Source organism: Benincasa hispida, chromosome 10 (assembly GCF_027475165.1).
Source record: "Benincasa hispida cultivar pf3 chromosome 10, pf3_genome.v1.1, whole genome shotgun sequence".
Classification (NCBI taxonomy): Eukaryota; Viridiplantae; Streptophyta; class Magnoliopsida; order Cucurbitales; family Cucurbitaceae; genus Benincasa; species Benincasa hispida.
In genome coordinates, this window is record NC_143487.1 from 13791285 (window position 1) to 13859583 (window position 68299).

The window sequence follows — 68299 nt, forward strand, 5'->3', positions numbered from 1 at the left end:
TTTTGTAAAACATTTGATAAGAGATAATATTTTTTTTTAAGTTTTTAAAGTCTTTTAATAAATGTACATTTATTTCAAAGATGTTTAATAACCTTCGATAAAAAATAGATATTTAATGGAAGTTGTATAAAACCTTCAATTAAGAATATTACATTTTTAAAAGATTTTCAAAATCCTTTGATAAATGTATATCTATTTCAAAGGTGTCTAATAACCTTTGATAAAATGTTTCAAAGGTTTTTTAAAACCCTTCGATAAAGGATAATATATAATTCAAAGGATTTTAATATCCTTTCATAAATGTATATATTTTTCAAAGGTTTTCTCACAACCTTTGATAAATATATATTTTTTTCAAAGGTTTCAATTAATCTTCAATAAAAAAGTACATATTTGTTCCATATTTTTTATAAATGTGCATCTTTCCGATGGTTTTTTATAACTTTTGATAAAAAAAAATGGTTGAAATAGGACAAATTTTCCTGTAGTGTGGATGAGAACTCCTAATTCTCAATCACTAAAACTCTCAAAACAATATGATTTTAACACTAAGTATTGGGTTAGACTCAGATCACCTTAAGATCAAATATCTTGAAACAAAGAACAAATTCCTTAGCCCAAGATCCGAACACTCACAAGAAGAATGATCAATCTCACTTGAATGTTCTTGGCATGCAACTCAAATGTTTGCAAATTCAAGAAGCTCTCTGGCTAAGCTTGAAAATAAGTACAAAAGCTAAAACTCAATTCATTGTAATCTGATTAAAACAACCTAAAAGCAAGGCTTAAATAACCTTTCAATACAAAGCCTACTGTAACGTAAAAAGACTAAATTACCCCTACTTAAATATCATAAAAAAGATAAGATTGGAAAATGCTAAAATTACATATAAATTATTAAATAAAATATAAATAATAATTTATTGTCTGAGCGGTTCATGTCATGTTGTCTTGACATTGCATGCATTGATAGTTTTTCAGCAACCTATAAAAAGTCATGAAGTAATAAAAAGTCAAGTAAAATTATTGAAATAGAACAAAAATACTAAATAGATCAAATACATACAAATTAAAACTTTGCACTTCCAATTGCATCTTGGATGTGTCATGAGTGTCTTAGGATGATAGAAGAAAATAGAGATGAAAGAAACAAATAATCTACTAATATGTAATAAACAAAATCCATCAAGTAACTTCCAACCAATTTTAAGTGCATAATATTCATCTAAACAAATCACAATTATAGTCACAAAGATAAGTCTCTTAAACTTTTTCCCCCTCGATAACATGGCAGAATCCTTAAATCATTTTAATTAAATAGTTTAATATTCTAGTAAAAGTAAACAATTACCAATCAAATTATTCATCTATATAATCTAAATTTAAATATTTAATTCAAACATATTCATTATCTTGACTATTAAACAATAAAATTTAGAATCTAAATATAATATATCTTTATAACAATGGTGGAGACGGAGAAGTCTTTGTTTAGCCTACGGTAAAATTTTCCCCCACTCTTCATCTAATCGGGGAATCCCCACCCGGTTAGAATAGACATCTCTATTATATTACCGAACATATTTTGAAAAATTATTTGAATATTTAAATTTTATTTTTGAATTTGTTACCAAACACGTATATAAAATAGAAAATATATAATTATGTGTTGATTGAATTTTTGTTTTCAAATTTTTGTTTCCATGTTACCCAGGCCGAACCGACGCTAACCAAATTCAAGGTTAAAATATAATATTTCATTAAAAAAAAAATAAAAAACTTCTAAGTTAATTTGTTTTAAAGAAGTGTGTGTATATATATATATAGACATTAAACGTGATGGAAACGCTAATCAGATTAAAAAGATATCCTAATAGAAATGGGAAGATTATTTCTTGTTGAGAATGCTTCAGTTCAAACTCGAGTCCTCTGCCGCATTTGCCACACTTTCATCGCTTTAAATCAAAATATGTCCCGCCGTCATCTCTCTGTAATAATTATTATTAATTAATTAATAACCCTTTCATGATCTCTTTAATTTTACTTTTATTTTCTTTTTCTTCATATCATATATATTTAATTTCTTTTAAACCCTAACAATGGCCGCCATTTTTTTTTTCCAGAATCCTCCTCATCCTCGTAAGAATGGAATGTACTTCTCTTCTGCGTAAGACCATATTAATTCTTCCTAATTAAACTAATTAGTTTCAGTATAATTTTGAATTTTATTATTTATTTTCCTGTGGAAATTTTAGTGTTAATTTGGTGGAAAGTGGATGTCCAAGAATTGAAGATAATGATGAAGATGATGATCTTGAATTTTCTACATGCCTTTACTGTGTCAAATGTGGCTCTTTCATGGGATATAAAAAAGTATATAATATTTTCATTTATTTCTTAATTATTTTATTTTTTTCATAATCTTGATTATATATAATTAACATGTTTTAACTAATTCTAGTCTCTCTTTCTTATTTTTCAGTATTCAGTTCATGGTGATTCAACTTCTCCATTCCTTCCTTATTACATTTTCTTCCGGTAAGGATTTTTTTTATCTCTTTTTATTAAAAATAAAATAAATTTAAATAAAATAAAATAAAAAAACTTTTTTTTTGATGGAGTGATTTTGAATTTCTTAAAAATTGGTTCAAATTCATTTTTATCGTCATGGTTAAAATCATTCCAAAGAATGTAATCTAATGTTTGGTTTTATATTTTCAAACAAATTTTTATATATCATCAAAGTTGATTTTAAGCTGTTAGTTTAAAAATATGTTTAGAAGTAATGTGAACAAATATATCTCGCTCTTTATTTCCTGTTTATTAAGCATTATTTTGACTATGATATATTTATTTGTTTATACATGAATGTTGATCGATAGTATTAACCAATCTTGTTTTTTTTTTTTTTTTAATTATGAAATTTAAGGACTAAATTTGATTTTCATTAAAACTTTGCAAACTAAAGTGTGCCTGTGTGAATATATATAATTGAAGGTTAGGTATCTTAATTGTATTTTAGGCTTTGAATTATTATGGCTTAACCATTTTATTTTTTGTTTTAGTTTTTGAAAATTATAATGTTTTGCATTGAGTTTAATTCTTAGCCAAATTCTAAAAATAAAAATTACTTTTTTAGGCCTCATTTGATATTCATTTGGCTTTTTAAAATTAAGCCGATAGACATTACTTCCACCTCCCAATTTCTTTCTTTGTTATCTCCTTTTTACCAATGATCTAAAAAATCAAGCCAAATTTTGGAAACTAAAAAAAATAACTTCTAAAAACTTGTCTTTGTTTTTGGAATTTGGTTAAGAAATCAACTATTGTAATTATGAAATATGCACATCATTGTAAGAAATAAGGAGGAAATAGGCTTAATTTTCAAAAACCAAAAACATAAATGAAATTGTTACCAAAAGGGCATTAATTTTCAAAAATTGGCTTGATTCTTTTAAAACATTAATTAGTAGATACCAAATAAAGAAATTTAGAATAGGAAAAGTATTTATAGGTTTAATTTTCAAGAACCAAAAAATCAAAATCTAAGGCTCCGTTTAGTAACCATTTTATTTTTTGTTTTCGTGATTGAAAATTAAGTCTATTTCATTCACATTTCTTACAATAATGTAAATCTTTCTTAAATACAATAGTTAAATTTTTACCATATTTAAAAAACAAAAACAACTTTTCAAAAGTTACTTTTTTTAGTTCTCAAAATTTGACTTGGTTTTTTAAGAAATTTGAGGTAGAAGTAATATATATAGGCTTAATTTTAAAAAAAAAATGGTTATCAAACCTAAACTAAATTATTATTAAACGGAATCTAAAAGGTGTAATATTTATTTATGAGGCCTTTGATGCTAAAAAAAAAATATTTGGCAGAAAGGTGATGTTTATAGCATGAGGCTTAGTGAAGGATTTGTCTGCAATACAAGGTGAAACTAATGTAAGGTTCAAATATTACTCTTTCATATATTTCAATGTCTTTTGTTAAAAAATTTTATTATTTCATAATAATTTTTAATATATATATATAATTTATTTGTGTTACAGGTAATTTTCAAGGAGTGATTAAAAACAAAATTGGAGCCAAAAGTGTGATCGATACAAACTGGGATTTGGTTGGTTTTGTTCTTAATTGCTTTTGTTTTTAGTTTTAGGCAAGTAATGGATATTGTATGCACTCATAGATTTGTCTTAGTAATTAATGGTTGAGATTAAATATTATTAGAAAATTGTTATGAATAAAATCAATGAACTTGAGGTAAAATTACAAATTTGGTCTTTTTTTTATTATAAAAAATATTGTTTGCTACAAGCTTAACAAATTTTCAATGGAGTTCTTTTTATATGACAAATTTTAAAGCATATTATAATTGAAACTTTAAAATCTATTGGGAATATATTGTAATTTTCGGGTGCGTTTGAATTCCATTTTTAAATGTTTAATTTAGAAAAAAAAAATTATTTTAGAAGAAATTGGAGTGTTTGACAACCATTTGAAATACTGAAATATATTTTAATCTATTTTTATCAAAAGTATTTAAATAAAAATGAATTTTTTTAAAAAACATTTTTTATCTTAAGTCAATCCAAACAGACCCTTAAACAAATTTTCAAAATCTAATTCTCAACGCAAGTTCATCTTTATTCATGTAAATTGGATAAGTTTGTCACTTCAATATAAGAATTTTGTTTTTTTTTTAAAAAAAAAAGGACAAATATCAATTTATGAACAAAATTGTATTAATTTAAACCCTAAACTTTAATAAGTATATCAATTTAAATCTTGATATACTTATTAAAGTTTATGGTTTAAATTGATATAATTCTTAAAGTTTAGGGTTTAAAAGGACAAATATCATGAACTTTAAGGATTATATTAATTTAAACCCTAAACTTTAATAAGTATATCAATTTAAATCTTGAAATTTCATAAATGTATTAATTTAAACCCTAAACTTTCATAAATATATCCAAATAAAACATAATAAAGGGTTTAAATTGATATACTTATTAAAGTTCATGATTTAAATTGATATAATTATTAATTTAGGGTTTAAATTAATATATCCCTAAAGTTCAAGGTTTAAATTAAAATAATTGTTAGTCTAGAGTTTAAATTGATACAACTCACATAGAATATAAATTGATATTTGTCAAAAATAAATAAATAAATAAATAACAAAACAAAACAAATAATTTGTCAGATCCAAGTGAGTGTATTATTGTGTTGGAAATTTTGTTTTTAAATTTTTGTTTATTTAAAAATAATTTATATTAAATGTTTTTTCTGCAAAATTTAAATGAGTAAATGGCAAACGTTTTTCTTTTATTTCAAAAATAAATCGTTTCATCTTTTTTTATTAAAGTAATTAATTACAATCTCTTTTTAAATTTTGAATTTTTAAATTTTTCTTCTCTTATTAAATGAAATTAACCGTTTTTCTAACGAAAAAATTAGTGGTATTTACAATCGCACAGTAAATACCATTCCTTTCTTTCCTTTTTTTTTTTTCCCCTTTTTTCTTTTGATAAACGTAAATAAAGTTCCTTCACAGAATCATATTGTGATAATTTATTGAATAAAGTTTTTGTTATAAGAAGACGAAAAAGAATTGAAGTCGTTCATCTTCTAAACTCAAGCTTGGACGAAAGCTAACTTGAGGAAAGCTCAGGGCAAGTGACAATTGCGAGAAACGTCGAATAGGAAAGACTTGGTATATAATCCGTGTCTTCGTTCTAGCTATCAATGTATTAAATATTATAAATATGTTAAATTAAGTATAATATAGATGTTATACCCCCTTTCAGAACCCCTTTCCTATCCTAGAAGGAGATGTGAAGACAACATTTACCAATCCTCTTATGGCAACTACTGTGTATCTCTACAAACTTGTCATACACTTTAGTCCTAGACACCTAATAACATAATATATATTCTACCTACAGACATTTCATAACTATAGTAACTTGAACAAGTGCAACATATTTACATACACACAATACAGAGGGTCCCGTCGATTTTTCCCTTGTCCTCAATCTGTACATGATAACTAAACTATGGACAAAACCACATAAGCTTCTCTTCCTTTTCCTTGCTCTTCAACTTTCACTCTGAGTGGTAGACTAGCAGTACAGCTATCCTCGGGGAAGTTGACCGCTACCTGAGGAAAAGAAAAAACATCGAAAAGTGTGAGCTACCAGCCTAGTGAGTGACCATTTAAAAACATGTTTATTGAAAGTTAAGTAAGCATTAATCATATAAAACTCTAGAGTTTTAAATACTCAAACTCAGAAGCATCAATGTGTAAAACATTCAAACTTTGGAAATCGTATGCTCATACAAAAATCCTTAATATATAGCTTTAGTTGAGACAGAGCCATTTTACTCAATCTCCCAATGTTGAAATCTTTGGTTGGTGTGGAGTGGTCTCAATACAAACAACGTCAAAGCATACCTACGTGTACGTGGTTACACTCTGAATACATTTATATCTTAGGTACTAGGGGCCCACATACCTTCTCTTAGTCCTTCAATATCATGTTCCCTCATCATGTCGTCATAGCTCAAACTTTAAGGAAGAAAACTCAACTTGATCATTAAGCATTCTAGAAAAAAATATACTTTCAATGTAATTATCATAAAAGGTTTACATAATCACAGGAATGCTAGTAAATGTATGCTTCCTTAAACTTTAAGTTAAAAAATTTATGTCATGCATTCATGTGTTCATTATCACATTAGGCTTGCTTCAAAGTAAATCTCAAGGGAAACATGGTTACTTAGAAAGCTTCTTCATAAAACTAAAACTTGCGCATGGTACATCATTAAGAAAACAACTTATTAAAGCTAGTTTAATAGTAAACCATGCGTTGGAAGACTTATTGAGAAAAAAAAATTATAAACTTTGTCACTCACAGTCTTGGGCTACTTCCTCACGGTTGATAGGTTTCTCCTATTGGTGTTTGCCCTGTTACATTGACAAATACTTTTGGTTAATGCCACTAGCTCCCTTTTGAGCTTATCTTACATGTATAAGCTTAACATCAAACTTAGAGCATCTTCCACATTCATCAACGCATCACTCCAGCTAGCGCATCCTACACTTAGCTAAGTAAATACCTTGTGAATGGTCAATGGGTACTATGCAGCCACAAGTGCCTGCCTATGCGCTAGGACACTCTCACCATGCCAGCACGCCACGCGCTCACCTATGCGTCAGTGGCTTTAACAACAACACAGTCGTGTGCTCACATCACACACCCACAGATAGCACTTTCGCTCAACCACGCACACTCCAGTACGCCTACTAACGCCCAACCTAGCTTGCCAACTGCTTGTTTGTCCCACAGAAGCAACTGCCTGCTTATTCAACCCCCAATTTCCATATTTCAACTTCAAGCATGAATAACTTAAATTCTAGGTATCATTTTGAAGAACTTCCTTCTACAAACTTGTTCATAAATGTCTTAAAATCCCTACTTTAAAATTTGAGCCTCAGATTCCTTTTATTAGGCTCATAATCCCTCAATATTTCCACCTTGCCCGGGAACATCTGGAAACTTGAGACATTTAGGAGTTCTCCCTAGTTTCAACTTGAATTTGTGGGAATCTCCTCTCAGTAGTCCCAACTCTTTATCATCAACCTTCAAGCTTTAGTTCAGCAAAATCTCTTCTCCCTCGCATGCGGAAATGGCCAAACTGATTTCTTCTTTCAAACTCCCTTATATATTTAGGAGTGCATGACTATCATACATGCTTAAGGTGACAGCTAGCCCACTAAGTAGAATTAAGGCATCTAACCACAAAGTTGGCTCATTAAGGTTAGTAAACTGAGTTCTTCCATTTCTTCACCAACACAAGTGCTACATTCCATTGCATAGGCTAGTTGCAATGCATTGACCCTTCTCTCAGCCAACGCGTCTCTAGCCTCCGTATCCTGCCCTCATGGCTTAGACCCTCTTGTGTTGACGCACGCTATTCATCACTACTTTGCCTCCCCTGTGCGCTTCAATGCCCCCTTGAGCCTACACATGCTCCTTCATTTGTCGCACACGCCTCAACATCTTCAGCCATCACCTCACACACTCATGCCCAGACTTGGCCCTTAACCTGTGCACGCCCTATGCCTCACAGCCCGCCTTGCCATTGCCTTGACACCTCTCCTAACCTCCTTGGACAAATTAGGTTGTCTCATCACCCCACACATTGGCCTTCACCAAGCACAACATAGCCATTTTTCCCTCTTACTAGTAGACATCTTCACATCCCTTTCTAACCGAGAGCCTAGGCTTCCTTGCTTAGGATATTTTTTTCCTTGTAATCTTCTAAACCCCATCCTACAAACAACATTCATACCATAGAGTTAACCATACTTCAATACATTAACTTAAACATGCTTAAATAGAGAAAATCAAGGCCTAGGGTTTACAATTTACCTCCCCCTTAGAAAATTTTGTCCTCAAAATTTGCTCCAAGTTCGTTAGACAAACAAATGAGGGTATTTGCTCTTCATTTGCTCTTTAATCTCCCAAGTAGCCTCTTCAATCTCATGATTCCTCCATAATACCTTTACTAATGGTATCGTTTTATTCCTCAGTACCTGCTTCTTCTTGTTAAGGATTTGTACCGGCTCTTCTTCATAAGTTAAATTTTCATTTTACTGCACTGGTTGATCTTGCAACACGTGGGAAGGATCTGGTATATACTTCCTCAACAATGATATGTGAAAAACATCATATATCCAAGATAATTCTTGAGGTAAAGCTAATTTGTATGCTGTTGGGCCAACTCGCTCCACTATCTCGTAGGGTCCTATGTATCTCGGACTCAGCTTACCCTTCCTGCCAAACTTGAGTATCCCTTTCCAAGGAGATAATTTAAGGAATACTCGATCCCCTACATCAAACTCTAACTCCCTTCTTCGCTTGTCTGCATAGCTTTTCTATCGATCTCTGGCTACTTTCAAATTTTCTCTGATCAACTTAACACTATCCGAGGTTAGTTGCACTAATTCTGGCCCTATCCATTTTCTTTCTCCAACCTCATTCCAATATACTGGTGTTCTACACAGTCTTCCATATAGGGCTTCATATGGAGCCATTCCAATATTGGAATGATAGCTATTATTATAAACAAACTCTATCAATGACAAGTGTGTATCCCAGCTGCCTTTGAATTGTAATACATACGCTCTCAACATATCTTCTAATGTATGAATCGTCTGCTCTAACTGGCTATCTATCTGGGATGAAAAGTTGTACTAATGTATAACTTAGTACCTAAAGCTTTTTATAAATTGGGCCAGAACTTCGAAGTAAACCTAGGATCCCTATCCAAAACTATAGATGTAAGAGCTCCATACTGGCTTACTATCTTTTCAATGATTTTAACTGGTCCAGGGTAAAAGTGATTTTAACTGGTAAAAACTTAGTCATTTTAGTCATCTTATCGGCAATTACCCCAATACCATCATAGCCCGAGGGTGTTATGGGTAAGCTGAATAAGAAATCCTTCATGAAAAGCTCTCATTTCCACTTCGGCATTGGAAGTGGATTAAGTAATCCTGCAGGCCTTTGACATTCAGGCTTCACCTGCTGACATATTAAGCATCCATCTACAAACTCTGCTACCTCTCATTTCATTCTAGGCCACCAGTAGGACTTCCTCAATGTTCTATACATTTTAGTACTACCTGAATGCATAGCATAAGCCGAGTTGTGAGATTCTTCTAAAATAGCCTTTTTCAACATTACAACATTAGGTACATAAACTCTTCCTTCTTTAAGTAAGGCTCCATCTGATTTCAACTCATAGTCCAACCTCTGGTTGTTACTCATTTCCTCAGCTAACTTCCAGAGATTAGGATCTATTGATTACTCTCGAAAAAGGTCATCTAATAAAATAGGACGAAGCTAAAAAGAAGCTATCAAACTCCCTGCTCGATTAACTACCAAAACGGCATCAACGCTCTTTAGTTCCTACATCAGCATCCCTCGAACAGTGCAAAGAGTAGCTTTTATTGATCCTGACTTCCTGCTCAATGCATCAATTGAAGGGATTGAATCCCAAGCGGAAGCGTGTGATCGCCTTGCAATTTTGTCTTCGATTTTACATAAGCAAAATATGGTATAAAAATAATAACATAATAGATAAACAATCAAGATTAACATGCATTTAAGAAAAGAAAAGAAGGAAGAGCAAAAACTTACATTTGTATATTCCCAATTCTTCACGATTTCCTTCGCATCTTCTTCGGAACGTCTCTTCAATGATTAAGGGACACCACCGTAAGTGAAACCTTGTTATCCTTTACGATCCCAATTCAACTGTGTCACAAACATGGACCCTAAGAATTATTTATAGAGAGGAGGGGTAACCTCCTTCTCCTTGTCTTTCCTATTCCTACTCTAGTTTTAATTTAATTAAATAACTTTTATTTAATTAATTAGTCCAATAATTAAATGACCATATATATTAAATTCAATTATATATATATATATATATAAACATCGCATGTTTATTTATCTCTACTTCTAAAAAAAATTAATTAATCAATTAATTAACCATTAATTAATCAATTAATTAACCATTAATTAATCAATTAAACGACTATATTAAATCATATTTAATATAAAATTAATCAACATATAATTATCGCATATTTATATGTATCCATCTCTTTAATATTTGAATCTTATTCAAATATTTTTCTCTCTTAATTATAGATCACGTCTATAATTAACCATATTATATTAATATCAATAATATGTAATTGATTTGAATAATTTACACCATTTCTCTAATATATTCTTTAATGAGTTAACGAGGGGACCTTATAGACCTACAGTTTAGAAGCTCCAATGATACAAGATTAATTAATGAAATTCTTTAATTAAATTAATCAATTTTCATTAACTATCGGTCACTCCATTAAAGATCGATAGTTGCACTCTTTATATTGTAGATTTATTTCTATGTCCATGGATATAACCGATCAACAATGAATAACCCTTCACAAATTGCTCATAACTATAGTTGAGTCAAAATATTGTTTTACCCCTATAGTTACATCTAACTCCTTAAATATCATTGATCCCTCTAATAAACAAACAGTTTATAGTCCAACTATAAACTAACACCTCTCGGGCCAGTGAGAGGTTGAGGCCTCAATGTTCAAGACCTAGAATCAGCTATTTAGGGAGTAATTTATCTACTTTCCTTAAATTCGGGAAAGGAGTGAATTTCATCTTGTGTAGTTGTGTTCCCAGCTTCTTACTCGAACAAGTCCCCAAAATGGTAAGCTTGTTGAGTCGGCTAACAATGTCATTCTCATCCATACAAACCAAAGGATTGCTCTCATAGATAGGAGTTCACAACTCACTCAAGATTAAGGTCAACTCACTTATCGTCATCCTAGTGAAATGTAAGTCTCTACTAGCAATGGTGTTATATACAAAGGCTATTCATTTCGCAGTTTGGTCTTATACAAACTCTTTATATAGAATACTCCCACTCGCATGTCTGCACATGAACTCAGGGTTAGATTATTTGTAGCACTTTACAATAATTGTAACATCTACAAAGCATGTCGTATTCATAGTGTCACCAGAATAAAGTACCCAGCCTTATCCATCTACTTCAGACCGTTTAGGTTATCACTTAAACGTGATCCACCTATATGTCTCTACATACATGCTTAAGTTTCATAAAATAATCTTGGAACTTAGTTTATTAGATTGATTTAATGTAGTCTAAACATTAATAAAATGCCTCTTATTTTATTAGATATATAATTTGTCTTTACAAACTACAAGATATACTCGATTTAGGAAATTAACTCCAACATCAAATACTACATTTGTTTTACCTGGATGATATTCGATAGTGCAGTTGTAGTCTTTGATCAATTCTAACCATCTCCTCTATCTCAAGTTCAATTCCTTCTGATCGAAAATATATTTCAAGCTCTTGTGATCAGTAAATATATGGCTTCACTCACCAAACAGATAATGCCTCCAAATCTTCAGAGCTAACACTACAGCTGCCAACTCCAAATCACGAGTAGGATAATTGCACTCATGCTGAAGAAACTCTTAAACAAGAGCATCCATGAGCGGGTTCGGATCTTTCCTATTTCATTGTGACTGAATTACCACACACGCATTCTAACAAACAGGTATGCAATTTCACACTAATTATAGGCATGTTTTGATAAATGAAATACGATTGAGTAAACGTACCAGTTGAAAACTATCTTTAGTCGAACTCAATCCAGCAGAAGTGACTCCTCTACTGTTCTTATCGCCCAGCAATCAGTCGCCTAACAGTACGACGATCGTCTACACAAACGGCAATGCACGAACAAGAAGCAATTGGAGACGACACCACCACTTGAAGCCTTATTGAAATCAATTTAATCCTATTAAACCGATTAAAAAAATGAATCTAATTTGTAATCTCATTAGAAATTTTTGAACTTAGGTCTATGTGAACCATGTTTTAAAACTATTTTAAAAAATGATTTTACCTATATTTGCATGCAACTCTTAGTTATTGATTTTAATTTCTAATTTCATTTATTTATAACTCAAGTAAATGAAACAAATTAATACCTACATTGCATTGATTGACATACTTTATAAAATTATAATATTTATAATATTACCTAAAGTAATGTCATGCATCATGCAATTTTCAATTCATTACAACATATATATAATACTTATATATAACATACATTACATGCATACATTCAAACTATATAATATAACGTTCATAATATAACTGATGCATGGCTATATTATTTATGCATGCAAGCATATAGTATAAGACTTATATTATATGATACATGAGCATGCTATAAAATTACATCATGCATATACATATACTATAACACTTAAAATATAAATGATGCATGAAATTAAATGCATAACCTATTATAGGTTTTAATTCTATATGACATACAATATGACATATAAATAATTAAAATCATACATCATATGTATAATTAAATAAAAAGTAATATTTGACTGAAATTGGCATCCTAACCATTAATTAAATTAATATAACAATTATATTAATTTAATTAATAAAAATACAATAAATAGTTAATTATTACAAATTAATAATTAAATAAAAAGAAAAAACTACAAAGAAACCACTAGGAAGACTCAAACTCACAATTTGGTGGAATCTAGGTGCACGCACTGACCATCTAAAGCATCACGACACTTTGATGCTAGTGTTGCGATGCTAGCTTTTATGTTGCCGCAATGTTACAACACTGTGACAGAAGCATCGCAACGCTACGTGGCAGAAAGCTTGCTCTGCTTTCGTTCATCCGATTTGTTCCGTTCTTGCTACAAAAAATCATCGATTCGAAGTCGAAACTCCATCACGGACAATTATAGACTCGATTTTATGAAATTAAATGCCCAAAACACCGGGCAATTACAACTTTAAAGTAGTAAATTTTAGCTAATTTCGAAAACATCCAATATGCAAAACCCATTCCATAAAAATATTCATCATATGAAAAATAATACAGAATGCACCCACCAATTCTGTAATTAAAATTCTGTTATTGGACAAAAAATTGGGATCCAAAACCGCGCTCTGACACCAATTGAAGGGAACCAGGTTTATGCAGTGGAATGCGGGGATCGATCCCAATTTTCATTTTTCACATAATTTACAAGAATTACAAAATTAAAAGAAAGAATGATTATGGATTATAAATAAAACTTACAACATGCTTTTCTAAAAGAAAAGGAGAAGAAAGATCTTACCTTTGAAGAACGATTCTTCAAGAATTCCCTCGATTGGATCTCTTCTTCCAAAAGGGACACCACCAAACGGAGCGTCCTGTATTCTCCTTAGGGAATGAGAATGGTAGGAGGTGTGGATTTGCCTTAGGGTTTTAGAAGAAGGAAGAAGATGGAGAGGGAGGAGAGGGAGGAGAAGAACTCTTTTTCTATACACTTTTCTTGGCAGAGAGTTTTTCCAGAGCACCAAATATAATATCCACTTTTTGTGGAAGAAGACAACCCTAATTCTCTGCACGTAAAAAGATGAGAGAAAAATAGGGGGAAAGAGTTGTAACTCACTCTCTTTAATTAAATTAAATTAATAATAAAATACAATGACTACTTTATTACATATATGTATACTATATGTTATATCAAATATAACATATAACTTATAGTTTTATATTTTATCGAATACAATATAACCTATAGTTTTATTTTCTCTCATTAATGCATGGAATTTAATATAAATCATATTTATATTAAATTCAATTATGAATCTCATTCACATAATTAGTATTTAAATCATATTCAAATATTTAATTCCTCTCAACTTAATTATGGTATTTAATATAAATCATATCACTAGAAGAATTTTGGGCTTTAATGTCGGTTTACTAGTGTTATTAAAGCCCTTTAATGTCGGTTTTAAACTGACATTAAAGGCTATCTTCAATGTCGGTTTAAAACCAACATTAAAGACCATTTATAACACGATCTTTAATGTCGATTGTCAACTGACATTAAAGCCCTTTAATGTGTTTTGAACCAATTTTAATGTCAGATTTAAACCGACATTAAAGCCCAAAATTATTGTCCGTTTTTTTAATGCCATTGTCTATTCCATTTTTAATGTCGGTCAAAAAGTTTAACTGTAGAACATGACACATATGACATAATATCCATGTATTTTTGTGGCTACTGCAACGAAGCACGTATGACATAATATCCATGTATGGATTGTCAATCTATTACATTTAATCTACAAATTCTGCTATAAAATTATAATTTAAAAGGTCGTACAATAATTCAGGCCTTGAAAACAAAAATTACAAGTAATACAAATGGAAACATATCACAAATCTAACATGTAGTTCTATGGAGTAATAATAAAATCTAAACATCCAATAATCAATCAATAGATCAAAATTTAGGATTTACACATCTAAACATTTGTTCTTCTCCGAGCGATGTTCTTCAAGACCTATAGTATTTGGAAAAAGAGATTTCTCTAATACGAAATTATATTTTGTTGCTTCTTCAAGTTCATAAAATGTTCTGAAACAATATAGAAACAATTGTATAACACTTCTATTTCTCAAAAATTAAGAAATGACTCCACAAATCCCTACACTACCCTACGTGAAGAATGTCTAAAAAACCCTACAAGGAGAGCAAAAGGTTGACAAAATTGTTATGGTAAGGTGAAATCCTGTTTTCTTGGTAAGGTGAATCCACAAAAATTTAGCAAAAGGTTTAAGCATTATGCACGAAAATTTAATAGCAAAAATGGCTACATCTCCACCTTCCAAGTTATTTACATAAATTAGGTGAAAAAACTCGAGTGATGCATCAATTGTAAAAATCCAAGCATCTAAATTATAGGGATTAAATTCTAATTACAAACCATAGATACTAAATTTTAACTACATAACATTGGTTCCACCATGTACAAGTAAAACTACAACAACAAGAATACTGGAGTGGGTCACTCTATTTTTCAAATTGAGCCCCAATTTGTTCAACAGAAGCAGCAAAATAAACGAAAATTAACTCAATTAGGCATCAATTCATTTCAGTCAAACAATACAATGAGGTAACCGATTCTCATGTTTCATCAAAGAGAAAATACATACAAATGAGGAAATATATACTTGATTGGAGTCAGAATATCCTTTCAAACTTCCTTTGGACCATTTTATTTTTCTATCTTTTTAATCTCATTTGTTTGTGCACTAAAAATTGTCAATATCACACAAAATGATGGTGTATAAGATGTAGAGTCCAAAGATCGTTTAGCCAGTTACCAAGAACCGAGAAAAATTGTGCCTATCTTATAGGCATTGTTAGAGTAGTTCAATAATGTCTATATCCACTAAAGCATATCAGAGCCGTCAATTCAGTCACAAAGAAAGATGATGAAGATAATAGTTGATTGTTATATTTTTCTAATATATCGACTGTCATAGACCGTACACCATCATGACACACGACTCTCACCTATAATAAGAACTGAAAAATACACCATAACACCATTCTCCTATAAACATGGAAAATTACAAGATCTCCTGAGGAATGCTGTTAATTTTCAATTATGGTGTCCTGTCCTCAGTACTCATTCAGCTCAGCAAGCAAGTGATTATTCCTTAACATTTCATTTTCAAGTTGGTAATAAACTATCGAGGGTTTAGTTTGGTTACTTTAACAGAGCAAGTCATAAACAAATTTGATAGAAATAGAGAAATAAATAAAGAGTTAATAATGTATAAAATGTCCAATCAGCAAGTCCATAAAGTACTCACATCCTGTCCGGGGGCCACCAAACCTTTATTCTCCTACCAACCAATTCCTCTCCAGCACTTGATATGTCCATTACCTTAAACGAACTTAAACAATACAAGTTAACAGAAGCCACAAAAATATATCTTTATAAAAAAGGATATGCATCTGAGTGGGGAATCAGGATTTTCTTTGTATGTGTTAAAAGTTAATATACTACGAAGTATAATCCACTTATCTATGTGATATAATAGCAATGCTCAAATAATAACCTATGACTTAAGCTTCCAAGACTGATACTTCAATCAAATTTTCACATGTACCTCAGTGATGATGTCATATGAAAATAAACAGAGACAGAAATGTCTCAAGAAAGTACCCTCAAAGCGTGTGAGTGTCATAGCTATGGAAGCGGACAAAGGAAGATTATAAAAGTCTTACCTCTTTTTCCACAATGGCGTGCTTCCTTGTAACTTTTGCCTGGGGGTTTCTTCCAAGTAATCATCACCATCTAACTTGGCAGATTGGAACCCTTTACCTATTCAGAATGTGGAGAGACGCCATAAGGTGGTGGAACGGAAGAGTAAAGGAGATATTTTATTAAAAAAATGTACTTCAAATTCAACATGTGGTTTAATGATGAATAAGGAAGGAAGAATATTTGGTGTACCTCACATGTTGATGGTTTATGAATATAAAAATAGCGTAATTCTGCTAAAAACAGACCACGGATGGACGGCACCACAGCTGGACAACCACGGACGGATGGCACCATGAACGAACGACCACGAACGGACGATGGACAACCACAGACAGATGACGGGTAACCTGATTCGCACGGCCAAACTTGGACAACGAACAGCCTTTCGCATGACCAAGGTTTGGGGTAAGAGAGAAATGAAATGGTTTGGCAGCGTGATAATGAAAATAGAAAAATTAGGACTTTTTCATTAAAGTAAGAAAAAGAAATAATAAATCAGACCTTTAATGTCGGTTTTAAACCGACATTAAAGCTTGTCTTCAATGTCGGTTTAAAACAGACATTAAAGATCCGTGTATTTTTTTAAACCGACATTATATCTCCAATTTCACTTTTTCCAATCGATATTAAAGGCAAGAATTCTTATAGTGTATTTATATTAAATTTAATTACATGAATTTCATTCATATAATTAGTATTTGAATCATATTCAAATTCCCTCATATTACCTTATATTATAATGTATCAAATATATTATATTAATTATATCACATATATAGTCAATTTAATTAATTATATCATATATAATTAATTCTCTCAATTAATTTGAACACTTCAAATTGATCCAGAAATAATTCTCAATTAAATCCCTGTTGAGCTACAGATGGGACCTTATGAACCTGTAGATTGAAGCTCATGTTGGGGATGATGCCCTAAACTCTCGTTGGGTCCTGTAATTTGTAAACACAGTTTTGAACAAACGCTTGTGATATATAATATATGATATTTTCTTCACTTTCGTATATGAACTTTGGATGTTTTATTTTCTTTACCACAAACCAATAAACTAAGATCCTTAATTGTTGTTTGTAACTTAAGCATGTATGTGGAGACATGCAGATGGATCATGTCTTAAGTGATAACCAAAATGGTTTGTAGTATATGGATATAGAAGGGAAACCTCATCCTAGTAACGCTACGGATGCGGCCTGCTTTGTAGAATAGTTACAATCCCTAGTTGTTATTTGTAACTTAAGCATGTATATGGAGACATACGGGTGGATCATGTCTTAAGTGATAACCAAAATGGTTTGTAGTATATGGATATAGAAGGGAAACCTTATCCTGGTTACGCTATGGATGCGGGTCGCTTTGTAGAATAGTTACGAGTGTTGTGACTTGCTACAAATGGTCTGATCTTAATCATTCATGTGGAGACATGTGAGTGGGGACGACCTATACAAAGAAGTTTGTATAAGACTGGACCATGAAGTGTTATAGTCTCGTTATATAACGTCGTTCATGACATAGACTTCACTTCACTAGGATGACCATAGATAGCATGACCTCAATCCTGAGTAAGTTGGGAACTCCTGCCTTTGAGGACGATCCTTTGATTTGCATGGGTGCGAATGGCCAGATCACCGACTCAAACCTACCACTTTAGGGATTCGTCTGATTTGGGAGCTAGAAACTCAGCTACATACGATGGAATTCACTCCTTCCCTGAAGTAGGGGTAAGCAGATAGATTGCTCCCTTAAAGGCTGATTCTGGAGTTTGAACGATGTGACCCAACACACCTTCTCAGGGCTCGAGTGGTGTCCACACATAGTAGAACTATGTTGTATTGTTCATTAGAGGGGTCAATGGTACTTAAGAAGTTAGATGTAACTACAGGGGCAAAATGGTAAATTGTCCTGGGTGTACTTATGAGTATTTGTGAAAGGTTATCGTACTGTTGATTGGTTATATCCGATGGATACAGAAATATATCTTGGTGAGAAGAGTGCAGCTGTAGGACTTTAGTGGAATGTCTGGCAGTTAACAGATGGTGGATCTCGTAGCTAAAGAGTTTAGTCAACTATTCACATACCCTTAAAGCTTCGAACCATAGGTCCATAAGGTCTCCTTGGTAGTTCAATGAATTCCAGTTGAGAATCAGTTTTTGGGTCAGTTTGAAGTGTTCAAATTGACAAGAGGGAGTTCGATTATATATGATATGATTGAACAGGTCAATTATATATGATATTGTTGACATGATGTTTGAGATACATTAATTGGAGGAAAATAATATAAATATGATTTGTATCTAGTGGAGGAGAAAAAGACTATGGTTCATATGTTGCATTTGATGTGATATTAAACCATAGGTTAATGAATATAATATGATTAAATTTATTATTTAATTTTGACAATTATAGGATAATTGTTGCCCGATTTTTTTCTCCGTAACCGAATAATAGTGGGTGGTTACATTCAGTTTTCATAACTGAAGGATAAAACAAAAAATGTTTTCATTTTGCAAAGAAGATCAGACATTCGCTCACGAGTGGTGTATATTGTCTATCACATAGCAAATCTAGAGCCTACACGACAGCTTAACGTTTCTAAACGATCGTATACATGTGTGCGATTTACTAAACAATCGCGTAGGATTTACTAAACGATCATCTAGTTTTTTTCCTAAACGATCGCATGCCCGAGCATTTACTAAAGATCGCGGCCCTTTTATTAAACGATCGTGTACCTCTTCCTAAACGATCAAGCATCGTCTATACAATCGACACCTGATATTCTCCCACTTACTTGGTCTTGGTATACGATTGGCTTTTCCTCCTTCCCTCTACCAAATCAAACAGATCCCACACCTCCTGGATTCTCACATCGAGAATACCGAGGGTTCCAAGTGGCGGTGTCTTCTTTGCTGCCGAGTTCGTGAGGAGTCTGTTTGTGGGTAGACGATTTGGTGGACGATTGCTTGGACGATCTCAGCGAGAGAGAGAGGAGCAGTCCTTGTACAAGAATGATATTTTGGTGAAGAAGGGTTCTTCAACTGGTATGTATTTTGGTCTCTTGTTGTTTAAATTTCAAAGCATGGTTGTAATTTGTTGTTAAATGCATATCTAGTTTGTTTGATTGTGAATGCGGTAATTCTGTCACAATGAGTTTGGAACAATCTTGCTTCCGCTCATAGGTACTCTTTGATAAGAGTTCCTTCAGCTCCAACAGTACTTGGATAATTAATTAAACTATTTAATTAAATTATCCAGCATCCATTAACTGTCGGTCATTCCACTAAAGACCGACAGTTGTACTCTTCGCACTACAAATATATTTCTATGTTCATTGGATATAACCAATCAACAGTGCGATGACTCTTCACAAATTGCTCGTAATTGCAGTTGGTCCAAAATTATCGTTTTTTCCCTATAGTTACATCTAACTCCTTAAGTACCATTGATCCCTCTAATGAATAATAAGTCATAGTCCAACTATGACCAAGTCCCTCTCGGGCTAAGAGAGAATGTGGTCACTATGTTCAAGCCGCGGAATCAACCTTTAAGGGAGCAATTTATCTACTTGCCCCTACATCGGCGAAGGAGTGAATTCTGTCTCGTGTAGTTGTGTTCCCAGCTCCCTAGTCAGACTAATCTCCAAAATGGTAGGCATATTGAATTGGCAATCTGGTCACAATCACCTATACAATTTATTACATTCTTTGTTTTTTAAAAAGAAAACTAAACTACGAACTTTTTGAAATCTTAGTAATTTCTTATAAATCTATATTTTAAAAACTTTGTTATCAAAAAATAAAATTATCCTAAAAGAAGTTATATAAAAGAAAGGGTTACTAAAGGGAAAAAAAACGTAAGGCAACTTTTTTTTTTTTTACTAACACTAAAAACGGTACTTAGATTTAAAATAATGTTAGGGGTACCAAGATTGATATCGTTTTTTGTCACTCATAGATTTAGGGAGGAATTAAACTATCCTTATGTCACACTAGCAAAATGACTTAAATCATCAAAGTAGATTGTGATTATGCTAGTGAAACCTATTGGGGTTGATGTCCTAAATCTCGTGGTCTTGTAGTTTATAATCGTTATTTGTAAAAACATATTATTTATTTAATAAAATAAGTTGTTATTTTATTTGACATTTAGTTGCATTAACTCAAAACCAATAAACTAAGATCCTAGGTTATTCAGTGTAACTTCAACATATATGTGGAGATATACACGTGGATCATGTTTAAGTAATAACTTGAACGGTTTGTAGTAGATGGATAAGGTTGAGTACCTTAACCTGGTGACACTATGGATAGGGCTCACTTTGTAATTGTTACATTTGTTGTAAATGTTACAAATGATTTTTCATGATCATTCATGTGTAGACATGTGAGCGAGGTTATCCTATACAAATAGTTTGTATAAGACTGAACCACGAAATGATTAGTCTTTCTTTATAACACTGTTGCTAGAAGAGATTTACATTCACCAGGATGACCATAGGTGACTTGACCTTAATATTGAGTGAGTTGTAAACTTCTGCCTATGAGGGCGATCCTTTGATCTACATGGGTAAGAATGGCCAGATTCGCCGACTCAATATGCCTATCATTTTTAGGGAATCATCTGATTGAGGAGCTAGGAACACGGTTATACAAGAAGGAATTCACTCCTTCTCATTATTAGGATAAGTAGATAAATTACTCCCTTAAGAGCTGATTCTGGGCCTTAAACAATGTGGCGTCACGCCCCTCCTAGCCCGAGAGGGGTTCACTTATAGTTGATCTATGACTAATTATTCATTAAAGGGATCAATGGTACTTAAGAAGTTAGATGTAACTACAGGGTAAAACATTAATTTTGACCCAGCACACTTATGAGAAATTATGTAGGGTTAACGCATTGTTGATTGGTTATATCCAATGGATACAAAAACATATCTACAAAGAGAAGAGTGTGGTTGTTGGTATTTTGTGGAGTGACCGATAGTTAATAAATGGAAATTAATTTAATTAAAGAGTTTAATTAATTAATCTTGTATTATTGGAGCTTCAATTTTTAGGTCCATAAGGTCCCCTTGTTCGCTCAATAAGGATTAATGAGAATCAAATTAATTTTGGATTAATTTGAATTGTTTAAATTAATTAAAGGGAATTAATTGTATGTGATACACTATAATATAAAGTTTAATGAGAGAAATAAATATTTGAATATGATTCAAATATTAATTATATGAATGTGATTCATATAAAAACTATAGATTAACATTAATATGAATATGATTCATATTAATCTATAGGTTATATGAGAGAAATTAAATTATAGGTTATATGTTAAATGTGATATAACATATGGTTTAATTTTAATATATATTAAATTTGAAATTTGAAAATTAACTCCTAAGGAAGATATTTTGAACTTTTGGGGTGAGTTCTGGAGTAACTCCCTCACTTCTCACAAATATGTTTATGGCAGAGGAGTTATTGGATTATTCATACGTGTTTTTCAATTTTTGAAAAAGAATCTTTCTCCCTTTTCATCTTCCTCCTCTACCAAACACTCTCAAGATCTCTACTCCCTTTGCACCAAAATTGAAACACAGAAGTCCACACACTCTTTGTAATTCTCACCTTAAGAATTACGAGGAAGTTTTTGTGGTAGTGTTCAAGAAATGATGTTCGTTGAATTGCTATGTCTGTGGTGTTCAAGATCAAGAAAGAGGAGTCATGTTCATGATATCTTGTTGTGGAGAGGATACATGAAGAAAGTGTTTCTTCAAGGATATATATTTCTTATCTCTTTCCTCTCTATTTTTCCAATAGAAAGCATGCTTAGGGTTTGCATGTTTATCTCAGTTTCTATCTTCCTCTGTAATTTTAAGTTTCTGTAAAATGAAATGGAGACATAAGACGTTTATATGCTTCCTCTTATTAAATTTTAATCCCTTCGATTGGTATGACCGCGCTGTTAAAACATTTCTAATATGATTAGAAATAAGTTAATCTTTTATTTTCTCTTTAATAAGATTAAATTGGATTGATGAAAGATTAAATTTATAACATAATTTTCTGTATAGGAGCTTTATCTAAAGAAGGTTATGTCTAAGGCTGGGGTATTTAAGTTGACAAAAACAGAACCCCTACCTGGGAACTGACGTGGAAGATGAATTAGAAAATTATATTATAAACATGCAATAAATGATTAGGTTTATTAAAGAGTTCAATAAACAAGAATAATTATTGTTAAACTATCCAATATAAGAGTTATATTGGGCATATTTAATAATCAGTTAACTATATTAGGTCATTCATGTTAAACCTAAACTTTGGGACTGTTCATGTTAATTGTAATCAAAATTATTGTTGTTGAATATTAAAGTTTCTCGTTTTTACATTATTGTCATTAAAATCAATAGAGTAAGAAAATTGAATTAGAGGTACAAAAATATGCAAAGGGGCTACAATTCAAATTTTGATACATGATATAATTTAGGTTGTACAATTCACACAAAAAAGGACTAACTAAACCCAGGAATTCAAAACCAACACCTCAATCGTAGGCTTCAGAAACCCAGATTTCCAAGTCCTGCACCCGAGCACAAAAATTAGTGATTCCCATGCATCAAAAGCCTTTTAAATAAGCCCTCAGGTATTTAATAACTAGGCATTTGATTGCGAACCTACGCGTCGAATGTCCTAAATGTTAATTAATTAATTAATTAATATTATAAATTAATATGAATGAGATTCATATTAAAACTATAGGTTATAAGGAAGGATTATATTTGAATATGATTCCAATATAATTTTGATTAAATATGTGATATTTATCTTAATGATTAATTAAATGTTAATTAATTATTATTATTATTATATATTTAGTGATATATTAAATTAGATTTAATATAAATTAAATAAATAAGTTAAATAAGATAACTCTCAGAGAGTTATCTTATGAGTTAGTGGAGGGGAGTTATAACTCATTTTCGGAACTTTTATTTAAACATTGTAATTTGGAAAAGTATTTAGTAAAATAGGGTAGTTTGAAAAGTATTTAAAAATTTATGGTAGTTTGAAAATTCCGAGGTGGAAAAAAAACTTGTCGAGGGTTGAAATCTCGATATAGAGGAAAACGAGGCGACCTAAATAAATATGAAAACTTGTCGAGGGTTCAAAACTCGATCTACATAGGTCGATATTTCAACCCTCGATAACCATCTCAACTTGTCACTCCATGCCCTGTCGTTCCTGCCATTTTTCATACCCTGTCGTTCCTACCATTTTCCATGCCCTGTCGTTTCACATGCCAGCCTTGACCGAATTTGAATGTCTGGCGGCAACTTTATAAATTTCGCCCGTGGGTCGAGTTTTTAACACTCGGCCTATGGTTTTAAAATTCCCTCTCCACCCCTTTTTTCATATCACAAATTTTTTGCTTGCTCTCTGTCGTCCTTCGTGCTCTCTTTCCCTTCGCGTTTCTGGTTGTTGTTCTCTTATTATGTTTCTTGTGCCTTACTCTCTTCTTCTATTTCGTGTGGATCCTTTCTCCCCACACTTTACCCTTATCTTATCACAAACTATTAAGGTTTAATTCACTCTACTAGATTTCTATTTTTTAAGAATAATTATATTTCTGTTCTTATATTATTATTTCTTTTTTATAGTTTCTATTGTTGTTCGAGAAACAAAGATTCAAAAAGAGGTATACATTCGATCAACTAAATTGCTTTCTTTTTATCAAAACTATATGTTATAGATCCTAATATTATTTTATTTTTTGTAGTTGTTATTGCCGGATAACAAAGAACAAAAAAAAAAAAAAAAAAAAAGTGAATGTTGTCACTTTGAAGAAGAAGAAAAAAATATTATTGAATTTGGAGTTGAATTTTAACTTTTATTTATTACTAATTTTTTACTATTAATATTTATTTGTCCACCATGTTAATATTTTAGATCCTAATATTAAAAAAATATTAGTTATATATTGATATTACGTTGAATTGAATAATATTTTAGATCTATCATGTTTATGTTATTCTACCATGTTAATATTTTAGATCTACCATGTTAGTCTCAATTCAGTAATAGTTTTTTAATAGTCTGAATTCACTAATATTGTTATAATAATGTTAGTAATTTTTTTTTATTTATATATATTATGTTATATCTACCATGTTAATGTTCTCTTTTACATTTTAAATAATATCAGTGTTGGTTTTAAGGTTTATATTTTGTTCGTACGATATGTTTTTTCTAATTCTAATTTTCTATACATTTTTTATTTATTATTTTTTAACAGAAAAAGAAGTAATCTTGTTTATTTGTCTTTTTTAGATGGTATTCTATTTTTTAGTATTGTTTTTTAGTTAAAAAGTTTAGTATTTTGTTTGTTTTTAATTAAAAAAAATTACTAATTTAATGGCTTTTTATATTTTTTTATACTATTTGATTTTTATTTAACTTTGATATGTATAGTTTAAAAGGTTTAGTTTATAGTTTAACATAAAATTATTGATTTGAGTGATTTGTTATATATAATTCTTATAAACTTTGATGTTTATAATTTAAAAACTTTAGTATTTTTAGTTTAATACAAAATTGTTGTGATTTTTTTAATATATTTTTTATGATATTTAATTTTTTTAGTATTAACTTTGAAAAGATAGTCTTAAAAAGTTTGGTATCAATTTGAAGTTTAAAATTTTTTAGTATAAAAAGTTTTTTATTCAATTCTTTTAGTTTTTAATAATTTTGATGTTCAAACTAAGTTGTTTATATATATATATATATATATATATATATATATATATATATTGTATTTAAGTTTGATAATTAGTAAAATAATTAGTAATATATTGTCTGGTTTTTTTCTTTTAGAAAATAGCGAACAAATGATTAGGATTTATGTTGTCTACAGATGGTAATGTGATTGATGGTATTGATGGAATTGATTTTTTTTCTTTTAGATCATGGTTTTAAATTCAGAACCTACTGATCCTGTACATTGATTCATCGATCATCAATTGTATGTCAATATCGTACTACTAGCGAGATATCATGTAGACATCGAGAGTTAGTTATACATCCAACTATCCCACTCCACCATCGAATACTACCATTACTTTGTATGTCTGGATTTTATGGAGCTGTCAGATTGTGATTCATTCAGTTAGATTGGCATCTCATCACAACACTGGTCGAGAGATGGAGGCCTGAGACGCATAGATTACATATGCTCACTGGAGAGTGTACTATTATAGGAAATAGAAGTGTTGTTCGGGTTACCTGTTGACGGTGAGCCAATCTCCCGGGTGATGTATGATGACTGGTTGTATATTTGTCAACTGTACCTCGGTGTGACCTCGCCTGCCGATAAAATTAAAGGATTGAGGTTAAGTTTGATATGGTTAAGGAAACAATTTCGTGAACTTGCCAATGATGCGATGAGGAAACCGTCATGAGATATACGCAAGCATATATACTGCAGATGATGGGTGAAAGCAAATCAAGTTATTTTGTTCATTTGATATTCCTGTCATTGTTAGCTAATCTCTATTATGCGGGACGGTATTCTTGGGGTGGAGCATGTTTGGCATAGATGTATAGATAGTTGTGCAAAGCAACAAAACCTAAAGTTCGCAAGATCACTAGGCGTTTGGGCGTCTGATACCTTTGCAACTATGGGTTTGGGAATAATTTCCAACAATGGTTCCACAACTCCAATATGTAAATGACGCTTAGTTAGCTGGGCGAGCCTACAATTCTCGATATGTTATTTTTATTCAATTTATTTTTATATGACTGATCTAGTTAATTCAAAATCTAAATTATTGATTTGAAAATTTAGGTAGAGAGACAAATTTTGTGTGACTAGGACAGCCACACATGTAGTTTGTCAGTACAGATACATGTTTAATCTGCTTTAACATGATCGGGTACATTAATACTGAACCAAATTGAATTTTTTATACTAATTTTTATTGTATTTGTCTTTAATATTTTGTGTTTCAAATTATTTGGGAGCCTTACAAAGTTGTTATGGACACTTTGCCAAAATTCTATACAAACGGTCAAAACATATGGGTGATGATAAGTCCTCTTACATGTTTTCACATTGGTGAATGGCATCTTCCTGATAGGCTAATGAGACAATTCGTCAACTTAAGAATTGGAGATTGGTCTGAAAAAGTTGCACATTTGGTAGTGCAATGGCACTATCATGCAAGTTTTATTGCAATTGAGGTTTCTATTAGGTAATATGATAGAGATGTCACTCAAAATTATATCGACTGGTACAATAATATTACAAGACGTTGGGTTACTTGTCCGGGAGCAGTTATGGGTCATCTGGTACATAAATAATATTGTCTAATTATTTCTAATTTGAATTTATTTTAAATACTGTCTAATCATTTTATTATTCACAGAGATCAAACAACAATAGATTATGTGATGTTGCAAATGATCTGAATCGGGTTTTTGTTATATGCAGTAACACCGAGAGCTATATGGAGAAGATACATTTTATGTACGATATACATATTGTTACTCCACCAGTTCCTAGACATAGGGGACCTGTTCGAGAAGATAGGTGAGTTGAGGTTGCCCACAATGTGAAAGAATTGCCTCCTATGATGCAGACGCAAAGCCAAACTAATTATGTTAGTCCGATGATGATACCAAAATTTGGTTCAGGATATTATAATTCAGAGGCTGGTCCATCATCTTCATACGTGCATGGACATGGTCGCGGCCGTGGAGAGCATAATGAATATTTATACTATGAAGCACCGGCAGAAGTACCATAGCAACATCAAGAGGGACTAGAGCAACCTCGAGATCAAAGTCGACAACAACAACTTGAAATCGACGACATCCGCCTTGTGGGACACATTGATTTTTTTTAATTATTTTTTGAATGAGATAGTAGTTATATTAATGTGAATATTTTAATTTATATTTTATTATTTTTAAATTATGGTAGAAAACGTGAATGGAATATTATTTCTATGATATTTCTTAGAGTTAAGGATTGAAGGTAATATATTATTATTAAGAGTTAAGAAAATGGAAATAATAACAAATGGTAGTCGAATATAATAAATAATAAAATAAAAAGTCAGAGTGTTCAACACTCAACTTAGCCTTGTCTAGTTTTGAACACTCGAATTCCTTTGTTGAGTTTTGAAAACTCAAATAATGAAATTTAAAATTTAAATTTAAAAATTAAAAAAAAAATAACCTACAATATTTCTCTAAATTGTTTCAAACTTCGATATTTTTCTAAATAGTTTTAAAAACAACAATATTAAGAGTAAGATTTCTTTCTTTATATCAGCATCCTTTAGAATGTTTATCCTACCTTTTTATGTTTTTTTCTCTGTTTTTCTTGATTTTCCAAAATTAAAATTATTGACACCAGTATTCACACGTTTCTACACTGGGATTCGATCCCTTTCACTTATGAAATGACCAACCCTAGAATTCCTTAGATTTTAAATCAGTTAAACATTTAAATTGGTTGTCCAATGATCATCGACCGTTGATCAACACCTAAATTTTAATCAACTTCCCTGTAGAAAGAGGAAAAGAGTTTTCAAATTTGAGGAGTTGTAAATTTTTATCCGAAGTGTGAGGATATAATTGAAAACTCTTGTAATTGGAGGGATAGTGACTGCAATATTCCATTGGACAAAAGTCTTTAAAATTGCTCGAATAATCTAGCAGGATGGGGAAGTAGACTAAACAAGAGTCGTAAAGAGGAAATTGAAGATTGTAAAATGGCATTGCAGGCCTCTTACGATTGTATCCAAGTATGGACCTTGAACGAATTCATGAGATAGCATTTGAACTTAGAGAAACTACTGGCATAAGAGGAGATATACTGGAAACAAAGATCAAGCGAAAAATGGTTGAAATGGGGGGATAGGAGCACCTAATGGTTTCATAAGAAGGCATCAATTCGCAGAAATGAAAATCTGATTTCTGGCTTACGAGATGAACAGGGTTGCTGGTCTGAGAATCCTGAAATCATTGAAAGGACCTTTATGTCTTATTTCCAACATTTATTCACCTCAAGCTACCCTAGTGAAGAACAAATAAATGAAGTCCTTGGCTGTTTTGAGCTGAAAGTTGATCGTAGCATGAATGAGAAATTGTTGGCAAAATTCACCAGGGAGGAAGTTGAAAGGGCAGTAAACCAAATGTTTCTTACTAAAGCTCCAGGGCCAGACGCCATAAGACGTGAGTGATTACCGTCCAATCAGTCTTTGCAATGTTTCCTATAAGATTGTGACAAAAGCTCTAGCTAATCGTATGAAGAACATTCTGAATGATGTTATCTCAAAAACCCAATCTACTTTTGTCCCTGATAGAGCCATTACGGAGACAAATGTACAACAATTAAAATAGACCTAAACAAGGCTTATGATCGGATTGAGTGGAGTTTCCTTAAAACTATCATGTTGAAGATGGGCTTCCATACTATTTGGATCAAAAAGATCTTTCAATTGTATTTCATCAACCCGGTTCTCTATCCTCATTAATGGAAAACCTAAAGGCAATATCATCCAAGTGCAAGTGAAGTGGAATATACACACCTATCTTTTGTTCAGCAAATGAATTGGAATGTACATACCTGAAGAAACTACTTGCTATGAAAAAGCCTTCAGTGCAAGTGTTAATCTATCAAAATGAGCTATGATCTTCTTGGGACAAATAGAAGGAACTTCCAAAGCAACATCTTGGGAGTTCAACATGTAGATGATTTGGGCCTATATCTTGATCTTCCATCCTCCTTATCAAGAAAAAGACAGCATGGCAGCTATTGATGGTTGGGAAAAAAAAAAAAAAATCTTTTTTCAATAAGAGGCAAAGGAAGTTGTTATTAAAAGCATTGACCAAACCATTTCAACTTATGGGATGAGTATCTCTTTAAACATCCCAGCCAATTTTTGTGTCCATATAACTAAATTGTTCTCAAGATTCCAGTGGGGATCATGGATTAAATGGGAGACACTTTGCCTGTCGAAATATCTTGGAGGGCCTAAATTAATAAGGCATTTGATAAAAAAAAAGGTGAAAATTAGAACAAGAATGGATGTAGGCGGTATCAAAAATCAAGAATGTATACCAAATCATCAAGCTTGAATCCAATGAAGAGTATTTGGAAGAATCTATGGAATATTCATATCCGAGTCAAAATAAAACACTTTGTTTGGAGAGCTATTAATGATATCCTTCCTACGGTAGAAAATTTGATCGACAAAAGAATTATAGAAGATGAGGATTCCTTGCTTGTAAATTAGTAAAATAGCCATATCGAATACAGTCTTGCATCCCAAATCCCTAATTCTTCGTCTACAGTTACAACCCAAAAGGCCAAAAAAAAAAAAAAAAAAATGGAATGAGACCTCCAAAATACGATCATAAATTACAGATTCATCCAACCCTAACTCTGCAATTCAACCTTCAAGCCGCCTTCGACGGAGACTTCGCACCCTTCGATGGAGATTTCGGCTCTTTCGTAGCCTTATCCGTCTTCTTTGGCAATAGAACCGGGTTGATATTTGGAAGAACGCCGCCGCTAGCAATAGTTACGCCAGCGAGCAACTTTCCGAGTTCTTCATCGTTCCTAATCGCCAATAGAACGTGCCTTGGAATGATCCTGTTCCTCTTGTTGTCTCTCGCCGCGTTTCCGGCTAACTCTAGAACCTGCATATCGCATCCATGGAAGATCAATACAATGACAATTCGAAAGAGCTAGATGAAGAAGAGGAAAAATGACAATTCAGTTACCTCGGCGGCTAAATACTCCATGACTGCGGCTAAGTAGACAGGAGCGCCAGTACCAACACGCCGAGCGTATCTTCCATGCTTCAGATAACGAGCGATACGGCCAACGGGGAACTGTAAACCGGCTCTGACGGAGCGAGAAACTGACTTCTTCTTCTCGCCTCCTCTCCTTCCTCCTGCGCCTTTCTTTGCCTTGCCGCCGGTTTCCATTGAACGCTGATTTGATGCTTAACCGTGAAGAGAACGAAGGTAGCAGTCGCCGAAGAGTTATCAGTGTTAGTTGGGATCAGGCAATGCTGAGATGGATAGTTTCTAAGAGTGGTGGATTTTATACCGTAGTGGGAACCGGCAAATGTGTTGGGAGAACGTGAGCTGTCGGATTGGTATTTGATCGACGGTTGAGAATGATTTATTTTGGCGATCCGTGGCGCTTTTGGATGAACCAATGAGAAGCGAGTATTGAGATTTGAATTCTTTGGCCTTTTTCGGCGAAAATTTCAAATTTCCCGCTATGTTTCCACTTTGGAAAATTTGAGGTCTTTTCATTCATTTCAATTTGTTTGGGTAAATTGGATTGTATCTTACGTACCTTATTTAATAATTAAAAAAAAAATGAATTATAATTAATGTCCCTAAACATTAGGTTTTATGGTTTCAAAAGTTTTAAAAGTACATTTAAACTTTTAAAAATAGTTCAAAAATACGTTTGTTGTTAGTTTTGGATGAAAACCGTTAAAATTTTGTTTAAAAAATACTCTTAACTTAATAAAAGTTCAAAAATACCCCAACCGTTAGTATTTGAATAAAATTGTTAATTCCTCATGACAAAAATGACTTTAGAAATTTTAAAAAAAAAAACGCACTTACTGATCAATTTGTTTGAAATCTTCTTAAGTTCGAAAAGAACCGATTTTAAAATAAATTATATAGAATTCCTTATTTTTTTCATTTAGGTACACTCATATTTTTCTTAATTTTTCTATTCTTATCTTACACTAATTTTCTCAACAACCAAAATAAAGATCAAGATTTTAAGTTAAAACATAAAATACTAATAAATTTCACAAAATTCCAAAACCAAAATCTCCTCTTGAAACATACCAAAACGAAGTTATGATTAATCATTACATATTAATCTTGTTAATATAAAATTTCATTGAGCTAGCAAAGGGATCTTATGGACCTAAAGATTGGAAACTCCAATGATATAGGATTAGTTGCTTAAACTTTTTTAATCCAATGAATCAGTATTCATTAACTACCGATCACTTCATTAAAAACCAATAATTGCACTATGTGCACTGTAGATATATTTTTATGTCCATGATATAACCAATCAACAGAGCGATGATCTTTCGCATATGCTTATAACTACAGCTGGAATTTCGTTTACTCTTACAGTTACATTTAATTCCTTTAAGTTCCATTGATTTCTCTAACCATACAAAATTCATAACCAATTATTAAGGGAGCAATTTATCTACTTCCCCAATAAATGAGATGGAGTGAATTCCATCGTATGTAGTTGTGTTCCCAACTCTCTAATCAGAAAAATTTCTAAAATGTTAAGCTTGTTGAGTCGACTATCATGGTCACTCTCACCCATCAGATCAAAGGATTGTTGTCATAAACAGTAGTTCACAACTCACTTATGATTGAGGCCAAGTCTCCTATGGTCATCCTAGTGAAATACTAGTTTCTTCGAGTAACGGTATTATAAAGAGAAATTAATTATTTTGTGGTTCGGTCTATGTATAAACTCTTTTATACATGATATCCTCACTCACATGTCTTCACGTGAACAATATGATTCATATTGTTTGTAACACTTACATCTCATGTAACAATTACAAAACGGGTCGTATCCGCAGTGTTACCAAGATAAGGCACCCAACATTCATTCATTTACTATAAACCTTTTAGGTTATTGCCTGAACATGAATCACCCAAATGTTAACTACATACTGTTCAAGTGACATCATATAACCTTGAATCTTAGTTTATTGGAATGAATTAATGTTGTTTAAATGTCAAATAAAATACCTCTGATTTTATTATATAAATAAATTGTGTTAACAAAAACTACAAACCACGAGATACACTGCATTTAGAACATCAATCCCAACAATCTCCCACTTCACCAAAGCTAGTGGAATGTATCAACATACAATAAAAGATTAGTGGAAAAGTTAAGTATCAATATACAATACAATAAGCTATGGCATACAATATACCCAATAAAATCTTCCACTTTCCCTAACTTTGGTTCGTCATATCTCGTAGACCCAGACCTTCCAAGTGACCCTCAAATACTTCAGCCACGAGAGTCGTTGTAAATAGATCAGCAATATTGTGCTATGGGCAATCTCTGTGATGATCACATCTCCCCATTACACAATCTATCTAATAAAATGACATAATATTGGAGTTTGTCACAACAACACTATTATCACAATAAAATGTGATGGGCAATAACATATTTGGAACAACTTCTAAATCTGGAAATTTTTTAAGCCAGATGGCTTATTTAGCAGCTACATACTTAGCCTCCATGGTGGAATCCATAATACAACATTGCTTAATGTTGCGGTATATTATAGCTCATCCATTCATAGTGAACATTGATTCTGATGTGGATTTCCTTAAATCCTTATCAGTTTGAAAATCAAAGTCAGTGTATCGATCAAATCATTAGCCTCATACACGAGCATATAGTTTCTCGTTCTCCTAATATACCTGAGAATAACTTTAATTGTCGTCCAATGATCAAATCATGGATTGGATTGATATCTACTGACCACTATCACTACATGACAAATGTCAGGTCTAGTACACAATATGACATATATCAGGTTACCTACTACAAATGCATAAGGAATCCGTCTCATCTCCTTGACTTTTTTAGGATACTGTACCTTAAACACGATAATTTCATGTCTAAAAGGTAACAAACCCTTCTTGGAATTTTGCATCGAATATTTGACAAGCACTTTGTCAATATAGGATGTCCAAGACAAGTCCAGTGATTTGTTCTTTCGATCCCTTATAATTTGGATCCCTATAACAAATTGTGTTTCACCCAAATATTTCATTTATAATTGAGCAACTAGCCATTCTTTAATGGTATTCAGATAACCTATATCATTCCCAATGAGTAGAATATCGTCCACGTATAACACAAGAAAAGCTACTGAATTGTTGATGATCTTCTTGTGAATACAAGGCTAATCGACATTTTGATCAAAGTCATAAGATTTGACTGCAATATAAAACCTTATATTCCAAAATCGAGATGTTTGTTTCAATCTATAAATTGACCGACTAAGCTTGCAAACTTTTTGCTCTTGGCCTTGTTAAATGAATCTATCTGGTTGGGTCATGTAGATGGTTTCGTCAAGATTACCATTCAAAAAGGCAATATTGACATCCATCTGTCATATCTTATAGTCATAATACGTGGCAATGGATAAGAGAATCTATATAGACTTAATCATAGCAGCAGGTGAGAAAGTTTCTTCATAGTCCAATCCTTCAACTTGGGTATAACTCTTTGCTACTAGTCTAGCCTTAAAGGTTTGCATTTACACCCAGATTCCTCTCGTAAATACATTTGCAACCTATGGGTTTTACTCCACCAGGTTGATCTATAAGTTATTAGACAGAATTGGAATGCATGGACTCCATTTCTTGATTCATGGCTTTGATCCTTCCATCTTTGTCAACATCAACCATTGCCTTCTTGTAAGACGATGGATCCTCAACCTTATCATCTAATATAACAGTTTGAGTTTCTATTAAACCTAAATAGCGAGTAGATTGGGTCAATTGTCCCACTATGTCGAAGCTCTTTCGACACTTGAGAAGGATGTGTTTGCCTAGATGAAGCAACATGAACAACTTTTGTTGAAGTTTCAGTAGTTTATTTATAAATATCATTTAATACGATTCGGCTCTTTTGACTTATGTTCTAATATGATTTTCTTTTAGGAAAGTAGTATTTGTTGATACAAATACTTTGCTTTCTTTTCGATCGAATAATAAACCATATATTGTTTCTTTAGAATAACCTATATATAGGCATAATCTTGAACATGGTTCCAATTTCTTTTGATTTGTCACGAGCACATGTGCTGGACATACCCAAATCATGATATGTCGTAAACTACTTTTACGATCTCTCCATAATTCAAAAGGCGTTCTAATAACACTCTTTGATGGAACCTGGTTTAAGAGGTAAGCTACAGTCTCCACTTCATAACCCCAGAACATGATAGGTAAAGAATCATATCTCATCATAGAGTGAACCATGTTCAATAGGATTCTATTTCTCCTTTCTAATACACTATTTTGTTGAGGTGTATCAAGTGTTGAGATGTGATTCCATATTCTATCAAATAATTTTGAAATTCAATATCCGTGTACTCTCCACATCAATTTGATTGAAGCATTTTAATCCTTTTACCAAACAAATTTTCAACTTCAGCCTTATACTCCTTGAAGTTTTCAAGTGTGTCAGGCTTATGTTGCATCAAGTAAACATGCCCATATCTTGAATAATTGTCCGTAAAAGTGACAAAATAGTGTGTATAAGCTCTAAGAGTTCTTTGGCTCTATAACATTTTCCAGTAAAATGTTGTTTTGTCATTTTTCCTTCAGATAAAATTTACATATATATAGAGAATTTTCTTCTAATTCGTTTAGAAGTCCGTTCTTAACCAACCTCTCAATCCTATTGAGGTTAATGTGACTTAGTCTTAGATGCCAAAGATGAGCATTTTCTTTAGGAGAAAATTTTCTTTTCTCAATTTTAGTGGTTGTAGTGTTGAACATTTCAATATTGTGGAGCATTTTCTATACTAATGGTCTTAGTACATATAAGTTGTTTTTATTTGTTGCAGAATAAATATCAATACAATTTTTCGAAATAAACGCTCTATTCCAAATAAAAGATATATTAAAACATTGTTCCAACAAACATGAAACTGAAATCAAATTCACAACATAAACTTCAATTAAAAAAAAACTTCAAACTCTCAACTACAACCGTCGAGACAACCTCTCCTATTCCAACCCATAGAGTCATCTCTCCCTCTGCCGGCTGTCTCTAAGAACTAGCTTCTTGTAATGAAGTACAAACGTGATCAGTGGCTCTTGAATCGAGTATCTAGGTATGGTTATCATTTTCCACTAAACACTGATCATCCATTACTACAAAAACTGTATTACTTGACCTTTTTTGCAGTCAACTATCAGTGTTACTTGACATTTTTAAAAACATCAAGTCTATGTCAAGAATAAGAGAACTTTTTTTACTGGCTAAAAGCGTCAAGCTGTAATTTACTTAATATTTTATAACTATAAAGTATACGACATATTAATTTATTTTAAGTGTCAAGTATCTAAATTCTTGACATTGATTATGAATCAAAGTTTTCATAACTTGATAGTTTTTACTTATCAAATATAATAATATCTTCTTGACACCCCAAAATAGACAACTTAATGAATACTTGACACGTTTTGCTTGTCAAGTTCGTATGTGCTTTTTTTTTTCTTTTTTTAAAAAACGTACTATTAGAAATTACCTAAAATTGCTCCTGTTTTGAGATCCAATATTGAAATAACTTAATTGAAGAGGACAATTATTTATTAACCAAATAAACAAACATCACATATATATGAATAATCTAAGCATCAATCAACCAAAATTTTCAATCAACCTAAGAAAGTTCATATATCTTGAACATATATACTATCATATAATAACTTCATGTTAACAAAGTTCATAACAAAGTTCAAATGAACAATTTCTAAGTTAAAAGAATATGAACCCATATGGATAAGTTCAAAAATATAATTAACTATCAACCCCATATGAATACATTTTCATACCATCTACAAAGTCCTAAAAACTTAAGAAAAAGCTACTGGTAACATGATTCACAAACCTAACACGAAATACCGTTACATCCGTGAATCAAATCAAAGCTTATAAATCAAAGCAGACAGAGGTGGAAGTAGATTGGGATGACTAAAAAGTGACAACTCCTCCCTCACTAGCTCCAATTGTCCACTGCTCTAAATTAGAACCTTTTTCAAAGAATCAAATTGAAAAGGTCCATCAAATAAGATAACTGAAAGACAAAATGCTTTAGGTCTGAAAATGTTTTTAACAAGCCCAAATTCAGTAAGATAAACAAGAAAACAAAATTCTCTTACCTCAACTCCAAGCGGTTACTATAACATACACATACATATTTTGGATCAATTTTATTCCTTGTAGTGAAGTTTGCATCACATTTACGGATGATGGCATTGAGATTAACAAAATGCCCAAACTTGCACCGGAGAAAGGATCATCCTTCGAAAAGAAAATAAAGTGCATAGGTGGTTAGAAGTTGTACCATTCATCAACATAAAAATACAAATAAAAAATCACCTTTGAGCTTCAAATTAAATCATTCTTTTGAAATCAAAACATTGAATATGACTACAAATTGATTCATACATCCGTAAATGTGAAGTCCAACTCAAATTAAAACTATCCAAAGTCATTGAATATGATATGATTTGGAAGTTTCAAGCCAATTAATCAGGCTACAAACTAAAAAAAAAAAAAAAAAAAAGCAAATTTGACAGCAATGCAGATTTTTGACAGTTTTTGGCTGTTATTTTAAGTTATTTTCTAGACTAACAATGTCCACTTGTTGAATCAGCAAATTCCCTCAATGAATTGGCAAATCTACACCCCATATCAACCCAAAATAGCAATTATAAAATAATAACAACTTAACAGCATAGCAGTTTTCTTTTCTTTTTGGACTGGCTTCATCACTTTTGTGCTAAATTTCCAACCTGTCCATGACCCTTTCTTCTCAATTTTTAAGTGTAGATTCAAAGGTTAACTCATCTAGATATTTTCCAAGTGTAATCTTGGTTTGATTCACCTCATCCCCAACCATACAAAATAATTAAAAAACAATTCAATCATTCCTTTTCAAACAACTAAATCCTTAATTCCAATTGAAAATATGAAGAGAGAAGTCTTTACAACATGGTAGCTACTTTTTTAAGTAATTCCCATAATAGATCAACACCAATCATTCTCATTACAGTCTCATTCTAAACATTCACATGGTAATTATAATATTTGATAAGTCTCACAATGGAAAGTCCCTTACCTCAAAAATTGGGTTCAAAACCACAACCAAACTTCTTTCTCTTATAGAACCTTTGGATTAACTCCTAGACAAAAGAGAACAACATTTAAAATACAAGTTGAGGCCGCCTAATCAAAAAAAACATATGAAGGTTATACTTTAAATAGATGCTAAGTAACGAAATAAATGGTTTTACCCAAAACATACAATAAACACCCAACCTTGGCCTTTAGGCATTCCAACGCTAAGATCTCACTTCACTTCAAACCCCCCAATAGTCAATGGAAACCAAGCTGAACACAAAAATCAAGTATTACAACCCACATTACAACAACATATGTGAATCAAGAAGTGTTTTTGGAGCTTTAATTCTTACCAAAAAAATCCAATCTTAAATCTAATGCCAACACATTTATGGGTAAATTTAGGCCACACATAACGTGGGTGTTTGCAAAATCAATCAAGAAAATTTAAAGGAACTCACCCATCTCCAACCACCAGTTGGGAACTATACCAAATTCATATATAATTATTATTACAGAAAATATATTCATTGAAAAATTTCATACATATACATAAAAGATAAATTAGAACTCCTCAAAATTAAGACATGAAATGGAAATATATATATTATGTATTCGAAAATCATTGTTACCCGCTGAACTTACCCAACATCTGAAAGCTGGGTATTTAATGTTGTTGCCGCCAAAAACAAAGTTTGTACGCTTTATTTTGCTCATCATCCATCACTAATGCACAACAATCATTCCTGCTTCTATTCTACAGGACGTATTATTAACTACAGTGTCGAGTCTCCCCTCTTTGCAACTGCAGATGTTAGAAGTCCGCGACGTGGTTTCCTTCAAGCATTGTCATCAATTCACCAACCACTGAACTGGTGTCAACCTAGCTCGTTGAGCAAGTCGCACCAATCAGGGAATAATATGTCGACCGAGTTGGTTTCAAACCCCTTAACATCATGTCATTGCGCAACTGCAAAGCTCTGTCCAGTTCACCATTGAGACAGCAGGCATGTATTAGAAAGTTAAATGCTACTGTATCAGGCTTCAAGCCTCTTTGTAGCATACACTCCCACATCTCAATAGCTGCATCCACATTACCCCTCCTACAATATTCATAGATAAATGTCGAATATGTGATGCAATCGGGGATGATACTATTTCCAATCATTCGATCAAGAAGCTTGGCTGCATCATGAAATTTTCCTATCTTGCAATAACCTCGGATAAGTATATTATACGTGACAGGATTTGCTAAAGTCCGTTTGAGCATTGCATTGTGTAGTTGTAGAGCATTCTCCATATTTCCTTCTTTTGTGAGGTGATCCAGAAAACAACCATAAGTTATATGATTGGGAATAGCCTCACCGACCAGCATACGCTTGAAAAGCAGTTTGGCTTCATTGACATGTCCTGCCTTGAATAATCCATCCACCAACGCTGTGTAAGTCACGACATTGGGAATGCATCCTTCACTGATCATAATGTCCCAAAATCCAAATGCCTTTCTGAGATTTCCTGCTTTGATGGAGCCATCAATCAAAGTGGTGTATATTATATTATCTGGTCTCAGTCCATGAGCATGCATTTCCCTTAGAAGATCAAACAATCTTCTATCGTTCTGCTTCAAAGCTCCACAGATAAGAACAGCATAACTTATTAGATCCATATGCACTCCACGTCCTACCATCTCTTGACGAGCAACTAACGCTTCATTAATTCTTCCTTCCTTGCAGAAACCTTGCAGAAGTGCAGTATAACACAACTCATTCAACCTTTGATGCTCGTGATGAAGGTCGTTTATGAACTCCTTGGCTTCGGAAACTCTACCAGTAGAGCAAAGACCAGCAATTAGGGGCCTATGGGTGCATGTGTCTGGTGATAGGCCCTTCTTAATCATTTCATCCAGCAATTCAAAAGCTCTTGTGGTGTTACCTTCCCTACAGTACCCCTCAATCAAAACGTTATAAGTCACCTCATTTGGAAGAATGTTCAGTTCAACCATTTCATCAAATAATTTACTGGCTTCAGCCATTTTGTTAATTTGACACAGACCACAAATAAGAGCAGTAAAAGTAAAAGTATTTGGAGCAATGCCTTTTCCGGTCATTTCATGATATATCCTAAATGCTTTTGGCACCAACCCATCTCTGCAATATCCACTTATCAATGAAGTATAAGTTGCCACTGTTGGTATCAATCCTTTGTCAACCATCTCCTTGAAGAGAAGCTCCGCCGTTCTCATGTTCCCAAACTTGCATTGACCATTTATCATAGAATTGTATGAATACACAGTCGCACCAATGCCAGACTCTATCATTTTCTTGAAGTAATAGGAAGCAACATCCAGTTTGCCCTTTCGTCCAAATCCATCGATCAAGATAGTGTACGTGACGTCATTTGGATACAAAGCCCTTTCAGTCATTACATTAAAAAGCGACTCAGCTTCTTCCAACTTCCCACTTTTGCACAATGAATTGATCATCGAATTATAAACAAATAAGTTAGGCACTACTCCAAGTTTCCCAACTTTGTGTAGAAACTCAAAAGCACCTCCAATACTCCCTATTCTCCTCAACCCATCTATGACTCCTGAAACAGCAGCTTCACTTGGAACATATCCCAGCTCGATCATTTCATCCATCATCTCCACCCCAACCTCAAATTCCTGGATTCTACACAATCCCAACACTAACGTACAATATGTAACCAAATCTGCTTTCAAACCCTTTTCACCTAGCAATCTCTTGATTTCAACAGCCTCCCAAACTCTCTTGCTCTTGCAGAGCCCATGGATAAACACATTATAAGTTACAATACTCAAACTACATCCATTGCACTCGGCCTGATTAATTATTTCCTTGGCCTTGTCAAAATCCTTCAATTCACAGAAGCATCTAACCACCACCGTGTAAATATAACTATCAGGCTTAACACCTGCATTCACAAGTGTATCAAATAGTTCTAATACCTGACAGAATTTCCTAATTCGCGCTAAAGCATTTAACAAAGCACTTAAAGTTCTAACTTCAGGCAACAACCCATACTCCCTCATGAGATTTACAACCAAAACAGCATCTATTTCTCTCTTGTTCTGCACATAATACTGAATCAACAAATCAAAACCTGAACTCGAAGAAAATTTGTACTTCTTATGAGATTCCAATAAATTCTCGAAAATCTCAAGTGGTTTTTGTCCACGGAGCAAAAGGGTTTGCAAAAGCGAAGATGCAGGCCAAAACAAACTATTCTGAACGAGGGAATGAATTAAAATACAGAATGACGCAGCGGAGTGATGGAAATTTCTATGAAGTCCCAAGAAATTGAAGAATCTCAAAGCCAACCTAGAGTCATCGAGAGTTCGAATCAAAACCTTTTCTACGTGATGGGGCTTTAAATTACCTGAAATTAATGCATTGTTGAAGGCAATCTTCCAGCTCTGATTTCCTCGTACAATTTGCTCGAGCACATAAACGAAGTGCGAATCATTTTCATTGTCCTCTTCGAGATCCCTCCGCCATGTACAAAACTTTCTGAATCTTCTTCTGTCTACATTAGGAGTTCTCAGCCATCGACGAGAACGTACGAGCTTCATGACGATGCTCTTTTGAGACTGAAAGCGGAACTAGTTCGAAACTTGACGCTTTGATTTGATTTGGGATGGGAGTGATAGTTGAATTGAGTATGAACAATGTTGGATAAATCCGCAGAAGGCCCATAGCGAAAGTAATTGGTAGCTTTTGATTGCAAGTCCAACGTGATCTTTGGCCTATTCCATTGTTTGAGGGGAATTCGAGTATATAGCCGAATTTTATGTTTCGATTGAAAAAATGGCCAAATCGACATTTTCGGCCCTTTGTAGAATTAAGGATAAAATCCAATTTTATCAATTTTGAACTTTTTTTTTTTTTTTTTAACCTTAGATTTGAATGTTGTAATTTTAACTCTATGAGGTTGTTTGGGGACCCAAGTTGAGAAGACATGTCATGTGAGTGACTTAAATGTCACCGTTTGGGCCACTAATATCCCAGATATCCACATCTGATCTCTCATTCCCACGGTGTTAAGTTTTGCCCACCGATATCGCAATTCATCTTCCCACATCACTCGTCTTCCCACCTTCTGCCTGACATTTTGGTTCTCTCGTTTCTCTCTCCTCAAATATTTTTCAGCGTTGGTTTTTCCATGGATAAGGGTTTCCTTTCTCCAATCTGATGCATGGTTAGTGGGTGTTCGATTTTGAGTTTAGTAGGGGGAGGTCGTTCTCTTATTCTCAAATATGTTAATCCATTCTTTCTTTCTTTTTCTCACCCTCTAAAATCACTTCAATTCCTCGTCGTTGGTTCTTCCATGTTTGAATTAGTTTCATATGTAGCTTATGATTTCTTATGAAATTTGTTCATATGAGACCGAGAGCGAGATAGAGAGAATTGGACCGAGAGAGAGCAAGGAATAAATAATTGGACTGGGAGAGAGCGAGAGCGAGATAGAGAGAATTGGGTTGAGAGAGAGCGAGAAGGAAAGAATTGGGCCGGGAGAAAGCGAGAGAATGAAAGAAATAGAGAGAGCGAGAGAGAGAAAGAGAGAGCGAAATTTCCGAAGATAAATTAATGGGAGGTTGGTTCCCTTTTTACCATTGTTCTCGTTAAAATTGATGTAATGTTGAACTACTTCTATTACTCTCAATTATTACGGTGGGTGAACTGTCACCCCTTTATTTTTTGAGAAGTTTGGAATGAATAATATAAAATTGAATTGTATACCACGTCTTGAGATTGAAAATAATAAAAAAAAATGCAATCGATGTCTTATTCCAAATAGGATGGATACAAATATTAGATTATAAGATTTAAAAATAAAAAAAAATGTTCATACAAGTAAATTATTATAGAGTATAAAAACTTAACCAGATAGCACTGACATAACAACTCTGCACACCCAAACACTGACACATAAACTCAAATATAATAACTTTGCACACCTAAACACATACATCAAAACTCCCCACACATCAGAACATCAGAACTCCCCACATCCTATATCATCTTAGCACCCCCAAGCAGCCCCTAAAAGAGTTATTGCTCCAAATATCGGGGGAAAACAAAGGAAAAAGATATTTTTTTATCTCTATATTTGTTTAGGTTTAAATTCTATTTTGGTCTTTTAACTTTGAATATTGTTCTATTTTGATCCCTAATTAAAAAATAAATGATCTTGTTGTCTTTGAACTTTTAAAAATGGTATATTTTGGTCCCTTGGTTAACTTGAAAATGAAATTGTGTCTACCATATTTTGAACAAAATTAAGGTGAAGTAAAATGTCAATATCCAATGCGCCAAAGTAGTAAACGGCCAAATATAATATGGTAGACACAATTTCAAATATAATAACTTTGCACACCTAAACACATACATCAAAACTCCCCACACATCAGAACATCAGAACTCCCCACATCCTATATCATCTTAGCACCCCCAAGCAGCCCCTAAAAGAGTTATTGCTCCAAATATCGGGGGAAAACAAAGGAAAAAGATATTTTTTTATCTCTATATTTGTTTAGGTTTAAATTCTATTTTGGTCTTTTAACTTTGAATATTGTTCTATTTTGATCCCTAATTAAAAAATAAATGATCTTGTTGTCTTTGAACTTTTAAAAATGGTATATTTTGGTCCCTTGGTTAACTTGAAAATGAAATTGTGTCTACCATATTTTGAACAAAATTAAGGTGAAGTAAAATGTCAATATCCAATGCGCCAAAGTAGTAAACGGCCAAAGTCTTCAACACAAAATGATTTTGAGTTCTCCTATAGAAAATTATTTTACCGCCTAATTCAATTTTGAAGACCTTGATTTTTTTAGTATGGTTAACTTATTTGGTAGTCTATTCATAAAAAAATACGAGTCATCTCATCATTCTGTTTAAGAGTTAACAATATCTTAATAGCAAGCCTAAAATAAGTAGTTTAAAAAATTTAGGGACTTAAATGTATGTTTTTTAAAGTTTAGGAACCAAATTAGAACAACATTTAAAGTTTAGAGACCAAAAATATGATTTATTTTTTTTTATTCAATTTTCATTTGGACCCTAGGTTTCAAAATATTATATATTTGGCAAGTTTAGATTCAATTGAGTCCAATATGTTACAAGTTTATGCTTGAGATTCAGCTTTTGTTTCATTTTGAGTCTTAAGTTTTGAGATACACTTTTAACATTGATTTTTCATCAAATACTCATTTTCGTTCGAGGAGTGTTTGGCACGTAGACTTAGTATGCTAAGCCTGGGGGTTAGACTATGAGGTTTAGGTAGTCTGGGTTTTACAAACTCGTGTTTGGAATGCAAGTTTTGGAAGTCTAGGTTTAGACTCCAAACACATGAAGTCAGGGAATGAAGTGCAAATTTATAAATGTTGAGTTTGAAATATTTTCTTATATTCAACTGTTGATTGGATTTTATATTAATTTAAATTTATCAACTTAATTTTTTCAATATAGTTAAAATCTAAACAAATTTTGAAGAATGTTTTTTAAAATTTGAAATGGAGATTTGAATAAAATTATAATTTTATTTAATTTATTGTTGTAATAATTTGATGTTTTGATTTTACTAGGTTTTAAAATAAAATATTATATAAATTTATAGTTTTAACTAATTTAAATTAGAGTGTTCTACACATATAGCTTAAATAAACATACTTAACTACACAATTGTAATCTAATGAACTATTGTTTTACTTTTCAGGCTTCTCTATTATTGCAGTCCAATTTACTTTCCAACTTTCCTACTATTCAATTTTTATTAAAAATGTATATATAATAATAATAATATAATACGAAAATAAGTATATTAAAGATTTTTATCGTAGTGGTCGATTTACGGTTAGGAGAAATAAAAGAAAATAAATAAAACCTCGGAAATATATAAACAAATAAGAGAATAGAGAGAATTAAAAAAGACAATCTAATAAATAATTATAATTAAAAAGGAAAAAATCCAAATGAAAAAATAATTTGAAGAAAAAGAGAGTGTATTTAAAAAAAAAATATTATTGCAATTAAACTAAGGGGATGTTTGGAATGATTTAGAAAAAAGTGTTTTTCAAAAATTCATTTTTATTTGAACACTTTTGATTTAAAAAAAAAATCCTTAAAATAAAACACACATGTGTGACAAGTATTTCTTAAAAGTATCAAGTTTGTTTATATACTTTTTTTATTAATTCCAAAGTTATCCCGTGGTAGCCGAAATTTGGCCAGAATCGTTGGTTGGAAGTTCGCCGGTAGGGTCGCCGAAAGTGGCTAATCAATTAAAATTAGTATTGACGAATAATCAATATTAATTTATTAATTAATCATGCTATATTTTACCGTTCATCTCTCCGATATATAAATCCCACCATGCAGAATATTAAATACCCATGTCATGTGGATTTTAAAATTCCCTAGATAATAATATTTTAGGTTGAAATCATGCGAAACAAACAAGGATATTAAATGTTTGTCTGAAATCCAATAAAAAAACCTATGAAACAGACAAGATCTCGATGAATTATAAAATATAGGTATGATGTAAAATCAATCTTTATCTTTGTTTGATTGAAAATTATGAATTTTGACAAAAATATCAATGGGTTAATTTATTAAAAAACTCTATTCCATTGAAATGAATGTGTTTATGAAATTTTCTACACTACTTTATCTTAAAATTAGCATGTGAATTTGGGAAAAATGAATGGTCTAATTTATGAAATTAAAAATTTAAAGTTCAGATTGATTAAGACAATTAAGAGTAGATTTTAGGTCTAAATTATAACTTATTCCCACAAATTAAAAATTATATTGTGGATGAGAGATCAAATCTCACATCTTGAAATTGATTGTACAAGTTAATGTCATTTGGTATATGTTTCTCTTGACAATTTAAATAATAATTTTATATAAGTTGAGATATATATGCTCGCTCCGACATCTATAAAAGATAGTTGAAGTAGATAGAAAGACGTTTAAAAATAACGTCGAGTTGATTTCATAATATTGATGAGTCACAAATCTTTAAGGTGATATAATTTGTTGTTTTAGGAACTAAAGAAGTGTGGATGTTATTGAAATATCCTCGATGGCTAGGATGTCGTTAGTGCGAGATGCACTATAACATAATTGACTCGATGAATTTAAAAAATGTGAAGTTTAATAGAAATAGAATTATATTTCATGTTTATAATGTTTTCAAATTCGTAGTTCACCAACTATGAAAGCAATTTTAATTACCAATAAAAAAAAGGGTTGGAGTTATTATCGCTAATCAGTACATGAATCTGTCTTATATTTTTTTAAATGGTATAATTATTATTTGACAATATACATGTTATAATTTTGACAATAATAAAATGATCAGTTTTATCTAATTTATATGAGTGTTAACTTTTACTATTTATTCACTGTTCACCAATACGTCTAATGATCTTAACCCAACAAAGATATATATAACAATTTGTAAAAATTCGTTAATTTTTCGTAAAATTGAGCATGGTAGAAAATCAATGGTGGTTAATACAAAATTTAACCATCAAATAATTAACTCGGACTCCAACAAAATATTAGCTCTAAAACCATTTTTTCCCTTTTAGATCTTATCGATCTTGTAAGTTACATATGTCTTTGTAATGGTGGTGCTTGTAAAATATAGCAAGAGATTACTTATTAATTACAAATATAGCATCACTTTCCAAATATGCAAATATTGCCAAAAAAAAAAAAATACTAATTACATAACCCAAAGAAAAGGTTGAAAAATCGGCTATAATCTTCAAATATATATTGTTCGAGTTTTTACGTTACCATTAAATATATTATACATATTACCAACTACATTACAAATATATCGGTTGGACGAAATTTTCGAATAAATTTAATTTGTTAGATGAATTTCGTACCTGTGTTAATTTAAGATCACGTTGATCTAAGTGAAAATATAATAAATCAATGCCAATGTGAGAAGCGAGTCACATTTGATTACATTTGGCATTATTTACTTGTGTCATGTATTCATATCGACACATGAGGTCCATTTCTAAATTTGTAATAAAAAAACGCAAATTAATTAACAAGTGGAGCGTGCTTAATTCAATTGTGCCTGAAAATTATGTTGTATCATTATCGTTAACGGTAGAGTTACTGCTATTGTTACTGTTCAGATGAAAACTAATGAATCGTGACACTTTTACTATTACCATTACAGTAAGATTTAGAGATGTGACCCCATGACATTATATGTGAGATTTTACCATTACAGGTATTATTTGACAAATGGCATAAGCTTGAATCAATTTACATATATAGAATTCTACAAAAATCTGAGACAAATTTAACTCTATTGCACATATGACTTATAATTTTTTTATAATTGTTTACTAATAAAAAAAAATGTCACCAATTTTGATAGGCAATTACTTTTTATTTCTTAGCATTAAATACAATTAATATTGTAATTAATGGTTGAATTTTTATTTAATATATTTTTTTTATTGTATCCTCTTATTTTAAGGTAAAAATCACTATGGGGTTGTTTGGGTGTCCAACATGGATACATATCCTATATCATCTCAATGTTTGGAGGCTCATTATCTTATATCACCAATTTTAATTAGTTGTGGGTCCATTTTTGGAACGTGTTTCTGTATCTTACCGTCATTTTTCTTCCGTGATTCGTATATCATCTCAATGCTTGAACATACTCGATCAGAACTCCCCACATCCTATATCATATCAACGCCCCAAACAACCCCTATATTTTAAGGAATTTGTTTAGGGAAGTAAGTTAACAATTTACTAATTCTACAGTATGGCATATCAATTTTATTCCTCCTTTCTTCTTTGTCATTGGATGGTTTAGAACGTTCAGTTATTGTTTCCATTTCCATCTCCAATTTTTCTTATATTTTTTCAGTTGCAATATTCTTTCCCCTTTCTCTGTATGATGTTGGTGTGGTTCGTTCGATTGTTGACTCCATTTTTTCTTAGTTCGCCGTTGATATGGTTCATTTGATTGTTGACTCTATTTCCATCTCCAAATTTTTTTTTGGACTTTTTCAATTTATTCGATTGGTCAAGTTACCATTTCAAATGTTATCAGACATATTTTCAACTTTGGGTAATTAGTATCATTAATTTTTTATGGGTATGTATGTTAATGACTATTGCTATATACTCTTGTTTCATTGTACCATGATATGTACTTTTTTTTTTGTCTGTATACTGTATTATTCTTTTTTCAACATTTTCATATGTAAATAGTCGTTTGATGGTATATTTCCCAAATATAGCTACTTTTGTCATCATGTATTCCATATGTACCATTATACATTTCCTACTATATGGATCGGGTGAGGCCTTTCATTCAGGTAAGATATCTGTATATGGTATATCACATAACATATCTTGATTTTTCAAATACGTGTTAGTTTGTTTTTTCAATGTATAGTTAGCATAATCGAGATAACTTTTGTATATAATGTGTTACTAATTTTTTTCAATATATACTGTGAATTCATGATAAATTGTATATGTATGACGTATTTTCTATTATATTCATCAGGCAGTTATTATATTTATTATATTACAATTCATTTAGTTAGCAAATATATATTTATCATAATACAATATATATATTATTGATGATATTTGTGGCCCGTTATATACCCTATCCTATTTGACATATTTATTCAATTTTTCATTATTCTCAAGTAATTCAAGTGTACCTATTTATTAGGATGGTTATTTCGAAGAATTGAATAACTATGTTAATTATAGAGTATCAATTGTTGATATCTATGCACAAATGTCTTTTGAATAATTAAAACACTCTTTAATATCCAAGTGATTGAATACTTTGAATTAAGAAAGTAGAGATATTTGTATGCGTAGATTCTAAATAATGTTTGAAAGAGGGATTGGTTCTAAAGAACGACAATAATGTCAAATGGGTTTATCGCCTAATATTTGCCAATGTCAAACAATACATTTCTCTTATTGTTCATACAGTTGGCAGTTTGTCTACGACTATGGACAGTAGATCTCCCATTGTTTCTAATATAGAAGTCCTTGATGGTAGGGGTAATTTTTTTTCCAATATGTTGATTTGTCCAAGATTTCCTCTAATTTTGAAGCTAAAATGCATGACAAGTTTGCCAACAATGACGTATTGCAAAATTCACTATGAATTATTGCTATTAGAGATAATTTTCAATACAAGACTATTAAATCAAACAAACAAGTATGGATCCTAGAGTGTGTAGTTCAAGGTTGTTTATGGTCGCTACGTACGTTATGTTTGAGATCCATGTGGATCATTACTAGGTTTGATCGAGAGTATACGCGCTCCTTAGATGTTTATTTAATGGAACACAAGCAAGCAACATTTCCTGCTATTGATGATCTAATAAAGAAAAAAAATATTATTGCCAGTACAAAATTGATCACCCCAAAAGATATAGTGCATTATATTCATTACGAGCACAGATTAAACATCAGTTATAAAAAAATTTGGCATGCAAATGAAGCTGCCATAGATTAAGTAAGGGGATCTCTTGAAGACTTGTATAAGATGATATTGTCATTTTCCTACAAGCTAAATTTAAAGAATCCAGGTTAGTTGCTTTACAAGTTGTGAATATTTAATATAGACCATAGTATATATTGTACATGTTACAGTTGATTTTACATATATACTTGTGAAGAATCTTATTAATATAGTCTCACATACGTAGGTTCGATAATTCAATATAAGGTTGATGGTGAAGGAATATTTTTATATTTTTTCATGGGATCGTCTGCTTCAATTTCTAGTTGGCCACATTGTCGTCTTATTATTTTTATTGATGACAGTAGTATGAAACAAGTTTGCTAGGACTTTATTAACTGCATGCCCTTTGGATGCTAATGATCAAATATTCCCTTCGGCTTTCTGTGTTGTTGATTCCGAAAAGGATTCTTCGTAGACTTGGTCCTGCAATCGATTGAAGAGAATTATTGGTGAGAGACAATGTTGTCATAGTATCTGACAGGCATAAGAGCATTTGTAAAGTCGTGGACCTAGTATTCCCTAATATGTTCCATTACATGTGCATAGTTCATTTGTTGAGGAACCTAAAGAAAACGTATGAGAAAATTGTTGACAATACATTTCATACATGTGCCAGAGCTTGCAATGTTGTAGACTTTGAGAATCGAATGCGTCAGTTGGAATCCAGTGCTCCGGGTATATGTGACGAGTTGGAATCAATTGGTTTTTCACGATGGTCCCATGCTTACTCAACTCGCCGAAGATATATGATGATGTCAACAAACGTGTCTGATAGTCTAAATTCTGCCTGCTAAAAGCTAGATAATTACCTATTTCATCTATGCTTGAAGTATTAAGAGTGATGTCACGACGATGGTTTTATGATGGAAGAAATGAAGTAGAGTACCAAGTTATGGAGTTCAGCAAGTCGACCGACCAACATTTGAGGGAGCAAATAGAAATTGGCCGCTCGATGAAGGTTTGTTTCGTTGTGGACGGTTTGGTCATAACCGAACGAGATATAAACATTCGTTTAAACAACAGTTCTATCCATGATATGCTCATTTTGCTATTTTCAAGATTTGGTGCTTTTGAGAAGCGACGTTATGTATCATACTTTTATTTTGATTCATAGTGATTCATTTTCTTTGACTCCATCTTTTATAATTGATTATATCTTGAAATGTTTTATACAACATATTAAATCTAAAAATATCTAAAATACGGAAGTCACGAACCATTCGACATCAATTATACACAATATGTGTTTGATACAATAGGATATACTTTTTATTTTTTCTTTTTCTATTTTTGTCCATATGATTATACGCTTTGTGTATATCACATCGAGACCTATTTTATATACCATGTTAAAATGAATGCATATATCAAAATTTATAAAGAAATAAGTTAAAATCATTGATCCTCAACATACAATTAAGGTTATATATATATACACACACGTGTACATGCATATACATGTTGTAAACTTTGTACAATGTTTGCTTAAGAAACATATAATATAGATTTAATGAAAATATCCAATATACACTATGAGGTATATTCGATTCATACCATTTTTTGAGATGTATATTTTGTTGGGATTTATGTCCTGAATTCATAGTCTGTAAATTTGTTTTTTATAAAAAAAACTATATGAATACAATTTTATTTTATCTTCAATAAATAATCATTATTTATTTAATCGTGTAACTCAAATTCAGTAACTAAAATCTAAGGTTATTTTCATGTAACTTGAATAGTACGTGGCTGACATATAAGTGAATTACATTCAAATAATAAGGTCTATAGTATATGGATAATGTCGGATGCTTTATCCTGATAACAATATGGATACTTTGTAATTGTTGCAGATGATTTGATTCAAATCGTTCATGTGGGGACATGTGGGTGGGGCATCCTATGTAATGAAATTGTATAAAACTGGATCGTGAAATATATAGTCGCTCGTTATAACACCGTTAATTAAAGTGACTAATATTTCAAATGATTACCATGTGACTCAATTTGAATCCCAAGTGAGCTATGAACTCCAACTCGTGAGGGTTATCCTTTAATTTATATGGATGAGAGTGACCCTAGTTGTCAACTTGATAAGTCTATCATATTGGGGACAATACCGAGTGGGGAATTGGGAACATGGCGTCATAAGACGAATTTCACTCATTCCTTTCTGTAGGGTAAGCAAATAGGTCGTTCCCTTAAATGCTGACTCCGAGATTTGAACAATAAGGTCTCACCCTCTCATTGGCCCATGAGGAATTTTGTTTTTAGTTGGACAATAAACAAATTGTTCATTAGAAGATTAATGGTACTTAAGAAGCATAAAGTAATTACAGGAGTAAAACGATAATTTGACCCATTTGTAGTTACAAATAACTTGTGAAGGATTAACTCACGTGAAATGGTAAAAAATCAATGGACACATAAATATTCGACAGTTCATAATAGTGCAACTATGATTCTATAGTGGAGCGCCTTCATAGTTAATAAATTTTGATCAATTTAATTAAAGAGTTCAGTTAATTAATCTCGCATCATTGAAGCTTATAATTGTAGGTCCATTAGATCCCTTTGCTGGCTCATAACGAAATCAATCAATGATTTAGGTGTTGCAAATTTCAAGTGTTCAAATCATTGTTTAGGGAATTTTATTGTATATGATACATTTTAATATTATGTATATAGATACATTATAATATATAGTTTATTTAAATTAGATTGCAATTTAAAACTATATAATATGAGAGCATAATATTTGAGATTCAAATATTAAATAATATAAATTGGTTCATGTTAAACATATACACTAAACTTTTAATGAGATTCGTGTTAAAATTATAGATTATGAAGGATAAGTATACCTGAACATGATTCAAATATTATATCAATTAAATATTATCTTGATCATTTATTTATTTGTTTATTTTATTTAAATTAAATTGAGTTTTTAATTTAAAATTAAATTAAATAATTGGTCAAACTCCCATGCATTGTAGGGGAATGGTCAGTCGGGTGAGGGGATTTAACTCCTATCTCGTATTATTCTAAAACCCCAATAAACTAAATAGAAATCTCTCTTCCTCTCGTGTCTTGCTTGTTTTTCAATCATGCATCAATTACAATGATTTGGGAGAAGACTCGAAGAAGAGGTTCTACAAAGGTATTTATCTTTTCTTTAATCTTTAGTCTAGTTCATTTGTTTCTGTTTTGTAATTTTTCCTGTAACACAATTTGGAAAAAGCGATAAATCGCTTATGCACTGGGATTCAATCCCTTCATATTTAATGTCATACAAGTCACAACATTTTATGTTTACTTTTGGATGCCTAAGTAGTTGTTGAAACCTGTAAATAAGCCCTATTTAGTATTTGCTTAACAAACATATAGTCTGACGCCTCATACCCTATATGTATAATGATCAAAACACAATATATAAGATAAATTTATATATAGTACATTAAAATATCATAAGTGTGTAAAATCTTAAATCTCCATCGCCCTTTTAAAAGTTGACCGATGGGGGGTGGGGAATGTCATCTCATCTCATTTCGAACTCCCAAACAACCCTTAACGATATCTCTTCCAAAATTTGTTTTCATTTGCTTATTCTCAACACCCAACCTCTAAAAACAAATTGCACATAGTCCTAGCTATGTGCAATAATATGCACTTGGATAATTGGTTTCTTTTGTACAACTCAAAAAATGGAGCTTTCTTTATTTAAAATGCTCCTCTTATTTTTTTATTTTTATTTTTTAATATATATATATATAAAAGCATTTAAAGTTAAAAAAAAAAAAAGTATAAAACAATCCTACCCTAACGCTATTTCTAACTCAGTGGTTAAAATAATAATTGGATTCTAAAAATGGATATATACTATAGTTGAAGAACCTAAACCTTAGTATAGCATAATGAGATATTTTACTGGTTAAATTATGGATAACTAATATTTATTTTCAAAGAAAACATTACAGGTTGCTATTTTGAATATGAGTTTACCATTTAGAATGTGTTTGGAGCCATGACTATCTTAAGACTATATTAACCATTTTTTGCTACGGTAAATACTATTTTGTATTTATCAATTAGCTACAACCAACATTATTTTAAAACCCCATTCGCTATGGTATTTACTATTTGCTACCGTTTTATTATTTTACATTCATCATTTTTTTATTCTTTACTATAGTGTTTACTACTTCATTCTCAAATTAAAATAGTTTACATTTCAAACACATACTATTATAATCCAAACCAAAATAATTATGCCCCAAACATTAACTATTATAACCTAAAACTATAATAACCATTTTATCGCCTCAAACTTTCCTTTATTTCTTAGTGGAACATTTTTTGAGAAGAATTTCTAGTAGAACATACTTGTACATGTACTATTTATTTATGTTTATTAATAAATGACATTAGAGTTAAAAATTATGGTTTGAATCCTATTTTGGTCATCAAACTTGAAATATTATTCTATTTTGGTTGTTAAACTTTTAAAACTGTCCGTTTTAATACTTTTAAAAAGAGTTTGCTTTGGTCTCTGTCTTCAGATTTTGTTAACTATTTAACCGAAATTGAAATGATTTGTACTTTTAAATGATTAAAGATGTTTAAAAGTTTAAAGATATTTTAAAAAATTTGAAGACTAAGATAAAATGAGATTGAAAATTTAGAAATTAGAATAGGATTTAAACCAAAAATTAAAATGGAACTATATTAGTACGAGGGGGAAAAATGAATATTTTAACCCAATATTATGATTATGTAACTTGCATCAAAAAGGTCGAGAAGTGCACAATCCTTTGTTACAACTCACCAATCCGCAACCAATTTGCAAGACGAATAAGAAACAACCACGTGGCGGCCGGTCTAGACAAGGAGGACACTTTCTCAAGTCATCCCTCTTGTTGACCGTTGATTCAATGCTCATCTAAAACACGATCGAACGTATGTTATCAAACCATGTCAGCAATCTGTGGCTTCAGCCATCAGCGAATTAGAACTGATCGAACGCAAGTATAAATACATAACTCCAAACGATTTTTTCAGAGTATCATTCCTTCTTCAGCTGTTAAACGAATCGAATTCGATTCTCAATTTTCCGCCGACCTTTGTTCATTCAATCAAATTCCGATGGCACCAAAGTCCGATAAGAAGCCCGCCGAGAAGAAGCCAGCCTCCGACAAGCCGGCCGAGGAAAAGAAAACCGTTGCAGAGAAAGCTCCGGCGGAGAAGAAGCCCAAGGCCGGTAAGAAGCTTCCAAAGGAAGGCGGGGCTGCTGCCGGAGACAAGAAGAAGAAGAGGACGAAGAAGAGCGTAGAAACGTACAAGATCTACATCTTCAAGGTGCTGAAGCAAGTTCATCCAGACATCGGTATTTCCAGCAAGGCCATGGGGATCATGAACAGCTTCATCAATGATATCTTCGAGAAACTCGCTCAAGAGTCATCTAAGTTGGCTCGTTACAACAAGAAACCCACCATCACTTCTCGGGAGATCCAGACGGCCGTCAGACTCGTTCTTCCCGGTGAGTTGGCCAAACACGCTGTTTCTGAAGGCACCAAGGCGGTGACTAAGTTCACAAGTTCCTAAATCGTGAATGAGTCTTGATGAAATCCAATAGGTTGATTTAGGTGAAAGAAACTATAAGAAATTAGGGTTTGTAGCTCTGTTTTAATTATTACGATGTGTTGGTGTATTTGACATCTTTTGGATTTGTCAGGTTCTTAGCATATTTAGACGCTTTAGATCTGTAAATGCTTCTTTGTATGTGCCGGTAATGGAAGTGATTTTGTTCATCCATGTTTCCTGTTTGCTGAAGTAACTTTTCTGGGTGGCCTTTAAATCATTATAATTTGTGGAATCTGTTTGTTAACTCGATAATTATTGATCTTATCTGAAACATGTTACTTGAATTTTGATCCTTATCATCGAGAAACAGGTCATTTATTTACACGGGTATTTGATTCTGATCATAAAGGAGTATTTTATCTGGGTGGAGATTATCAATGGCATTATTCATTTTAACATTCTCCTATTTTATCATATGTATTAGATTCAATAGCTTTGGAGTAACTTTATTCCTAATCGAATTCTACCCTCTTATTGATGTTCATATGAGTTGTATGGTGTTTGATATCTTTGCTCTTCTGAAATTTTGACATTGTTATGTACGGTGTTGAAATTAGTATTTCTTATGAACTTTCACAGGACGTTTGTGTACAGAGTATGTCATTGAATTTAATCCTTTAAACTTAGATATATCTGTATCTACCCAAAATATAAAAGAATGAGACTAAGATTTTTTTTAGAGCATGTCAGGGATGAATTGGGCTACATAATATTGAGTAAAATTACACAAACAACCCCTGCTAACAAATACACCCATTTAAGTTTTAATTTGATTAATTAGCCTCTATAATTTATTAAGTGTTTGCAATAACCCAAGAGGATTTCAACTCAAAATCCATTAAATTACATAGAAAAAATCGATTTCAGTTGAGAACCAATGCACTTGGTCTTAAGTCTCCAACGATTCTTTTGAGCAAATAATGGACAAGTTTGCCCTTTTCTAATTGAACATCAATTATCACAAGGAGCTTATTGCAATACTTAAAAAATTACAGGGGTCTAATTTGTTTTTCTTAAATCTTTTTTGTTATGTGCTATTTATTGGATGAAACATTTTGCTTTGTTCTATGCATGTAATTAGAAGACTCCAAAGTTGTTGATGTCTTATTTGGACGTCTGAAAATTTATTTTGTGGCGGGTTCCCGCGGTGCATTCTGTCTCTTTACCAGTTTCCCTTCTTTATATATATATATAAGTTTGAAAATTAAGAGTTTATTTTGGGTTTATGTTTGTTAATTGATTATAGATTTAAGGCAATTGCATCCTTAAGTATTATATTTTGATATTTTTTTTTCTCTCTCTCTGTTTTGAAATAAGTTGAACTATGCTCTGTAACCTAATACATATCATAAAGAAATGTCTTGCGCACATCTGGATTTACAAATATAAATATCAATCAGGGCAATTCCATATTTGAATACTTCGTTGTCTCTGTAATGAGATAGCCATATTTTGTTTTGAAATGTTTCTTTCCCCTTACTGATTATTGTTTCATATTAAATTCTTTCCATACAAATCTGCTTGTTTCATATTAATTTTTCTTACCATGTTGAAGTTTTCATCCCACAAAATTGATTGAAAACTCGTTTAAATAGTTTTTTTCGATTGGGATTTGGTTAAAAAATTATTATTTTTTTTTTCTAATTTATCAATTATTTTGGCCTTTTATGTCTTTTTAACTAGCTAGATTAGAGTCTACTAATTTTTGATCTACATAAATCTTATACCAAATTTTTGGGAAAGATTGAATTTTACAAAAAAAAAAAAAAGGTAAAATAGGAAAAATATATAAAATCTTGGTATTAATCTATCCAAATATTCATCAATCTCAGTGTTAATCTATTCAAGATTTATGTGATATTTTATATATTTTTCATATTTTAACTTTTTTTAATTTAAATATTTTTCAAAAATTTAAAATTAAAATTAATCAAATGAAATCCATCTAAAAGACTGGATAATTGGTAACTTGTTTTGGAAATTAGAAATTGAGCTATAAATTTAAAAAATTACGTAACATTTTGATGTAATATTTGGAAAAGATAATTGAATTTGAAGAAAATTTAAAAATATATAAGATTTGGATAGATTACATAATTCCGTATTTAATTTGTCCGAATGTATCGATAAAGACCCAAAAAGACTAAAACAATCCAATTTAATTTTTTAACTAAATATGTCGACCTCACCTGAGATGGAACTATTGTTTGAATGATTTTTTTAAAAATGCGTTAGTTTTGTGAGATGAAAACTTCAATGTGTTATTTTTGATAATTTTTCAAATTATTTTGATCGAAAAGATCAAATCCTTGAAGCTTTGCTAATTCATCTAAAATGATCAACAAATAAGAGAGATTTTGTTCTATCTTGTCGGAGATATTAAAATTAAGGGACAAAATCAATTTATACACCTAATTATGAAAGTTGAAATTCCTATTTAAGTCTTAAAGGAGTTGTTTGGGAGGTTTGAATGTAATTAAGGTTATTGAAAATTAGAGAAGTATTAGAATGAGTGATGAATTAAGGACATAACAGAAATAAGAAAATGTTAGGGAGATTTTAAATTACATTATGTAATTTGGCCCTCAACCGTCGGAAAGTTCAATATCACTCAAATAGAGCTAGATGACATGAACGTGCTTGCACTTGTGAAAATTATATTGCAACCTTTTTTAAAAATTATTTTAAATGTATTTTTTAGTACGTAATTCATAAGCGTTTGACTCTTACAATGTATCTTTTGTTTATTATAAATTAAATTATGATATAAAAAAATAAAAATATATAAAAAAAATTGAATTTATAGTAACGATTTAATTTTTAAAATAAAATGAGTATTAAAGAAGTTAAAAGTCGACAACCTTGAATCAACCAGTGGAACAAAAAATAAAACACAATTATTTATTTGTCTTAACAATGTGTTTCTTATAAATATATTAAATAGAATTATAATTAAGGAACACAAGATGTATGTTTTAATGGACTATTTTCCTTTCTTTTTAGGAAATGAACTATTTATTTTTCTAGTTTAAGAATTTTATAGAAATTATTTACATGGCAAACTCTTGAAAATATTTTCAAATATTTTCATATATATATATATATATATATATATATATATATATATATATATATATATATATTAATATATATTAATGAGATAAGGAAACATTTGGCTATTTCTTTAAATAGGAAAGCAACTCTAAAAAATAAGAACTTTTCTATATATTTGTGAAAAAGTATAGTGATATCTACGGGAACAAAATTGCAATGCAATAAATACTTTTAAAGAATTAGAAAACGAAAAAAAAAAAAAAAAACTGTATGGTCATCAAATTAAATAAATGGAATGTGACTATCTAAATCATAGAAGAAAACGAATGATCAAATTAAGTAAATGGAATGTAATTATCTAAATTATATAAATAATAAATAATAAAGAATCCTCAAAATTTCACATCTAGTCAACATAAGTGTAGCTCAATTAACATAGTATTCGTACTATTGTCGAAGTCAGACTCGTCATATACTTTAATTATAATACTTTTGCCAAAAAAAAAAAAAAAAATCCACATCTACCTAGATTAAGTAACCACCATCTTTGTTCAAAATTAAATATTGTAGTTTTGTATAAAATTATAAAATATTTTTTTTTTGAACAATTGAATTATTAATTGTTAATCTAAATTTTATTTATAAAAATTTTCTTTAAATTGATAAATTGATTTTGTCTCTAAAAACAGTTTCTTGAATTAAGATAAATGATTTTTCTTATTTAGTTTAAGTAACTTTTAAATTATTGATTATATATTAAATACCAAAGTAGGATCTAAAAAATCTGATTTAAAACTTAAATTTTATTTTTATATTATATTTTGATGATTTGTATTTTTTTCTTAAAAAAAAAAATAAAATTATAGATTTTCAAGATATTATTGTCCAAACCTAGAAATCATGAACCTAAGAAATACAAATATTGAAAGAGAACCTTGAACAACAAATAAATAAAATGTTTATTATTTTAATAAATAACTATAAAATTCTAGATTTTTTATATTAAGTAGATAATAAAACAATCAAAACAATCTATTTGTCCATCTATATATAAAGAGGGGGGTGTGCTGGATGTGGAGTTTGATTATTGTAAAGAAAATTTTGATTCCAATAGATTTGATTTTTAACCAAATACAAATAATTATATGGTTAAAGGAAAAATTGATAACATTTTTTCAAAATTAAAAAACAATAAATAATTTTAAAAATAGAATTTAAAAATAAATATATAACATAATGATCCAACTGAATCTAAATAGAAATTATGATTTGATTTTTTTATTTATTTGATTTTTTTAATTTATTTCTTGACTTCTCTATTATTTTCCGTTTTCAATTTGAACCAAATTCTTATTATTATTTTTTCTTTTTTTTAGGTTTAATTTTTTTTTTTCAAACTCTAAAATCTCATTTTCATTAACAAATTTCTGGAATGATATTTTCTTAATTTCAAACAAAACTATTGGTTTTTAATATAAATGAAAAATCCTAAAAATATTATCATTTATTTAAATATATGATTCACATATCATATGTACAACATAATTGAGAAAACAAAAAAGAGATACAATTGTTCGGACGAGATTTCAATAGAAATTTATTTCGTGGAACTGAAACTTTGTATTTGTATTAATTTTGTGGAAAATGAGTACAATCTCTAATACATAATATTTTGATGTTTTCAAAATAAACTATAGTCTTTAAACTGGTTGATCTTCTTGAACTATTAACCTTTGGGCTTGTTGATCTTCTTTGACGATCGGCCTTTGGGCTTTTGTTTTCCTTGGACGATCAGCCTTTAGGATTGACCTTTGGGTTTGTTGATCTTCTTGGACGATCAGCTTTTGGGATTGACCTTTGGGCTTGTTGATCTTCTTGGACGATCGGCCTTTGGGATCGACCTTTGGGCTTGTTGTTCTACCTCTGAACTATAGTCGGCCTTTGGGCTTGATGATTTTCTTGGAGGATTAGTGTTCATATGAGACTTCCGGAGTTGAAGTCTTGGAAGAATGATTGTATCTTTAAAGGGGCTTGATGATCTTCTTCGAGGATTAGTGTTCATACGAGACTTCCGGAGTTGAAGTCTTGGAAGAATGATTGTATCTTTAAAGGATTTCGGTCTTCAGAATACTTGTATCTCCAAAGGACTTTAGTCTTCAAGCGTGGTCAGGATGCTTGTATCTTCAAAGGACTTCGGTCTTCAGAACTTTGATATGTTTTCTGATCATCAGAGCTTTGGAGTTATGTTCTTCTGATCCTTGGAGCTTCAAGCTTCAAATAGAGATTTTGTCTTCATTTCCTCCAACCTCCCCCAAAATGAGACCTCTATTTATAGAGGTTGGTCTTACCTAGGCTTGGACTTTATTGGGCCCAAATTGTGTTTGGGCTAAAGTTGTCTTGGGCCCATTTATTGTTGGGCCGAAATACTGGGTTTGAGCTTAATCTTTTAATTTAACCTAAAATTTCACCATGGGTTTGAATTGGGTTGGGCCTGAGCGACTTTAATTACTCGGCCCAATCCAACTTATAACTTTTATAACTTTTCCAATAGGCGACTTTCATTGATGATGTGGTAACTCAAATTTCTCATCCAACAAATGCCCCATTTTGAGATTTATATACGTGTCTATACGGTGTGTGAATCTCGAAAAAAAATTTGAATCAAAGTATGATTTTGACTATTTTAATTTAATGCATCATCATGATCAAAATTTTAGAATTTAGCTCAAAATTTTGATTTGAAATCTTGTATGCTTAACAACTTTTCATCGAATAAGCAAAAGATGAATTTTTAGCTTTGACTTTTTTGTTCCCAAATAAACTTTAATTTGAACTAAAGTAGAATTTATGCTCTACTTTAATTTCAAATAGAATTTTAAGTATTATCCCAAATCCTACCATTTTTTAGATTTTGGAACATACTCAATTCTTATGCAAATTTGAAGTAGAATTTTGACTTCGTCCTTCTCTTTCCTTTAACTTTGATTTAGTGAAACTTGGAGTACGCCATATTTTGATTTGGGACAACATTTAAATTATATCCAAATTTTGACGGGGTAAGTTTTGGTTGACTCAAATCTTGGCTTGAATTTGGAATATGATTTTAATTTTACTCCAATTACGATTTGGCATTAGCATCAAGTTTGGAGTGTATCAAATTTTGAATATAATTTGAACTTACTCCAAAAATATGGTTTAGATTAGAATCCAACTATCCACTTATACAAAAATTCTACCTCAATTTCGGCCTTTAATTTAATAATATGGAGTGGATTTCTGACCTATCAAAATATGAGGTGAGCTAAAATGAAGTCTTCAACAAGAAATCTAACTAAATAAATCCTTGAATTTTGGCAAGCATTTAACTTAGGATTGAATCACAACATCCAAAATTTCGAAGTGGTTCAGAAAAATGGTTTTTTCTTGTTTGCTATTTAAATTTGAAATCTTTGGTGGTTGTGATTTGATTCCCCTTCTTATATAAATAGGGATGTCTATATCGGCATCGATATCTCAAATGAAGAGAAAACTCTTTAGCCATTTTATTTGGTTTAGCCAACAAGCATTGTTTTTTTAAAAAACTTCTTCCACTACTTTTTCTCAATCTTCTTCTTCTTCTTTTTTTTTTTCTTCAATTTCATCAGCAAGCTTTCGACCCTTTTTTTCCTTTCACCTCTTCTTTTTGTTTCAAGATTCATTTTCTCTTTTCAATTTTCTCCCCCTTTTTTCTATGCTTTTAATCGATCTTTGAATGTTTTATTTTTATTTGAGTGAAATTTCACCGATGTCGTGGCTTGCCTGAATGTGTTTAGAATTGAACTCCTTGTTAGTTGCAATTATTTCTTATCCACTATCTATAAATAAGAATGGGCACAACCAAAATTCTCCAATTCTTCACCCCATGGAAATGTTTGATCCTTGTTGAAAAAGAAATTCCTCCCTCTTTGTTGTCACTATGGGTCACTGTTTTTTTTTATTTATTTTTTAATTCACCTATCGTATTTTTTCCTTCTTCTTCGGCATCAATGTGCAATCTCTTCCTTTTTTTTAGAGTCTTCTTTGGTTTCTTTACTGAAAGTGAAGCTCACCCCTTTGCTCTTATTTATTTATTTATTTGCTTCTACTTCTTCACCCTTTTTCTTACGCTTCTATGGTTGATCATCTCCTTCGAGACCCATCAGCACTATGTTGCACTTGATGTGTGGTCATCGGCGACATCAACTTTTGAGAGAGATATTTTTTTAGGGAGAGAGAAAGAGAGATTGTGATTCTTAGGGGGGTTTTCCAAATTTTTTAATATATATATATATATATATATATATATATATATATTTAGATTTTCAACTTTCGCATACTATGAAGATTGGAGATGAAGCGAGACACGCCAGATTTTGGAGATTGGAGATGAAGCGAGGCACGCCAGATTTTGGAGATTGGAGATGAAGCGAGGCACGCCAGACTTTGGAGATGAAGCGAGGCACGCCAGACTTTGGAGATGAAGCGGGTCACACCAGACTTTGGAGATGAAACGGGTCACACCAGACTTTGGAGATGAAGCGGGTCACACCAGACTTTGGAGATGAAGCGGGTCACACCAGACTTTGGAGATTGTTGGGAATGTCCTAGAACTCACAGTTCATGTAACATTCTATTTATCAATAATAATTCATCTAATAAACATATCCATGGTTATAGTCTGAATACTGTAACTTTATGTAGTGACATAAATATCAAGTTAACAGTATGTAGCGTAAATGGTTTAATAAGTATATGGATGAAATTAGGTATCTCATCCTGCTACAAACGATGTGATCCATGCAATGAGTTTGCATATGAGTGGGACATCATATAGACTGGACTACGAAAATAGTCACTTTTCTTTACAACGACCATTTACTGTTAAAACTAACTATTTCATTTATTAAGTAATCTAGGTTAACTCGATCTTAATCCTAAGCTAACTATGAACTCCTATTTGCTTGATTCATAGGGATTATAAATCAAAATTGTTCATTAGAGGGTCAGTGGGAACTTAAGAAACAAGATATATTCACACGGGTAAAATAGTTATCTTGACCCAACTGTGACTACGAACAACCTGTGAATGATTTGTAAGGGGAGTTCACAAGGGGAGTTCGACTATGAGCTATAATGGAGTGACCCATTACTTAACGAATGAGGGTTAATTCGGTCTAATGAGTTTAACCGATTAATCTCGAATTGTTAGAGCCTATGATTTGTAGGTCCGCGAGGTTCCCTTACTAGCTCGTAAATGGATAAGCTTTAGAGTAACTTGATAAGTTAATTTGAAATGTTCAAATTAGAATTAAACGGAATAGGGGAATTTATTTTAAATATGATTTGAATATATATGAAGATGAATTTGTGTAAAAAAATAATTTAATATTTGATATTAAATTAATTAGAATTATTTAAATGATTATTTATTAATTTTATTAGAAAATTAATTTATGAAATTAATTTTATAAAATTAATAATATTTTCAGTTTTTAAAATCAAATGAATTTATTGAAATCATTTGATTTTTGGAAAAAATGAAAAATTACAACAATATGCACAACATGGAAAAATAGATTTTTCCATTACCCATCTTCTACTTGCTCACACAAACACCACTTCTCTTCTCTTCAATTACTCCAAACATGAGTTGCATCTTATGCAGTAATCTTCTTTGCATGTTCACCTGCAATAAATAAAGAAGATTGGAGTGGAATTGAGGCATGCATGCAAAGAGATTTTAGAGAAAATTTCGTGTTGAAGAAAGGTTCTTCAAATAAACTGGTGCAATGAGCTTCTCCCTGGTTTTCCGTTGCTTCAAGCTGTTCTCGAGTCCCACAACTCGTTCTAAAGCTCCAAGAGGATAGTGGGAAGATCTTGAGGTGGTTCACAGTGAGTTTTGGAGAAGACAACTGCTGAAGAACAAGATCTTGAAGAATTCTACAAAGGTATGATTACAAACTCTTTTATTTAAGATGAGCATCCTTTAGTTTCTACCAAAATTAATGAATTAGAATGCTTATTGATCTTTGTTTCTTCCGCTGCATATTGATATACTCTTACGAAAGCTTTTAAACTTGAAGATGGAGGGACATCGACGAAGTCTCTGAACTTGAAGATGGAGCGGTATGCAATCCAACCCTTGAACTTGGAAATGGAGAAGCAATAGTGCAACTATCGAATTTGGAGATGGAGAGGCATCAATGCAACCATCAAAGTTAGAGTTGTAGAAGCAATAATGCAACCCTCGAACTTGGAGATGGGGAAGCAACAGTGCGACCATCAAATTCGGAGATGGAGAAACAGTGGTGCAACTATCAAAGCAACAGTCTGATCCTCGAACTTAGAGATGAAAAAACTGCAGTGCCAACATCTTTGTAGAGGAGGTAGAAGTACAATAACTTTTAGAGAAGAAGCGAAGTTGCAGGGAATAATATTTTTTAGGGGAAATAGGGAAGTCACACCAAACTTGAACTTCGAAGAGGAAGAAATGAAACATCCAAATTTGATTTCAAAGAGAAAGTGGTGAAGCTTTCGAACTTGACTTCAAAGAGGAAGCGAAGCGCCATTCCAAGTGTGTACTTTTAATTTACTGTGTTAGCTCCTTAAAGGGGTGAACATCTTCAATTTGTTGTATTGCCCCCAACAGAGATGAACATCTTCAATCTGTCATGTAGCATCATACGTAAGGTGATTGTGGTACTCTTTTTATAGACTTAATTTCTTTAAGTTGCCTACGTACCCTTGAAGAAAGGGATCAAGTCATGACGTAATTCAAATGTTCTTTTGTTTGCTGGACTGAACTTGAAATTTCGTTCAAGTTGCCTATATACCCTTTACAATGACAGGGATAAAGTCATAACGTAGTTCAATAAAGATATTTTTTTGTGCCTTTCACCTTTTAAGCTCATTCGGGCCAGGAGCATTATGCAATTTAGGCTCTTACGATGAGGAGCTTCTTCATTTAAACTTTAGAAGCTCTTCTTTCATCATGGTTTTGATCATACTTTTCATTTGTAGGATTCGTCAATATGATGAGTTTTGGCTTGATTATCAAGAAACCTTCTGTACTTATGTCAATAGAAAATTTTCTATTCATGTATGAAGAGACACGAATGTGAATATAGACTGGACCACGAATGGAATGACGTTGCCTTCAAGATTTTCATCCTTTCTTTATGTTGATCGCTTGTTCTCTTGAGACGATCAAAAGTAGATGCGGAAGATCGTTCTTTCTTTGATGTGGATATACTTAGCCTTTTGAAGGCTAAAGTTTGAGTAGAAGTAGTCGTTGGACATTGATCTTCTTCTCCTACTGTGGCCATACTCAATCTTTGAAAGAATAAAGATCGAGCACTTGAAGGCTTAATACGATCGAAGGCAGAAGTTTTTTGCTTCATTTCTTTTGAATCGTTGACTTCTTCAGTAGTTATATGATTGTTGTCGACTTCCACTATGCCGACAGTGTGACATGCAATAACTTCTGATACTTTCTTTGGATGATTATTGAGAAATCTTTTTGGGAGAAATTCTACCAAATTTTCCGGTTGTCGGAATTGAGGGAAATCCTTGTCTTCTTTCTTAGCAGGCTTAGGCTTCCACATCATCTTTTTGCCTTTTTTTTTTTTTTTTTTTTTTATGAGTCTTGTTCCTTCTTCTATAGCTTCAATAGGAACGCGACTCTTTTTAGGTGGAGTTTAGCTGTCTTCTTTTTCGACGAGTCACAACTATCCACCCTTCATTGTCATCTTCAACGAGATCATCTTTCTTTTTAGAATTTGCTGTTTGAATCTTTTGCTGGAATGGAACAACTATAGGCATGAAGGCTCCAAACGGGATCATGCTTTGTCTTTGAGCACGGGACACCGACAGTGTTGGAACATTTGAAATCGCCGCTATTATAGCACCTTTATTCTTTTATTTGGGCTATTTCATCCAAATCTAGCTTAATATTCTTTTCACGAGCCAACTTTAGAATTCTTTTCACGAGCCAACTTCAAAATTCATTCTTTCAACATGAAGCACCTTTCAACTGGTGACTAACGACCCGATGATACTTGCAGTAGTTAGGATCATCTACTTTTCCTGTTTGTTCCGGCCGCTTGCATTCTGGCAGCTGAATAAGTTGCTTCTCTAGCAGTTGCTCCAACATATCTGCCACATCAGAATCAGGGAATGGATAAACCTTTTCCTGTCTTTCTTTAAGAGTTGGACGACGCTTCTCGCCCTCACTGTGCCTTCTTTCAAATTTTGTTTGTTCTCCTTTGGAGGAAAATTTCAGCGGGATCACATAAACAACCATAGATTATTTTATGGCACTATCCACAAATTTTTCAGTGCCCTTGACTTCATTCTTGTATTTTCCCCTTTAGGGACTAAAAAATCTTTAGTTTCCCTGTTGGCGATGCTCAGCTTCATATCATGAGTGCGTGTTGTGTCACACCCCGCCCCAGACTACTCTCTGAGCCTAGGAAAGGATATGACTGCAGTAGTTATTAACTCTTTTGTCAACACTTACTGCCTAATAACTCTAGCAGAAATCTTTGATACCAACATGTAACTTATACACACCGAATGCCTCTTAGAAAAAATTCATTAAGTTTAAAAAAACACAACATATTTAAAGTGATTACATCACTAGTTTCACAAGTCTCGATGCCCAAAACCTTAGTCCCTATATGAACAACTGTAACATGTGTACAATATCTATAATAACCACCTAATTGACGGGTTACAATATCTTTGTCCTTTAGTGGCAGAGCAGATGCAAAGCTATCTCTTGAGGATTTGACCGCTACCTGGGGGAAAGGAAAACATTTGAAAACGGGGTGAGCTTGCTAGCCTAGTGAGTGACTTAAGAAAGAAAACTGATTCTCATGCAAAAGTTTCAATAAAGAGATTAAACTGAAATATAAATTTATACAATAACCTTGTGCTGCAGTATAAACATTTTCCAAGTATAAAGCATATAAAGTTGTTTTTATCAGAAAACATTAAAACTGTTCCTTAGTTGAGAATAACCTTACTGTGGTTAAATCCCAACGTCAACTGCTTGTCAAGAGAGAACCCTTTTGCTCAATCTTTGACTTTAACTACCTACGTGCACGTGGCCATACTAAGTACCGTCATACCTTAGGTACTTTTGCTCAGATACCTTCTCAAAACTTGTCCTTCAGTATCGAGCTGCTCGGATACCTTCTCAAATGTCCTTCGGTATCGAGTTGGTCAGATACTTTCTCAAATGTCATTCGGTATCGAGTTTTAAGTAAAACTAGTCATAAAATGACTTTCTCTTTAAGGCATGTAAAGCATACCGCATAGAAGACATGTATTTAAAGATACTAACGCATACTTGGTGTATTTAAACACACATTAATAGTTTTTCAATAAACAATCATACATGACATGCGTTTAAAATATAACTCATGTTTTTCTTGAAAATTACTTTGTAAAACTAGCTAGCATGAGAATAATCTTTCTTTAAAACATGGTTTCTTTAAAATATTGTAAATATTTAGTCACTCACCCTGGTCATTTAGGAACTTTTCTCTCCAAATGTTCCGTGGTTTCCTCGGGCTCCCTTTTGAACCCTAAGATCCAGATTCAAATTAAAGCTCAGATTACTTATAGTTCTAAGCCTTATCTTGAGATACTTCCTTCTATAAACATGCTCTACAATGTCTCAGGAAGCTTACCTTAAAATCTTAGCTCATAAATTCTCGTGGTTTGACCGGAATCATTAAATCTCCAAGACTTACCCAAGCTTACCCGACAGCTTGCCCTTCTGTCTTTTCCTCACTTTCCAGCCCGATTACTTGAAGATTCTTCTCCAGAAGCCCTACTCTGAAAACTAGACTTGTGGAGCTTTCAGGTGGCTTTGAAATCACTCCAAACGCACGAGTATGCTAGGAGATATCCTCATCCTAAATTGATGCTATTTCCAGACTTTACTGTCCGACAACATCTACTCCTCTTGAAACTTTATGACCGACGCATGGTTTTACTACCAACGCATGTGTTCTTTCATCAACGCATAGTTTCCTCAAAATCATCCTTCATACACTATTCTTAATGTTCTTTGAAGAGAATTTGAGTTATGATTTGAAGAGAAGTCATTGGCCCTATTTATAAGCGTCCAAAATCTCTCCAAGGCCGACACCTCCTACGTGGCCGCATGTCCAAGTGTCTTTTCCCCACATATCGATGCAACCTTCATGCCATCGCAAT

The 68299-nt window shown here is 31.9% G+C and overlaps 3 protein-coding genes and 1 pseudogene across 7 annotated transcripts; 2 read left to right on the forward strand and 2 right to left on the reverse strand.

Annotated features, from left to right (window-relative positions):
- The first annotated feature begins 2099 nt into the window (after window positions 1-2099).
- On the forward strand, window positions 2100-27700 carry LOC150033122 (uncharacterized; annotated as a pseudogene).
- Window positions 27701-30075: 2375 nt separating this feature from the next.
- LOC120087892 (histone H2A-like) lies at window positions 30076-30906 on the reverse strand. The gene is made up of 2 exons (XM_039044900.2): window positions 30601-30906; window positions 30076-30516 (listed from the first exon to the last, which is right to left on the reverse strand). Exons 1-2 carry the CDS (start codon window positions 30805-30807, stop codon window positions 30274-30276), a joined length of 450 nt encoding a protein of 149 aa, XP_038900828.1. The 5' UTR covers window positions 30808-30906; the 3' UTR covers window positions 30076-30273.
- Window positions 30907-36332: 5426 nt separating this feature from the next.
- Window positions 36333-41507, reverse strand: LOC120088446 (Pentatricopeptide repeat (PPR) superfamily protein). 5 transcript variants are annotated; one of them, XM_039045752.2, is made up of 5 exons: window positions 38426-41505; window positions 37979-38050; window positions 37779-37842; window positions 36817-36958; window positions 36333-36687 (listed from the first exon to the last, which is right to left on the reverse strand). In XM_039045752.2, exon 1 carries the CDS (start codon window positions 41370-41372, stop codon window positions 38664-38666), a length of 2709 nt encoding a protein of 902 aa, XP_038901680.1. In that variant the 5' UTR covers window positions 41373-41505; the 3' UTR covers window positions 36333-36687; window positions 36817-36958; window positions 37779-37842; window positions 37979-38050; window positions 38426-38663. The 5 variants fall into 5 exon arrangements, with proteins under 5 accessions (XP_038901680.1, XP_038901679.1, XP_090161714.1 ...); XM_039045751.2 differs by having other exon boundaries at window positions 36333-36958; XM_090305588.1 differs by having other exon boundaries at window positions 36333-36958; window positions 37965-38050.
- A 12891-nt stretch (window positions 41508-54398) lies between these two features.
- On the forward strand, window positions 54399-55171 carry LOC120087645 (histone H2B). Its single transcript, XM_039044487.2, has one exon. It carries the CDS (start codon window positions 54503-54505, stop codon window positions 54959-54961), a length of 459 nt encoding a protein of 152 aa, XP_038900415.1. The 5' UTR covers window positions 54399-54502; the 3' UTR covers window positions 54962-55171.
- Window positions 55172-68299: the final 13128 nt, after the last annotated feature.

Bases quoted from the DNA above. Each gene is read 5' to 3' on its own strand.
- LOC120087892 (XM_039044900.2), bottom strand. From the start codon at position 30,807: ATGGAAACCGGCGGCAAGGCAAAGAAAGGCGCAGGAGGAAGGAGAGGA. The intron at 30,517-30,600 runs GTAACTGAATTG...TGCGATATGCAG, and splicing joins TGGAGTATTTAGCCGCCGAG to GTTCTAGAGTTAGCCGGAAA.
- LOC120088446 (XM_039045755.2), bottom strand. From the start codon at position 41,372: ATGAAGCTCGTACGTTCTCGTCGATGGCTGAGAACTCCTAATGTAGAC.
- LOC120087645 (XM_039044487.2), top strand. From the start codon at position 54,503: ATGGCACCAAAGTCCGATAAGAAGCCCGCCGAGAAGAAGCCAGCCTCC.